Source organism: Emys orbicularis, chromosome 5 (assembly GCF_028017835.1).
Source record: "Emys orbicularis isolate rEmyOrb1 chromosome 5, rEmyOrb1.hap1, whole genome shotgun sequence".
Classification (NCBI taxonomy): Eukaryota; Metazoa; Chordata; order Testudines; family Emydidae; genus Emys; species Emys orbicularis.
The window spans coordinates 145,740,192-145,807,834 of record NC_088687.1 but is presented as its reverse complement, the minus strand read 5'-3'; the positions used below and the strand labels follow the sequence as shown (position 1 = coordinate 145,807,834).

General features: G+C 62.9%; 1 protein-coding gene across 1 annotated transcript; it reads left to right on the top strand.

Moving 5' to 3' along the window:
• Positions 1-15,010: 15,010 nt before the first annotated feature.
• Positions 15,011-39,210, top strand: TTC31 (tetratricopeptide repeat domain 31). Its single transcript, XM_065405767.1, has 17 exons — positions 15,011-15,062; positions 16,596-16,668; positions 18,729-18,985; positions 20,589-20,672; positions 21,454-21,522; positions 21,769-21,948; positions 22,211-22,342; positions 24,719-24,773; positions 25,292-25,382; positions 34,937-35,078; positions 35,334-35,438; positions 35,984-36,071; positions 36,619-36,811; positions 37,206-37,280; positions 37,803-37,905; positions 38,537-38,646; positions 39,078-39,210. The coding sequence occupies exons 2-17, from the start codon at positions 16,611-16,613 to the stop codon at positions 39,208-39,210; spliced, it is 1,875 nt and encodes a 624-aa protein (XP_065261839.1). The 5' UTR covers positions 15,011-15,062; positions 16,596-16,610.
• Positions 39,211-67,643: the final 28,433 nt, after the last annotated feature.

Sequence of the window (67,643 nt, the reverse complement as noted above, 5' to 3'; positions counted from 1 at the left end):
CAGAGACACAAGCTGCAGCCAGCCCAGCATGCCAGGGGCCCTGGGAGTGCCACAGGGGACAGCCGGGTCAGCGGCCTGTTAGCAGGGCCTGGGCCCAGAGCTGGTGCTCCGGACTGCCTTGGCAGGGCAGGGTCCGGGACAGGCCTGGGCAAGAAGGAAGCTGCTCTCAGCCTGACATGCCAGCTCTGAGCTGCTCTGCCCACCGGGTCTGTCGGCGGGCAGGGGCTGGGCACAGAGGACACGGGGGGACGTACCTGCACGGAGGCCTGCTCTCCAGTGCTTGCCCAGCGGCATGGTCTGGCTGAAGATCTCTGCCGACATCCGTTTGCAGTCGCTGGAGAACATCCGCAGCACGTCCTGCGAGAAGCTCTGGGGAACAGAGGGGGAGCTGGGCCGGCACCCCCGAGAGAGCCCGGCTTGGCACCCCCACCCTCAGGCACCTGTCAGCTTACTCCAGCAAGGACGACAGCGCGCCCTGCCAGGACGTAGCAGGGTCCCGGGCACGTGTGCCAGGAGATGGAGCAGAGCCAGCCTCCGTCCAGCGCCGCCACCGTGGGGCCACCCCGCCCTCAGCCTACCCAGCTCAGAGCCAGCTCTGCACACTCCACACCACCCATCTGACTAGAGCTGGCCCCAGCTGTTCCCCCTATGACCTGCCTACCTGGATCAGAGCCAGTCCCCCTCGCCAGGTCCCCGCTGGCCCCACCCCGGCAGCCCTGCCCTGCAGCAGAACAGGGCGGGGGACAGGAAGCTGTTCCAACCCTCCATGCAGGGGTTTCCAGCCCGTGCCCAGCTCCCCAGCCCAAGCTGCCCGGCCCCAGCTCCCCGGGGCTCGCCAGAGGAGTGCGGCCAGGCCTGGCCCCTGCTCCCGGAAGGGCTGCGGCTGAGGGAGGAAGGAGCTGGCCCAAGGCAGGGACCCTCCCCTGAAGCCCCGAGACCCGAACCTGTGCAGCCACCGTGAGGCAGGGCAGGTCCCTTACCTGGATGCTGGTGGCAGTGGAGTGGATCTGTAGGCACAGCTGCCGCTCCTGGTGGGAGCCGAGGGCCGGCCGCACCCACCTGGGGCTGTCCCCCCCCTCAGGGAAGGCCCCACTCACGAGCTCCGCCAACCTGGTGGTCTCTGCCTTTAACAGCTGCAGAGGAGAGGAAGACGTGAGGCCCTGAGCCCAGCCATGGCCAAAGAGAGCCTGGCTGGGGGCCAGCTGCAGCCCTCCACAGGCCTGGGATCCCAGCCCCACCCCCGCTGCGCCCGGGCACACTACAGGGAGGGACTCCGGCTTGGGAGTAGCTGGTGCTGGGGGTCGGGTCCCTGTGGCTGTGGGAGGAGAGGCCCCAGGCCCAGCCAGCATCTCCCTGGCTGCGGGTCCCAGCCCGAGGAAGCGTCCCAGGAGCCGTACTTGCCTGGAGATCTCCCTGGGTGACGAGCAGGAACGGGCAGAGGGACCAGGCCGCAAGGTGCTGATAGGCCTTGGCCATGAGCCAGGAGCAGGAGGCCTGCCCCGTGGCCAGGCAGCGACTCAGCAGCTCCAGCCGGAGACTCGGGGAGACGAGGTCGCCGCTCGCTGCAGGGAGGGAACAGAGTGAGCTGGCGCAGGGGAGAGGACTCGGGGCGGGAGGCAGTGCCAGGGGTGGCCCCAGAAGTGGGGGAGGGAGGGCTGGCGCTGGGGTGGTGGGGCCGGGCAGTGCCAGGGGGCAGGCAGTGCCAGGGGTGGCCTGGGGGTGTGAGGGGGATGGTGTGGGGATTCGGGGGCCAGGAAGTGCCAGGGGCGGCCTTCGGGGCATGGGAGTGGGGCCGGGCAGCACCCGGGGTGGCCTGGGGGGGGGGGGGGGGGGACAGGCAGTACCAGGGCCCTAGAAGCTGATTTCTCTGCAGAGCACTGGGGCACATGTCCCCATGAGGAACCGCCCCCCACAGTGAGCGCCCCCTCTGGCTGATACAGAACCCTCCTCCGCTGCCCTGAGTCTCCAGCCCTGCAGCCGAGAGACCCCTGGCGTCCGGGCAGGGCCTCACTCACCAGTCCTTGCAGCGAGCGGAGGCTCCAGGCATTTCAGGGCGAAGGCCAGGGGAGGGTGGAGCTCCCGGAGCAGCTGGGCAGTCCTGCTGTGCGCCGTGCCCGCTGTCCTGTGCCCAGGCACGCACTTATCGCTGAGGCTGGAGCCCAGGGCCTGGCAGAACCCTGCGGAGAGGGAAGGGAGATGCTGCCGCCACCTGGCCAACGGGGAGCACACTGGGGCCCTGAAACACTCTGCCCCTGTCCCCCCGAGGTCACCGAGAGCCTCCCCACTCCCAGCGTGCCCCCAAAATACCCCACGCAGGGCCCCCTGTTCCCAGAGCCCCTCCAGTCCCAGTGCCAGCAGCCAGGCCTCTCCAAAGCACTCCTGCCGGCCTCAGGGCCTCCAGGCCAGCAGCCCCTGGGCCTTACCTCGGTCCCAGCTCTGGAAGACAGCCTGAGAGATCAGACACAGGCACAGGCGCCGCAGCGCCGCCTCGCACTCCAGGGGCACGCGGGCTGCAAGCGAACACAGGGGTGAGCACCAGGACAGGCCCTGCCCCTGGGCACAGCCCCGGGGGAGGAGGAGGGGATTAGGCCAGGCAGCCTTTGGCTCCCTGCTGCTGGTGCCAACCAGGGAGCTAGATGCTGCCAGGCCAGGGCAGACCCCTGGCCTGAGACCCCAACTCCTGCACCAGGGGCCACGCCGCAGCGCTGATGGGAAGGATATCTGGGCACCAAAACCTTAACCTGGATGGGAGCCAGCGCCCTCAGAGGGGAGACGCACCGTGTCCCAAACCCTGCCCCCTGAGCCAGCCAGTCCCCACCCTGGGTCCGGATCAGAGCCAGCACCCTCTGGAAAGACCCTGTGCCCCAGGGTCCAACCAAGCCCCCACCCTGAGACCAGATCGGAGATGGCACCCCCTAGAGGGGACAGGCCACGTGTCCTATTCCCCATCCCCCAGCCAGCCAGTCCCTGCCCCAGGGCCAGATGGGAGCCAGCGCCCCCAGAGGGGAGATGCACTATGTCCCAAACCCTCACCCCCCACCAGCCAGCCAGTCCCCGCCCTGGGTCCGGATCAGAGTCAGCACCCCCTGGAGAGGAAAGACCCCATGTCCTATTACCTACCCCCCGATCCAGCCCGTCCCTGCCCCAGGGCCGGATCAGAGCCAGCACCCCCTGGAGGGGAAAGACCCTATGCCCCATTCCCACCCCCCATAACCAACCAGGCCCCCACCCTGAGACCGGATCGGAGCCAGCGCCCCCTAGAGGGGACAGGCCCCATGTCCCAGTCCCCACCCCCCTGCACTCACCCTGACTCAGCGCCTGGCTCAGCTCCTGCGCCAGCGTGGCTGCTGCCCTTTCTGTGCACTGGGGCAGGCCTCCGCAGGGCTGTGCCTGGTCCTGCCGCAGCTCCAGGCGATGAGCCAGTGAGGTCGCCGCGGCCTCCCAGAAGAGCGGGCAGTACTGCGCATACAGAACCTCGGCAGCCTCCGAGTAGGACGCGTCCAGCCAGCGCACGGACTTCCAGCTGGGCAGGGAGGCCGAGCTCATCCTCTCGTTCAGGCCCGGGCTGGCTGCCGGCACCAGCGGGGGCTCCTGGCCCTCCTCTGCCGTGGGCTTCTCCTGCTTGGGCCTCTTGAGCACATGGTGCCAGAGCGTGTCAGTGGAGGCCACCAGGACTCCCAGAACAAGGTCCAGGAGCTCCTTGTCCTCCCTGCACAGCACCTGCAGCTCCTCGGGGAGGCTCGGCAGCCCCTCCACTGTGGGGGGCCCAGGGGACCCCACATCTGTCTCGCTAATGCTGCTGCGGTCCATGGACCAAGGCACCACAGCATTCTCCCAGTGCACCTGTTCCAGGCAGTCCCGCTGTGCCCGCTGCAGGAGGAGCTGGTGGAGTCTGTGGGCGGCCAGCCTGCCTCTCTCGGCTGCCAGCACGCCCAGCACCCGCCCAATGGGATAGGCCTGAGCAACACCCCCCACCACCCCTTTGCGCCGGAGTGGGGTGGCGGGATCAGCCCCCGGCTCGCTGGAGGCCCGCTCCAGGGCCTGGTCGCTCAGCACGTGGTTGTAGATCTCCAGGCCCTGGAACAGGTCGGAGAGCTGGGCAGGGGAGACGGCGGCGGGGCCGGCCCGTGCCAGGCAGTGCAGCAGCACCTCCACGTAGCGCTCCACCAGGCGGATGGCGTGCAGGGCCAGCAGGCCCAGCGCCCGCTTCATGTGCGTCACCGACTCGTGATGCTGCAGCAGCAGCACCCGCAGCCAGGGGTCGCTGCGCAGCTTGCGCTGCAGCCCGCTCCAGTGGCTGGTGTGAGTCCGCAGCTCCTCACAGAGTCCCCTGAGCTGCCTGCTCCCCCCAGGGTCCCCGCCCGGGTCATTCAGCGCCAAGAGAGCCAGGAGGTGGCGGACGAAGTCCGAGGCCCCTTTGAGGCGGCGGCTGTACTCGTGGGAGAGGCGGAGGCGGTGGCGGTGCTGCAGCAGGGCGTGCAAGGTGGCACAGTGCTTGGCCACGCGGGGGTAGACGGGGTGGTAGGAGAAGGTGCCCTGGGCCGTGTCACTGGCCGCTGGCTTGATGTGGCCTCGGAAGGTCTCCGTGCGGGGGTTCTCCTGCACGCAGAGGCAGCGGCTGAGCCCCAGGAAGCTGTGCTCCACCTGGGCCAGGCGGGCGAGGGCGCCGGGCGAGTCCTCCTCGTCGCTGTCGTAGGCACTGGCGCTGGCATGCTGCTGCAGGAGGCGCCGCACACTGGGGTTCACGCAGTTCCACAGCAGGGCCTCTGCCTTCTGCAGGGACTTGGCAAAGCTGCTCAGGGAGCTGCAGCCTGCAAGACACGGAGCCTCAGGGAGGAGGCGGCTGCAGCCCCAGGAACCCCCTGTAACCTCCCCCAGCAGCGAAAGCAGAGCCAGACTGGGGCTGAACGGAGAGGGCACAATACGTAGGGGAGCAGAGATATGCCCCCCCACGGCCCGTCATGCCCCTGCAGCTGTGCCTCCAACACTCCCTAGGACACCCCCAGCTCCAGTGGCCTGGGGAACCACAGGGGACCTGCTTTATAGCCCCTGGACCACCCATAATTACCCCATCCTCAACCCACCACTCCCACACGCTTCTTTGGGGACCCCCCGCCAGCCCTGCCCTGGGGAAAGGAGCTCGACCCCTCACTCGCCTGGCTGCTGGAGGCACCAGCTGTGCTTTGGAGGGCCAGCGCTATTGAACAGACCAGGGTTCCAGTGCCAGTGCTGGAGAGGGACAAGGGGGCAGCTCCAGCAGAGCTCTGTCTCCCCTGCTGCCCGTTGCTGTCAGGGCTGTGACACAAGCCTGCAGGTCACCCCCTGCCATCTTCAGCTCCTTCTCACTCTTCCCTGCTGCCAGCCCCCTGCACTTCCTCCACCTGCCCTGCTTCTTACCCTCCCCCATCACTGTCTCTGCTGCGCCACCTCTGCAGCTGCTGGGACCTCAGCTGCCCTCCCCCTGCCGGTAATTCCCAGGGATTAAATGGCCCAGACGGAACAAAAGGAGCTGCAGGAAGGAGGCACAAATGCAATTAAAGGATCAAGAGACTAAAAAGAGCAGCCCCCCCTGCCCCAGGTGGCTACCTGAGCTGGCAGCAGTCAAGCATGCCCTGGCACCGCAGCGAGCGGCCCCTGGCACCGCAGCGAGCGGCCCCTGGCACCGCAGCGAGCGGCCCCTGGCACCGCAGCGAGCGGCCCCTGGCACCGCAGGCAGCCAGGGAGTTGCCGTCACAGCCCTCAATTGGGGCTCATGGTCTCTGCCTTCAATGGGAGGCTCTGGTGTCCAGCTCTCCTCCTGCCCGAACCGGTCACGGCGCGATGCTGCCCAGCCCCACCAAGTTTCTGTCCTCACCTGAGTCCGCTGACTCCTCTCGCTCCCTCTGCCCATCGGTGGGAGACACCTTCTTGGGCCCCACCAGTGAGCTCAGCGGCGGCAGGATGGAGCCCGAGGCCTGCGCCATGCGCGACATGATGAGGATGAAGACAGCATTCAGGCCAATGCCGTCTACTTCGATCATCTGCAAGAGACAAGGGTTGGTGGGTCAACCTCAGCATCGCCCGCAGAGGCAGCCGCCAGTTTAGTTGCCTCTGACCCTGACCCCTCCTGAGGACAGCAGCACCATCTCCTGACAGCCCTAGTCACATGGACCTCGGCTGCCACCTTAGGGCAGTGCCCCAACCCCCAAGTGCAGGCGACGGGCACCCAGGAACCGAGGGTGTGTCTACACTGCAGTGTGAGCCCCTTCTGCCTACACACAAATCACGCTAACCCAGGGTTTGGACCCAGGGTCCCAGGACCCCACGGGGGGTGGAGGACCTGCGCCTCAGTCAAGCTTGGAGCCAGGGTTCAAGCCCAATGTAGATGTGGCAGCCCCACTGGACTCGTGCTCTGGCAGTCTGACAAAAGTAGACACGATCCCAAGCCCTGACTTTCTTTGTCTTCTGGACAGGCAGCTTGAGTGGCCAGTCAAGTCTCCCCACATTGCACCAGGAACAGAGGGATAGAGTGGCCACGCTTTGGGAGGGTGCATGAACTCTGGGATGTGGGCGGTTGGACTCAGGCCCGCATAATGCAGTGTAGATGCTGGAGCCTCAGGCGGGGCCAGGGTGTAAGAGCTCCACACCGGGGCTTACAGACGCTCAAGGCCAGGATCTGCTAACCTGAGCTCACGCTGCAGTGGAGACAGACCCAGAACGGGCCTGTAACGTTATGAGTGTGATATCATATTTCATTGGAAGGTGACAGGGCCAGATAGAGTTAATTAACTCAGACTGACCTGACCCATGGGTGAGCCTTAAGGACTGGCTAGGAAGATCTGTAAATGAACAGAGCTTTGAAATGCAAGTCTGCATTGTTAGAGATCTCAAGAGTAGAGGTTTGCTCAGGGCTTGTGATGTAAGCAAACAAGTCCTGTCTATTGCTATAACTTTAATTCAAAGAGCAAAAAAGGAATATTAACATTTATGATGATACTTGAGTGAAATAGTATTATTGTCTCTATGTCTCTTTGAAGGTTGTGGTAACCTGTATCTGAACTGTTTAATGGATAAATTACCCTGTGCTAATTGCCAGGATGTTTGGAAGAAGAGTTAAGCCTATTGTTTTCTCAGGCCGAAAGGGACACGATCCTACTTCATCTCAGATTAGCTTTGGGTTTCAAGAGGGGGAAACCTTAAGCCACAAGGATTGAGATCCCCAGTCACTGACTGGAGCCACCCTGAATATGGACATTGGACTATAACCTATGGACTATTTCTAAAAGGACTTTTGGCAACTACAAGCTCACCTCTGCTATGCATCTGAACCTCAAGAATTGAATTCAAGTCTGTGTGTATATTGATCTTTTAACCAACACTCTCTCTCTTTTCTTTTTTAATAAATTTTAGTTTAGATAATAAGAATTGACTATAGAGTGTATTTTGGGTAAGATCTAAGTTGTAATTGAACCTGGGTATGTGGCTGATCCTTTGGGATTGGAAGAACCTTTTCTTTTCTATGATGAGATAAGATTTTCAGTAATCATCATCATCATATCTGACGGGTGTGTCTGGATGGAGGCCTGAGGCTGGGCACTTTAAGGGAACTGCGTTGTTTGGACTTCTGAGTAACAAGTGAGGTAATGCAGAAGCTGTTTTGTGCTGGTTGGTAAATCTAAGTATTGGAATAACCACCAGCGTTGGGGGTTTCTCTGCCCCGTTTGGTTTGCAGTTTGCCCCGATTGAGTGACCTCAGCTGGCTCCCACGGGCAGGGCCGTCACAGGTCCCCCCAGGGCATGTGCTGATGCCAGGGCAGCGGGGGGCAGCTCAGGCCACGGACACACGTCCCCACACGGCCTCAGCCCGGCCGGGGAGCAGCCGGTCCGAGGCAGGGGGTGATTCTAAGGGGTGAGCAGGGCTATAAAGGGGGGGCCCTGCAGATCCCAGACTTTGGGGGTGCTGGGGGCACATCTCCCCCCTCCCCCCCGTCAGCCCCTTCAGCACCGGCCTCTTGCCCCCTCGTCACCATGTCCGGCGGCTCCGGGCCCTAGGGGGATGGAAGGGAGGAGGGGGGAAGAATAGGATGGGGGTGAAGGGGGGGGGGCAAGAGGCCAGGGGGCGTGGCTCGTCCGGATTTGGCCCCGCCCCCACGGGAAACCTCCGGTTCCATCCGGGCACTTCAGCGGGCACAAGGCGGCCCGCGGTAGCCATGGTAACCGGCACCTCCGCGGCCGCCCGGAGGCTCCTGGGGCCCGGCGCCGGGTCCCTGGTGGCCGCAGAGCCGCGGCCGCGCCAGCCCCACCCCGGCCCCGACACTCACCGGCCGCCACTGCTCGCCGAACCGCCCCCAGCTCGGAACGGGGAGCTGGGGGCCAACACCCAATCAGCGGGCTAGGAATCGGCACGTGACGAGGGTCAGCCTGCTTCAGCGCCCCCGCCCGCTGTCACGTGATAAGGGAAGGCGGTGTCTCGCCACGTAAGGACGGTGATGGGCGGGGCCTAGGGGTTGTATCTGCCCCTCCCCCGCCCGCGTTGCCCCTCGGTGGAGGGGGCTGGGCTGTGGGGCATGGCTCAGAGACAGGCCCCACCACTCCCAAACTATCGCCAACCTGTGGAACTCCCTGCTGCGCCCTCTGCAGCCAGCCAGACACTGCCCCTGCCATGAGCCCCCTCACATCACCCTTGACTGAATGCCCTTGCCATGAGTCCCCCATGATTACCCCTAGGTCACCCCTGAGTGAACCCTGCAGAGCCCCCCATGAACTCCCTATGTCACCCTGACTGAACCCCTGTGACACCCCCACAGAGCCCCCCATAAACCCTCTATATCACCCCACTGAACCCCTATGATGCCCCTGCAGAGCCCCCCATGAACTCCCCATGTCACCCCTGACTGAATCCTCCATGACACCGCCACTGAACCCTTGTCACACCCTTGCAGAGCCTCCCATCTCACCCCTGACTGAACCCCCGTGATGTCCTTACGACACTCCCTACAGAGCGCCTACAATGCCCCCCGTAAACCCCCCCCGGGCCCCTTGCAACACCCCAACTGAACCGCCCACAACAGCCCCCATGAGCCTCCTGCGACAATCCCTCCAGAGCCCCCCATGACACTCTCCAGAGAGCCCCCTGCTGAACCTCCTACAGAGCCCCCCAATGGCCCCTCACAATGCCCCCTACAGAGCTCCCTGCAACACCCCCTGTAGAGCCCCCCTGTGATGCCTCTGGCCAAACCCCCCTGATTCCCCATGCAGAACCCTCTGCAACACCCTGGTAGAGACCCCCATGTTCCCCATAAATTATGATGCCCCTGCAGAAGGTGCTGGGCGGAATCTGTGCCTGGGCCCCCTGGATAAGCTGGTGTGGCCAGTGACTGCCGGAGCCCTGCTGCTACCTGCCCCATAGTGTGCTCTTTGGGGCAGAGACCGGTCGGGCCTTCTCTGCCTAGCATGCCCCAGGCCCTTCCAGAAACAACTCATCCAAGGACTGGGTAAGGACTTAGCAGGGAGGGGTTGGCTGGGCTGGCCCTCAGCTGGGCTCTCCCCTCCCTACCTGCACAGCCTGTGTTATGGGACCTTTGCACTTTGCCAACTAGTCTGATGAGGTGCAAGCAGGAGGCAGGCCTGCCACGTAGGTGTGCCCACTGGTCTGCTCCAGCGCAGCACGGGGGAGCGGCAGGCTAGCAGGGCCCCCAGAGTTATCTCTTTCTATACTTCTGCTCCCCGTTCTAGCACGGCTGAGGGCTGACCCCAGCCCAAAGGTCTCCCAGGCACTGCCAGCCCCTTCCCTCAGGGGCTGCTTTATGCATGAAAGGAGTGGACTGAAAGCCAAGAGTATTCTGAGGTCTAATCCCTGCCAATCTCCTCGTTTAGCGTGTGCCACCAGGTCAGTTGCTTGGCCTACTTAGCCCAGCCAGTCAGGCCTCCCTGAACACACCCAGGATCCACTCTCTGAGAGAGCAGGGGCGCCGGGTAACCCCAGCCGGGCATTGTCCTGGAAGAACGAATTCCAGAATCTCCCCTGCTCCCAAGCCAGCTCCAGGCTCCCCTTGAGTTAGTGCTGAGCTCAGTAGGTGCTGGCGTGTGGAGGGCAGCTGCCTGGGTGACCACAGGGAGCTAGCGATGAAGGGAGGGAGAGCCCGAGCGGGGATGGGCCATGCCTTGGGTCTGCTGGGGCTTCTGACGTGTTCTTGCAAAGATTTGCTTTATGCTCTTTGGCAAAGTTCTCCAAAGCAGTGCGGGGTCACTTGAGCCTTGTCCGGGGGGTCCATGTGCACATTGGAGGATGGGTGGGGGCGGTGCATGCACCTGTGCGGTGGGCTGTGTGCACACATGGGTGGGTGCATGTGCATGCAGGACGGGGTGGGGGTGCTCGTTGGGGGTGGGGGGAGGGCAGGCGTGCATGTGCTGGGATCGCTCATCTCCTGCACCAGGAAAAGCCACTGGACGGGCTTGACTTCATCAGCGCTGCCCTCCCCCAACTCCCCAGGAGCAGCAAACACCAGGACTCTGCTAATTTCTAACCCAACTCTCCGTGCCCCTCCCCGTCACGTCAGCAAGGGGCAGGCAGGCCAGGAGGGGGGCAAGGAAGCTGAAGTGGTCAGGGACCTGTGCTTTGCTAGAGAGGCCGCAGAGATGACACTGGTCCCTGCTGCGCTGCAATCTATCAGCTGCCCCCTGCGAGTCAGCTGGGACCTGGGTTTAACGGGGGGGGGGGGGAGCTCTAGGTGTGGGGGAGGAGAGATGGATAATGGGGAAAGCCCAGCGGTTGGCCCCAGGGCTGAGCGTCTGACTCCTGGCCCTCGCTGCCCACCTGCCCCAGCCCAGTTGCGGAACCCAGTTCTCTGGCTCCCCTGTTCGGTGCCCCCCACCCCTTTGCCCCTCTGCTCCCTTCTTCCCTTCCCTGCACCCCTCCACCCCTTCTCCCCCTCTGCTGCACCCCTCCAGCCAGCACAACAGGCCTGGCTGCCGATTTCAGTTCTGTCACATTCCCACAAGCCACCCAGCTGCACTCTGCCTGCACGTCTCCCTGCCTGAGCCCAGAGAGCGTCCGGCCCAGGGACAGGGCTGTGCACCCACCCTGTCGCCTAGGGAAGCCACCCCAGTGCTTCATGACTCGTGGCAAGGGGTTTGTGTAACCCACAGGCCTGTCTGGAGCTCGGGGGGCTGCTCGGTAGAATGGAGGAGGAGGGCAGAGGAGAGCAGCAGGGAGAAGGGGGTAGAGAGGTGCAGGGAAGGGGGGGGGAGGGTTGCAGCAATGGAGGAGGGGAGAAGGGGCGGAGAGTGAAAGGGGGTGGGGGGGATTAGGGAACAGGAGAAGGGGTAGGGTGCCACGATGGGGGAGGGGAGAAGGGTTCAGGGAAGGGTGGGGTGGGGTACAGCGATGGGGGAGGGGAGAAGGGTGCAGGGAAGGTGGGTAGAGGGGTACAGCAATGGGGAAGGGGAGAAGGGTGCAGAGAAGGGTACAGCGATGGGGGAGGGGAGGACCTCGCCCTGCCCTGGCAGTGTGGAGGTGCAGGAACGGTGGGTTTGTGGCAGGACGTAGGTGAACCTGGTGCTGCTCCTGGCTTTCCCGGCACTTGTGGGGAGATGTTCCCCAAAGGGGCATAGTGCACATGGGCTGGGGGCCAGGACTCCTCGCAGCTTTGGTAGTGACTCGGTGCACCTGAGCCCCATGCACTGTGCTGCTCTGCTCTGCGGAGCTCGGCATTGGTGTCTGTCTCCATTAGACCCTAACCCCGTCCATGTGCCCCGGGTGGCAGTTCTCAAAGCTCTTTACAGACCAACTAATCCTGGGTAACTAACTAACCTCCCACCTCCAGGGCAACAGCACTGTCCTCACTTTACAGAGGGAAACTGAGGCAGGGGGCTGGCCTGCCACAGGCCAGGCCCATTGGTGTGCATTGGGATCCCAACGCCAGGGCCTAGCTCCCAGCCCACCCCTCTCTTGAGGACACTGCTTCTCCGGGTGGCTGGCATTCTGCCCGCAGAGCCATTGCTAGCTGGGGCTGGCGACGGGGTTCAGTAACCTGTGTCTCCTCTGGCTGGGTTGGGGGGAGAATTTCAGGGGGTGCCTGGGCAGATGATGGGTAAGGGGGGCAGGATGCTGGGGATCCACTCTCCCTTGTTCATGTTGTCCCAGCCTGGGGTCCCCCCACAGTTACTTATATGGCAAGACAAGCTACTTGAAGTCCAGCCAGAGAGGTGTCTGTCCCTGGGGAAGGACCCTCTTGGCTCCATGGTCAACTCAGTGCCTGGGGCTCACCAACACTCCCACCCATAGGGCTGTGGTGTGTTGGAGACATTCACCCCCTTGCCTGGCCTGAGAAACACCCAGCCCCCAAGGGGGAGAACTCCCTGTGCCAGCTGGAGCCCCATGTAACAGGGCTGCTGTGGGGTTAGCTCAGCCTTCCCTCCAATCCCCAGTGACTGGCCTCAGTCCCCTGCTCCCATTGCACCCCAAAAAGACACAGCACAGACGCAGTGCTCCCCCCAGTCCTCACCTCGAGGTAGGCCTTCCTGCGGCTTCTCTCTAGGCTGCTCTCCTTGTCCATGTCTCCTTGTCCAGGCAACGGCCCCAGGCAGCTGCCTGCTGCTAAAGCCAGAGAGAAATGATCTTAATAGCGGCTCTAATCAGCTCCTAATCCAGGCAGTCCCGGAGAGGGGGCAGGCAGGCAGTCGGAGCAACCCTCTGAGCACATCCAACCCTCTGGGGATTTTGCCAGGGTGCTGGGGAACCGCAAGCTCACATTAGCTTCCTGCCTGCAGTCACAGCATTGTCCTCAATTGCCCATCCCGTGTGTGAGCGTAGGGTTCCCCCTGGGCACTGGGCTCGCCCACACCTTGAATACTTTGTGCTGTTTGGGCCACGCCATCTGAAAACAAAATATTAGAATGGGAGAAAGTACAGAGGGCAACAAAGTGATTGTGGGTATGGAACAGCTTCTATACGACAAGAGACTAAAAAGACGGGGACAGTTCAGCTTAGAAGAGAGACGACTAAGGGGGCATACGACAGAGGTCTATAAAATCATGACTGGTGTGGAGAAAGTAAATAAGGAAGTGTTATTTACTCCTTGGCAGAACACAAGAACCAGGGGTCATCCAATTAAATTAATACACAGCAGGTTTAAAACAAACAAAAGGAAGTTTTTTTTCACACAACGCACAGTCAACCTGTGGAACTCCTTGCCAGGGGATGTTGTGAAGGCCAAAAGTATAACTGGGTTAAAAAAGAGCTAGGTAAGTTCATGGAGGATACGTCCATCAATGGCTATTAGTCACCAGGATGCAATCCCATGCTCTGAGTCTCCCTAGCGCAGTGGTCCCCAAACCGTGGGGCATGCTCCATACATGGGGGGGGGACGGACATGCTACAGGACCTGGGCCAGCCCCCACAGAGGGTGGGGAGGGAGCACCACCCAGCCCCTCTCTGCCCCAAGCCAGCTGCGTCTCTAGCTCTAGTTCCAGTACTCCGCCATCCCCAGTTCAGCCCCCCAGCTCCGCTGTCAGCCCAACGGGGCAGTAATGGGGAGCAGGGAACAGATTCCATTCCTGCTGGGGGGATGTGACGGGAAACGTTGGGGCACCACTGGACTGGCCTCGGTTTGCCAGGAGCCGGGGCTGGCTGGCAGGCGACGGATCACTCGAGGATGCCTGCTCTGTGGCCCCCCCGATGCCAGCGCTGGCCTGGGGGGGCCACAGGGCTGACCCAGCCTGGCCGCTCTCCCTGTGTCCTTGCAGGGAGCCCTGGCAGCGCGGGGGTTGGGGTCTCTGACCCAGTGAGCGCTGCTGCCAGAGCCTCTGCTGCTGTTTGGCAAACGCACGTGGAGTCCCAGGAACCAGCGTGCTGTCGTGCCCCGAACAAAGATGGCGGACTCAGGGCTGTCGTGCCCCGAACAAAGATGGCGTCAGCAGATGGCCGATTCCGGTCCGCCGGCACAACAGCCGGGTGGACTCCTGTGACTGTTTCCGGTCACGGTGCGGCGCAGAGGATTGTGGGGTGGGCTGAGGGGGGTGTTTCCGGTGTGGGAGGGAGGCCACCCCTCCCTGGGCTGATGCCGAACGCGGGACTCGGGGAGGCGGGAGCCCCCGGGGGGCCGGAGCGGGGTGAGTGGGGGTCTCTGAGGGGCCGGGCGCGGGGTTGGGGCAGTTGGGGGGGTCTGAGGGGCCGGGCGCGGGGGGGTTGGGGCAGTGGGGGGGGTCTGAGGGGCCGGGCGCGGGGGGGTTGGGGCAGTGTGGGGGGGGTCTGAGGGGCCGGGCGCAGGGGGGGGTTGGGGCAGTGGGGGGGGTCTGAGGGGCCGGGCGCAGGGGGGGGTTGGGGCAGTGGGGGGGGTCTGAGGGGCCGGGCGCAGAGGGGGGGTTGGGGCAGTGGGGGGGGTCTGAGGGGCCGGGCGCAGAGGGGGGGTTGGGGCAGTGGGGGGGGTCTGAGGGGCCGGGCGCGGGGGGGTTGGGGCAGTGGGGGGGGGGGTCTGAGGGGCCGGGCGCAGAGGGGGGTTGGGGAAGTTGGGGGAGTCTGAGGGGCCGGGCGCAGGGGGAGGGTTGGGGCAGTGGGGGGGGTCTGAGGGGCCGGGCGCAGAGGGGGGGTTGGGGCAGTGGGGGGGGTCTGAGGGGCCGGGCGCAGAGGGGAAGGTGGGGGGGCGGGCCTGGGGACGTGCGGGAAGAAAGTAACTCCCGAGCCCCAGGCTGTTCTGCTGGGGGCGTGGGAGTGAGCACCCTCCTCTGTGTGGGGGGAGGAAGTGTTGTTGCCCCCTGGGGCGCTCCCCCGAGTGAGCGAGCGGTGAGGAGATACATTGGGCCTGAGGCAGGGGTATTATGTGGGTGTCCCCTTGGGAGATCTTTGCCCAGGCTGCAGGAGAGGGGGGTGCTTGGGCCACGCATCAGCTGGAGGTCTGCACAGCAGGTGGGTTGGTCTGTTACCTGGCCTTCCTGACCCTGTGCACATTCACTTTCGGTTCTGGCCCGCTTGGCTGCTTGCTCACAGCTGCTGTCTTACAGGGCCCTTCCTGCCGGGACACTTACCCCTCAGCCTGCTCACCAGGTATGGCTGGGACCCCAACTTAGAGCACCGCAAGGAAGAGGTATGTGTCTGCCGTCCCTCTGCCTTCAAGGGAGTGTGGGGTGCATCCCCCAAGGGGATCATGGGGCTCCCACCTTCCCAGCCAGACCCCTGGGGTGGCAGAGGGCAATTAGACATGGCTGCTGAGTCTCTTGAGCTGGAAGGCATCTGTGCCTTGGTTGCCTGGTTTGCAGGAGGGGATGGGGAGCCTGGGCCAGGGCTGTGGGAGACTCTCACTCCTGTCTCTTCTGTCTGGTTTGACCAGAGCTTCAAGTTGTGCGCTGCTGTAACGGGACGGCGCGGCAGTGAGTTTGGGGAGGCGCTAAGGGACCCGGCGGGGGTTGCTGTAACGGGAGGGTGCAGCAGTGAGCCCGGGGAGGTGCTAAGGGACCCAGCGGGGGCTGCTGTAACGGGAGGGGCGGCGGTGAGCCCGGGGAGGCGCTAAGGGACCCGGCGGGGGCTGCTGTAACGGGAGGGGCGGCGGTGAGCCCGGGGCGGAGCTAAGGGACCCGGCGGGGGCTGCTGTAACAAGGGGGGGCGGCGGTAAGGGACCCGGCGGGGGCTGCCGTAACGGGAGGCGCGGTGGTGAGCCCGGCGCGGCGCTAAGGGACCCGGCGGGGGCTGCTGTAAAGGGAGGGCGTGGCGATGAGTTTGGGGAGGTGCTAAGGAACCCGGCGGGGGCTGCCGTAACGGGAGGGGCGGCGGTGAGCCCGGGGCGGTGCTGAGCCCGAGGCGGCGCTAAGGGACCCGGTGGGGGCTGCTGTAACGGGAGGCGCGGCGGTGAGCCCGGGGCGGCGGTAAGGGACCCGGCGGGGGCTGCCGTAATGGGAGGGGCGGCGCTGAGCCCGGAACAGCGCTAAGGGACCCGGCGGGGGCTGCTGTAACGGGAGGGCGCGGCGGTGAGCCCGGGGAGGTGCTAAGGGACCCGGCAGGGGCTGCTGTAACGGGAAGGCGCGGCAGTGAGTTTGGGGAGGCGCTAAGGGACCTGGCGGGGACTGCCGTAACGGGAGGCGCGGCGCTGAGCCCGGGGCGGCACTAAGGGACCCGGCAGGGGCTGCTGTAACGGGAGGCGTGGCGGTGAGCCCGGGGCGGCGCTAAGGGACCCGGCGTGGGCTGCTGTAACAAGGGGGGGTGGCGGTAACGGACCCGGCGGGGGCTGCCGTAACAGGAAGGCGCGGCGGTGAGCCCGGGGCAGCGCTAAGGGACCCGGCGGGGGCTGCCGTAACGGGAGGCGTGGCGGTGAGCCCGGGGCGGCGCTAAGGGACCCGGCGGGGGCTGCTGTAACGGGAGGCGTGGCGGTGAGCCCGGGGCGGCGCGAAGGGACCCGGTGGGTGCTGCCGTAATGGGGGGCGCGGCGGTGAGTCCGGGGCGGCGCTAAGGGACCTGGCGGGGGCTGCAGTAACGGGAGGGTGCGGCAGTGAGCCCGGGGCGGCGCTAAGGGACCCGGCGGGGGCTGCCGTAACGGGAGGCGCGGCGGTGCGCCCGGGGCGGTGCTAACGGACCCAGCGGAGGCTGCTGGACGCCTTGAGTCACTAGCTGTGGTTCCCTCTCCTAGGATCTCAACAACTTAATGGAGAAGCTGATGATGGAGAACTTGTATGGCCCCCCCAAAGCTGAGGAGATAGCAGGTGCGAGGGGGTGGGGAAGGGAAGGGGAGTGTCGGGGACTCCAGGGGCTTTCCTGGGTAGACCTTGTTGGGTCAGAAGCTTTTGGAAGCAGCCTGTGTCCTCAAGCAGAGTAATCCCCAGCCCCTGCTGGCTCCACCCCTGCGGTGCTAACAGTCCACCTGCTTCTGGTGCTTGTATGAGGCGCTGCCGTGCCCAGGGCTTGGGGCCCTGGCGTATACCTGCTGCGGGCAGGCTTCACACTCCTCACTCGTTCTCATCCCTGCTTCCATGAGCCCTGTTTGATTGCTTCACACAACTCACAGTCAACCTGTGGAACTCCTTGCCAGAAGTTGTTGTGAGGGCCAAGACTATAACAGGGTTCAAAAAAAGAACTAGATAAGTTCATGGAGGATAGGTCCATCAATGCCTATTAGCCAGGATGGTGTCCTGAGCCTCTGTTTGCCAGAAGTTAGGAATGGGCGACAGGGGCTGGATCACTTGATGATTCCCTGTTCTGTTCATTCCCTCTGGGGCACCTGGCACTGGCCGCTGTCGGCAGACAGGACACTGGGCTAGAGGGACCTTTGGTCTGACCCAGTCTGGCCGCTCTTATGTTCTTATGTTATGTTCTTGGCAAAGTGCTCGGGAACCCCGCGGGGACAAGCCAGCGCTGCCGAGAGGGGCCAGTCCCCAGCCCTGGCCCAGAAGCTCTTTCCGAACGATGCACCCTGCCTTCTGCCAAGTGCCTCACCCTGCCCTGGGAGAATCAGCTTTGCGGTGGAGGGTAGGGTTCGGACTCCATGAGCTGAGAAGTCCTTTGCCTCTGATGAGGCTGCCACAAGGGGGCCTGTTGTAGCTGCTTTTTTTTTCTCCAGTACACAAGGCCCTGGAAGACTCCACTTCCCAGTGTGCAATTCAGGCTGCTTGGGTCCAGATGGAGCACTGCATGCTGGGAGAGTAGCTCTGGGGCCACTGCGGCAGGGTCCAGGCAGAGGACTCAGCTGGGTGCTCTTTTCCCTCCAGTTTGTGACCCATCCCGGCGTGGTTCGAATCTGAGTGGGGCTGGGGAGGGAATACCCATCAAAACACCTGTCAGTCAGCGCCCTGGCCTGGACATTCCCCAGCCATGTGCATCGTGGCAGAGCCGAGCAGCCCCAGTTGTGGCCCAGGACTTTGTTGTGCTGGGCGCTGTACACACACAGCCCCAGAGACCTCTCAGTTGAAGTACAGGACGAGAGGCAGACAGACAGAGGACCAGAGCTATGACCTGGAGGCATGTATGGGGCAGGAGGAGCCTGTCAGCAGATCATCTCGTCCCTGCTAAAACCCAGCAGTGGAGGAAATTCATCCACATTCTAGGAGGACGTCTACGCTCCAGAGAAAAACCCACGGCACCGAGTCTCAGAGCCCAGCTCAGCTGACTTGGGCTTGCACTACAGGGCTTAAAACAGCAATGTAGACGTTCCTGCTTGGGCTGGAGGCTGGGATCCGAGCCCCTGGCTGGGTTTCAGAGCCCACGCTCCAGCCCGAGTGGGAAGTTTTGGACTGCTATTTTGAGTCTTGCGAGCCTGACTCCTTTGACCTGGGCTCTGTGATGTGGCCTTGCAGGTTTCTCTTTGCGGTGTCGAGGTCCCCTGGGGGACTTGTGAACGATGTTTCCCCAGAGCGAGAGCCCCTCCCAGGCTGGGATTTTGAACTGCCAGGAATCTCCCATCCCCTCCGCCCCATCCTGACAAGCCCACCCCCTGCCCATCACCACAGAGTCTGGGCACCTCCCATGGCAGATTGACAGCAGTCGGGAAGGCCTTGGGGTCTGTGGAATCTCAGGCTCCTCCCTCCGGGGGGAGGGGTTTGGGGTGAGTTGGTTTATTTCCGTGTTTTGGTTTTGGGATGGGGCTGCTCCTTCCCTGATGACTGGAGGCTTGGGGAGCGCTGGGGTTTGGCGTGAGGGGGTGCATCGAGAGCTCCACTCCCTGGGAGGTATAGGCTGGTGGAGTCCTGCACTGGGGCGTGGCTGGGACCTGGTGGGGGGTGGTACAGCACAGGCCGTCGCTGAGCGCTGCTGTGCTCTCCCTATGCAGACTCGGACGACGAGCTCTGCTATTACTACGACAACGATGGGGAGTATGACGAGGAGGAGGAGGAGGAGGAGAAGTGGGACGATTCCAACAAGGAATACGATGCAAAGACTGACGAGGACTCAGTCCCTGGCACCTTCTGTGGCTTCAGGAAATCCTTCCTGTGCAAGGACACCTCACCAGCTCCCCTGCCCCAGAGCTCGCTGGACTATCAACTGCTGGACCTGAAACTGCCCCAGAGGCAGCGGGTGACTGCAGAGGTGAGCAGAGCCCCGGGGTCATCCTCTTTCCCTTCCGTTCCCCTGGGCCGTCCGTCCTCTCCCCCAATGGGTCCGTGTAACAGGGCGTAGCAGGGCCCCCTTTGCTCCTGCCCCTGCTCTGCTCCAAAACCCACTCCGAGACCTTCTGGCTCAGCAATCACCGGTGCTGTTTATTTACATCGTGAAATCCCCCACCTTCTCACCATATACAGCATGGGGGGGTTCAGTCTGCAGGACTTCGCAGCCTTTGCAGCCAGGAGAGAAGAGCTTCCACTCTCTGGCTTTCCCCCTTTTTGTCTGCCCCATTGGCGTCCTTCCTCTGAGGCTTTTATGCAGCCCCAGGCTAATCAACCTGGCAGTTGTTTCCCCTTCGCCAATCAGGCGCAGGTTTCTCTAGCCAGCTCCAATTTACCTCCCTTAGTGGGAGCTGGAGTGACAGAGGGCTGGCCCAGCACCCTGTCACAGTCCCCTGGAAGCTCCGCTGTGGCCAGGGCAGGATGGGGCCCTCCATGCATTTCCTAAGGGCTTTGTCCACTGTGGTCTCTCCTGCATCTCTGCCAAGGAGGACCTGCTGGTGGTGTCCTGGCTGCAGAGCAGAGTGGAAGAACTTGGGGGAAGGGGTGGAGGATTGTCAGTGCTACCTTTGACCAGCCCGAGGGGCCGCTGCTGGGCATGGATGTTGTACTGCTCCTCTAGGAGCAGAGCGAGCTGCCCTCGGACTTCGCCAGGGTGCAGACCGGGATCCCCGTCCCGGATCAGCCCAGGGCTCCACGGAGCCTGTTTCCAGCTGCTATAGAGCAAGGTGCAAAAGCCCCTTCAGTAGCGGTGGTGAGAGAACCTGCCCCAGGGAAAGCTTTCTAGCTGTTAAGGCCTGAAGGGAGCACTGGCCCATCCAGCCCAGAGAGCCACCCAGGGATTTCAGGCGTTTGGCTGAGCAAGAGCCTCTCTTAGAAAGACACCGAGTGCACCATGTCCCTGCTGAAACAAGTCCCACGGGATGCTAGCCATTCGTCCTGCCCTTGTGTGCTCGCGCCTTGGGCTCTCCTGAAGTCTCCTCCCCAGGGAGGAGGTATTCGTAGTCCCCTCAGAACTCTTTCGTGGATAAGCTAAATAGACTGAGCTGCTTCAGCCTCTCCCGGAGGTCAGCTCTCAGAGCATCCTTGTAGCTCTTTTCTGATCCCTTTCCAGTTTGTCACCCTTCCTTTGAGAGTGTAGACTCCAGCCGTGGGCCTGCTGTCCCAGCGAAGGTCGCACTGATGCTGCAGACAGAGGTGTTACCACCTCCTGGCTCCTGCTCACCACCCCTCTGCCTGCCCATCTACGGGCCGTGCTCCCCTATTAGATCCAGCATGGCATTACCGGGAGCACCTGCTCAGCTGCCTGTCTACCATGGCTCCTTGCTCTGGACCTTGGTTCTGCTCTCCCCGCAGTCTGATTTCCTGTGGGGGAAGGGGTCCTTCTCACAGCTGCCACCCCACGCTGATCATCACCTGTGAGCTCCTGGGAGGTAGGGACTCTCGGTTCCAGTGGTGTGCCCCTGCCCCCAGTTGGGAAGGGCTGGCTGGGGTGGGACTGTGCCCAGCTTGCGTGGTTCTCTCCCCAGGAAGCGGAGAAGAACGCCAAGGAGCTGGTAGCTGAGGAGGAGCGAGTTAAAAGGAAAGCAGAGAAGAAAAGACTTAAGAAGAAGGTGAGTGCCCAGGGCTGTGTTCTCCACTCCTGCTGCCGTCCCAGCCGCCTGGCATGCCTGCTTCCTCCTCTGCATTCTCCGCCTGGCCGGTGACCCCAGGGGATGGGGGGTGCATCTCATCCACAGCCTGATGGATCCTCTGGAGGGCAAACTTCTGGTTTCTCTGCTACCCAGTTGCCCTGTGTTTTGAGCTCTCCAGCTCCATCTCTCAGCCTGTGGGAAGGGGCCATGTCGAGCTCAGTCTCCTCCTTATGCTCCTGGAGGAGATTAGAGTAAAGCAGTCCCATAGGAGAGGGGTGGTGTGGCGGGTAGATCGAATGGGGTCTGGGGCTGTCACTGAGCTTGGGATAAGGAGCCAGAGCTGGGAGTCTCTCTCGGATCATGCGGCAATCGCACGCATTGGAGGGACTCTCCGGTCAGTGTGGAACAGGGAGTGCTGGCCAGGCTGTACCGGTGCGCTCCCTTCCCTGGAGTCCTCTCACACCCAGGCCCTAGCTCCAGGCTGCCCTGCGTCCGGGCTCTGCAGGAGAGCCTGTCTCAGTTCCGTTCCCCTTGCCGAGGAGCCCGGCTGGCTGCCCTGCTCCCCACAGAACCTGCCCTGGGGGGGGGGAGTGCTGGGTGGCCCCCGGCCCCCGGGGGATGAGCTGACGCTGCACTACCAAATGTGTCAGCGGTGATTCGGAAGCTGGTGCAGCCTGCCCCGGGAGGGAGCGGGGCCAGAGCCCCTGGCTGGGGAAAGCACCAGCTCTCTGGAGCTCACTCGTTTCTCTGTGGCTTCCAGAGGCAGAAAGACCGGAAGAGGCAAGAAAAACTAGAACAAGAATTGAAGCCCAAGCCCGAGATGAAGTTGGTAAGTGGCTGGGGTGCCTTGCTCTCCGGGCAGTCTGCCCTGCCATCCCCGGGCTTGGGGCCACGCTTCCGAGGCACAGTGCTCTTGGTTCCCATGTGTTCGAGAGGAGGAGGGGCCGTAACCCGTGAGTGCTGGGCTGGGCTCTCCCCTCCCAGGGAGTCTGGTGGGTGGGTGTGGCAGAGCCCTGCCCTCCTGGGGAAGCTGCCAGTGGAGCTCTGATCTCACAGGCCGGTGCTCTCCTTGCAGAATGAACCTTGTCTGAATGGTGACGCGGAGGAGGAAGGCGCCATGACATCGTTGCGGAAGGGGCCCCTGGACTCCAGCCCCTCCCGGAGAGATCCCAGCGAGCCCCCAGCTCCTAGGAGAGGGGAGGGAGCCAGGGCCCAGGTCAGGAGTGCAGACATGAGCACCGAGGAGGAGACGGAGGTGAGGTTTGGGTGTGCTGGGCTGTGGCCCTGTCCTGCTTCGTGCAGGGCCCGGCGCTCACCCGGCCTGCCTAGCTGGAATGGGCGGGCTGTGAAAGTTGGGGTCAGCTGGCTCGGTGATGGCTGGGGGCCAGGGACCAAGGCACCCGCTGCCTCTGGGGCCAGGTGTCTGCTGGTCATGCAACCCGCAGGGCGTGACGTGGCATGCTGCTGGATTGATGTCCCTGCCCACCCAGCCTGACGCCTGTGTCCCCCTCCCCCAGGATGAGCTGGACTTGAGCAGCACCTTTGTCTCCAAAGCTCAGCGTAAGGTGGGGGTGAAGCCGCTGGCGCCCAGGAAGGAGAAGGCGCCCAGAGCTGAGCCCAAGGAGCCGGAGAGGAAGCCCCAGCAGGAGGTGAGCGTTGGGTTCCCTCTGAGCGGGCAGGGTGAACTTGCCTCCCCTGGCATGTCTCAGCCATGGGGGGGAGGAGGGAGCTCCCTGGCTAAGAGCAGGGACAAGCGCAGGCGGAGCCGGTCAGCCCCCTGCTAGGTCACCTGCCCTTAGCGTGAGGGAGCAGAGGCAGGGCAGGCTCTGCCCAGTGACCCAGCTGGGAGCCCTGCAAGGGAGCCAGCGGGGAAAAGAGGCAAGTGAGCCACGGTGTGGACCCTGGCCTAGGACATCTGTGCCCCGACAGAGCCCTGGGTGGCGGGGCCGGTGTCAGGGTCAAGGCCAGGCTGGAGCGTGCCGGGGCTGCTGCTGGGAGCAGCCGACCCATGCAGCGAGCGGCTCGAGAGACATGGGCCCAGGATGGGGCGTTAGGCTGCAGAGTGAATGGGGGAAGGTGTGGGGCAGCCCCATGGCAAGCTGCTATGCAAGCAAGCCACACCTCTCTGCAGACCCAAGGCTCAGGGGAGTGTGGCTAAAGCGAACGGTGCAGCGTCGCTCCAAGCCAGGCCTGCAGCCTGAGCTAGTGAACAGGCCAGAGGCCCTGCCTGGGCAGGAAGCTGCTCGGTTGCTTGTTCTGTTGGCCCAAGGAGAAGGTGGGTGCCCACCCTGGCCAGCGCACTCAGGCGCCTCGTCCTGCAGCCTGCTGGGCTTGGCTCCCAGTGGAGTTGGAGCAGCTGGGGAAGCAGAGCCCCCCCTGGGGAGAGGAGGGGCCCGTTCTCCTTGGCGGCGCTGTGGCGGCTGAGGGACGTGGGTCTGTCTGCGTGTCTCTCTGGAAGGTGCCAGTCCCCGTGGCATGTAATTGTCCAGGTGCCTAGTTCCGGCACATGGCGCCCCCCTCAGTGCAGGGGGCCCAGGACTGACTGAGAACTATTGAATGTGCTAATCCCTGGCAGGCAATCAGAGTGGAGGGATTTGCATCCCGCCCTGGTGCTGTGCTTTCACAGAGGGCGGGCCCGGCCGGTGGGCATGTGGGGAATTGGTTGGCAGCGCTGTGCCAGAGCAGCCCGGGTACCATAGTGATGGGCTCAGTGCCCAGGTGCCAGCCAAGAATCCCAGCACGGGAGCTTTGGGTGCGGGCTGGGCTGTCGTGTGGATTGTGTCCCGGCTGATCTCACAGGGTGGCTAAACTGTGCCTTCGGGGACGGGCTGGGCTAGGTGGGGGCGGCTGAGTCCCCACCCCCGGGACTCCCAGCACAGGACTGGAGCCGCTGATGTCTTTGCATGATGTCTGGGCATGGGGCAGAGATGTGCTGGAAAGTGACAGCTGAACGACTTCTAAAGGCACCTTGTTGCCACAGCCCTGCGCTTCCCCAGAGCTGTCCTGCTTGGGGGGCCCTGGCCGCAGTGGGGCACCACCTTACCCACACAGACACCCCCACGCTCTGGCGCAGAGACTGTAGCTGGGAGGCAGAACCGGGCTGGGCTGGCTGGTCCCTGCTGGCTGCCTGGGGTGGGAGGCTGGACTTGCCGGCCATTCAAGTGACTGGCGTGGGGACCTGCAGGTTTTCAGAGCTGGGGGCCCTGTGTGAGTCACAGGCCCAGAGGTGGGGGAAGGGCTTGGTGGGTTGTCCCCAGCCTTGGCCAGTCCACCCCCAGGGAGCAGAGCATGGGGCACAAAGCCTTCAACATGGGCAGAAAATATCCCCTTCCCCTTCTGGCCGAGGGGAAAGGCCAGGGTGTGAGCGTGCTGCCCACAGCTGCCATGGCGGTGGGCGCAAGTCTGGCCAGCTCCACACTGCCCTTCAAAGCCCTGTCCGTGTCCCCTGCTGCCCCGTCATGGCGAGATGCGCGGCCTGTGTGGGCAGGGGGAGTGTCTTCCTGTGGTGGGGGCTTAGGAGGCTTCAGGTTTTCCCCTGCAAGCCAGAGGTTCTGCATCGTGGGGGGCCCCACGGCGGTGGGGCTGGGTGGCGGCCGTTGCAGTACCCCAGCCTTGCGCGTCCCCCTGAGTTGTGTCCATCCCTGGTAGCAGTTCTTTGCTGTGTGTCCTGACCCCGGACAGCTCTCTGGCCATGGGCTGGAGACACTGAGAATGTCCTGGAGGTGCCTGGTACCGCCTGGGTTCGCTGGGCAGCGACAGGTCTCCTAAGGGCCCCCACCTCCTCCCACTGATGCACCCCAAGGTGGTCAGCACGGCTCGGCCTGTGAGAGCTCCCTGGGGCAGGCGGGTGGGGACCCCCTCAGTGCGACTGACTGGTCACAGTGGTTCCGTGAATGCTGGTGCCGGTGGGGGCGAGGGCCAGCAGGGGGGCGTTGCTGTAACCCGGCCCCCCTCGCTGCAGTCTGAACTGGGGCCCTGGCCCCGGCAGCCCCAGCCCTCACCATGTCACTTGGCTCCCTGTGCAGGTGCCGAGGCCTGGGCAGGATGTGAGCGGAGTGGATCCCAGCACAGTGCTAGCAGGTCAGTGTCCCCCGCCCCTCACAGGCCCGGTCTTCCCACACCAGGCAGAAGGGGTCTGGGGCTGCGGGGCCAGAAAAGTGGCCCCACCTTCCCTGTGCCAACCTGGCTCCGCCCTGCCCTCCCCCTCACTCCTGGTCTCGCTGTGTGTACTGACCCCTCACTTCCGCCCCGCAGCCCCCTGCCAGCCCAGCCCTGGGCTCCCCCCAGCTCTGCCGGTGCCCCTCACTCCCGCCCCACAGCCCCTGCTAGCCCAGCCCTGAGCAGGCCCAGGCCTTCCTAGGGCCCTGACCTTAGGGATGCATTAACCCTTTGCTTCCCAGCCTTGTTTCCCCCTCTCTGCCCCTGAGCAAACGGCCCATTCCCCGTTGCATCCCGCTTCTCTCGTGGGGAGTGTGATCTCCGTGTAGGTACCAGGCAGGCACGGGCACTGGAGCCAGCTCCACCCTGGAGGCCTGGCCGAGCTGCACAGGGGGCAGCAACGCAGCGCCTGTCTTGGTGACCCTGTTTCCTTCCCACAGGCTATGGGTACGAGGCGGCGGCGCGGGGCTGCTTCCAGAAGGCTGTGCTCTTCTTCACTGAGGCTGTCAAACTCAACCCTCGGGAGCACAGGTAGGAGCGCGGGGGGTGCTCTCTGGGGCAGGGGGCGGAGTGTGTTTATTTCTCTCAGGGGGGTGCTCTTTGGGGCAGGGCTGGGGGGAGTGTGTTTCTCATTGAGAGGGGTGGGGGGCTCTCCAGGCCAGAGGCGCAGCTGGCAGCCTGTGCAGCTCCCTCCCGGCCCTGGCTCTGTATCCCCAGCCCGACTCCCTCTAGGCCTGCACGGTCTGCTGGAGCCTCACCCACGCAGGCCCAGCGCTGCCGGGCGCTTTGGGGCAGGGGCAGAGTTTGGGGCAGGCTCCGTGACTGGCCCAGCGCTGCCGGGCGCTTTGGGACTGGGGCAGAGGCAGGGTTTGGCGCAGGCTCCGTGACTGGCCCAGCGCTGCCGGGCGCTTTGGGACTGGGGCAGAGGCAGGGTTTGGCGCAGGCTCCGTGACTGGCCCAGCGCTGCTGGGCGCTTTGGGGCTGGGGCAGGGGCAGGGTTTGGGGCAGGCTCCGTGACCGGCCCAGCGCTGCCGTGTGCTTTGGGGCAGGGGCAGGGTTTGGGGCAGGCTCCGTGACGGGCCCAGCGCTGCCGGGCGCTTTGGGACTGGGGCAGGGGCAGGGTTTGGGGCAGGCTCCGTGACTGGCCCAGCGCTGCTGGGCGCTTTGGGGCTGGGGCTGGGGCAGGGTTTGGGGCAGGCTCCGTGACTGGCCCAGCGCTGCCGGGTGCTTTGGGGCTGGGGCAGGGGCAGGGTTTGGGGCAGGCTCCGTGACTGGCCCAGCGCTGCCGGGCGCTTTGGGACTGGGGCAGGGGCAGGGTTTGGCGCAGGCTCCGTGACTGGCCCAGCGCTGCTGGGCGCTTTGGGGCTGGGGCAGGGGCAGGGTTTGGTGCAGGCTCCGTGACCGGCCCAGCACTGCCGGGTGCTTTGGGGCTGGGGCAGGGGCAGGGTTTGGGGCAGGCTCCGTGACCGGCCCAGCGCTGCCAGGTGCTTTGGGGCTGGGGCTGGGGCAGGGGCAGGGACAGGGTTTGGGGCAGGCTCCGTGACCGGCCCAGCGCTGCCGTGCGCTTTGGGGCAGGGGCAGAGTTTGGGGCAGGCTCCGTGACCGGCCCAGCACTGCCAGGCGCTTTGGGACTGGGGCAGGGGCAGGGTTTGGTGCAGGCTCCGTGACTGGCCCAGCGCTGCTGGACGCTTTGGGACTGGGGCAGGGGCAGGGTTTGGCGCAGGCTCCGTGACCAGCCCAGCACTGCCAGGCGCTTTGGGACTGGGGCAGGGGCAGGGTTTGGCGCAGGCTCCATGACTGGCTCAGCACTGCCGGGCGCTTTGGGGCTGGGGCAGGGTTTGGTGCAGGCTCCGTGACTGGCCCAGCGCTGCCGGGTGCTTTGGGGCTGGGGCAGGGGCAGGGTTTGGCGCAGGCTCCGTGACTGGCTCAGCGCTGCCGGGCGCTTTGGGGCTGGGGCAGGGGCAGGGTTTGGCGCAGGCTCCGTGACTTGCCCAGCGCTGCCGGGCGCTTGGGGCTGGGGCAGGGGCAGGGTTTGGGGCAGGTTCCGTGACTGGCCCAGCGCTGCCGGGCGCTTGGGGCTGGGGCTGGGGCTGGGGCAGGGTTTGGCGCAGGCTCTGTGACTGGCTCAGCACTGCCGGGCGCTTTGGGGCTGGGGCAGGGGCAGGGTTTGGCGCAGGCTCCGTGACCAGCCCAGCGCTGCCGGGCGCTTTGGGGCTGGGGCACAGTTTGGGGCAGGCTCCGTGACCAGCCCAGCGCTGCCGGGCGCTTTGGGGCTGGGGCACAGTTTGGGGCAGGCTCCGTGACCAGCCCAGCACTGCCAGGCGCTTTGGGACTGGGGCAGGGGCAGGGTTTGGCGCAGGCTCCGTGACTGGCCCAGCGCTGCCGGGCGCTTTGGGGCAGGGGCAGAGTTTGGGGCAGGCTCCGTGACTGGCCCAGCGCTGCCGGGCGCTTTGGGACTGGGGCAGAGGCAGGGTTTGGCGCAGGCTCCGTGACTGGCCCAGCGCTGCCGGGCGCTTTGGGACTGGGGCAGAGGCAGGGTTTGGCGCAGGCTCCGTGACTGGCCCAGCGCTGCTGGGCGCTTTGGGGCTGGGGCAGGGTCAGGGTTTGGGGCAGGCTCCGTGACCGGCCCAGCGCTGCCGGGTGCTTTGGGGCTGGGGCAGGGGCAGGGTTTGGGGCAGGCTCCGTGACCGGCCCAGCGCTGCCGTGTGCTTTGGGGCAGGGGCAGGGTTTGGTGCAGGCTCCGTGACGGGCCCAGCGCTGCCGGGCGCTTTGGGACTGGGGCAGGGGCAGGGTTTGGGGCAGGCTCCGTGACTGGCCCAGCGCTGCCGGGTGCTTTGGGGCTGGGGCAGGGGCACAGTTTGGGGCAGGCTCCGTGACCGGCCCAGCGCTGCCGGGCGCTTTGGGGCTGGGGCAGGGTTTGGCTCAGGCTCCGTGACTGGCCCAGCGCTGCCGGGAGCTTTGGGGCAGGGGCAGGGTTTGGGGCAGGCTCCGTGACTGGCCCAGCGCTGCCGGGCGCTTTGGGACTGGGGCAGGGGCAGGGTTTGGTGCAGGCTCCGTGACCGGCCCAGCACTGCCGGGTGCTTTGGGGCTGGGGCAGGGGCAGGGTTTGGGGCAGGCTCCGTGACCGGCCCAGCACTGCCAGGTGCTTTGGGGCTGGGGCAGGGGCAGGGACAGGGTTTGGGGCAGGCTCCGTGACCGGCCCAGCGCTGCCGTGCGCTTTGGGGCAGGGGCAGAGTTTGGGGCAGGCTCCGTGACCGGCCCAGCGCTGCCAGGCGCTTTGGGACTGGGGCAGGGGCAGGGTTTGGTGCAGGCTCCGTGACTGGCCCAGCGCTGCTGGACGCTTTGGGACTGGGGCAGGGGCAGGGTTTGGCGCAGGCTCCGTGACTGGCTCAGCGCTGCTGGGCGCTTTGGGGCTGGGGCAGGGGCAGGGTTTGGCGCAGGCTCCGTGACTGGCCCAGCGCTGCTGGACGCTTTGGGACTGGGGCAGGGGCAGGGTTTGGCGCAGGCTCCGTGACTGGCTCAGCACTGCCGGGCGCTTTGGGGCTGGGGCAGGGTTTGGCGCAGGCTCCGTGACTGGCCCAGCGCTGCCGGGTGCTTTGGGGCTGGGGCAGGGGCAGGGTTTGGCGCAGGCTCCGTGACTTGCCCAGCGCTGCCGGGCGCTTGGGGCTGGGGCAGGGGCAGGGTTTGGGGCAGGTTCCGTGACTGGCCCAGCGCTGCCGGGCGCTTGGGGCTGGGGCTGGGGCTGGGGCAGGGTTTGGCGCAGGCTCTGTGACTGGCTCAGCACTGCCGGGCGCTTTGGGGCTGGGGCAGGGGCAGGGTTTGGCGCAGGCTCCGTGACCAGCCCAGCGCTGCCGGGCGCTTTGGGGCTGGGGCACAGTTTGGGGCAGGCTCCGTGACCAGCCCAGCGCTGCCGGGCGCTTTGGGGCTGGGGCACAGTTTGGGGCAGGCTCCGTGACCAGCCCAGCACTGCCAGGCGCTTTGGGACTGGGGCAGGGGCAGGGTTTGGCGCAGGCTCCGTGACTGGCCCAGCGCTGCTGGGCGCTTTGGGGCTGGGGCTGGGGCAGGGTTTGGCTCAGGCTCCGTGACTGGCCCAGCGCTGCCGGGTGCTTTGGGGCTGGGGCAGGGGCAGGGTTTGGGGCAGGCTCCGTGACTGGCCCAGCGCTGCCGGGCGCTTTGGGACTGGGGCAGGGGCAGGGTTTGGCGCAGGCTCCGTGACTGGCCCAGCGCTGCTGGGCGCTTTGGGGCTGGGGCAGGGGCAGGGTTTGGTGCAGGCTCCGTGACCGGCCCAGCACTGCCGGGTGCTTTGGGGCTGGGGCAGGGGCAGGGTTTGGTGCAGGCTCCGTGACCGGCCCAGCGCTGCCGGGCGCTTTGGGACTGGGGCAGGGGCAGGGTTTGGCGCAGGCTCCGTGACTGGCCCAGCGCTGCTGGGCGCTTTGGGGCTGGGGCAGGGGCAGGGTTTGGTGCAGGCTCCGTGACCGGCCCAGCACTGCCGGGTGCTTTGGGGCTGGGGCAGGGGCAGGGTTTGGGGCAGGCTCCGTGACCGGCCCAGCGCTGCCAGGTGCTTTGGGGCTGGGGCTGGGGCAGGGGCAGGGACAGGGTTTGGGGCAGGCTCCGTGACCGGCCCAGCGCTGCCGTGCGCTTTGGGGCAGGGGCAGAGTTTGGGGCAGGCTCCGTGACCGGCCCAGCGCTGCCAGGCGCTTTGGGACTGGGGCAGGGGCAGGGTTTGGTGCAGGCTCCGTGACTGGCCCAGCGCTGCTGGACGCTTTGGGACTGGGGCAGGGGCAGGGTTTGGCGCAGGCTCCGTGACTGGCTCAGCACTGCCGGGCGCTTTGGGACTGGGGCAGGGGCAGGGTTTGGTGCAGGCTCCGTGACTGGCTCAGCACTGCCGGGCGCTTTGGGGCTGGGGCAGGGTTTGGCGCAGGCTCCGTGACTGGCCCAGCGCTGCCGGGTGCTTTGGGGCTGGGGCAGGGGCAGGGTTTGGCGCAGGCTCCGTGACTGGCTCAGCGCTGCCGGGCGCTTTGGGGCTGGGGCAGGGGCAGGGTTTGGCGCAGGCTCCGTGACTTGCCCAGCGCTGCCGGGCGCTTGGGGCTGGGGCAGGGGCAGGGTTTGGCGCAGGCTCCGTGACTGGCCCAGCGCTGCCGGGCGCTTTGGGGCAGGGGCAGAGTTTGGGGCAGGCTCCGTGACTGGCCCAGCGCTGCCGGGCGCTTTGGGACTGGGGCAGAGGCAGGGTTTGGCGCAGGCTCCGTGACTGGCCCAGCGCTGCCGGGCGCTTTGGGACTGGGGCAGAGGCAGGGTTTGGCGCAGGCTCCGTGACTGGCCCAGCGCTGCTGGGCGCTTTGGGGCTGGGGCAGGGTCAGGGTTTGGGGCAGGCTCCATGACCGGCCCAGCGCTGCCGGGTGCTTTGGGGCTGGGGCAGGGGCAGGGTTTGGGGCAGGCTCCGTGACCGGCCCAGCGCTGCCGTGTGCTTTGGGGCAGGGGCAGGGTTTGGGGCAGGCTCCGTGACGGGCCCAGCGCTGCCGGGCGCTTTGGGACTGGGGCAGGGGCAGGGTTTGGTGCAGGCTCCGTGACTGGCCCAGCGCTGCTGGGCGCTTTGGGGCTGGGGCAGGGGCAGGGTTTGGTGCAGGCTCCGTGACTGGCCCAGCGCTGCCGGGTGCTTTGGGGCTGGGGCAGGGTTTGGCGCAGGCTCCGTGACTGGCCCAGCGCTGCCGGGTGCTTTGGGGCTGGGGCAGGGGCAGGGTTTGGCGCAGGCTCCGTGACTGGCTCAGCGCTGCCGGGCGATTTGGGGCTGGGGCAGGGGCAGGGTTTGGCGCAGGCTCCGTGACTGGCCCAGCGCTGCTGGGCGCTTTGGGGCTGGGGCTGGGGCAGGGTTTGGGGCAGGCTCCGTGACTGGCCCAGCGCTGCCGGGCGCTTGGGGCTGGGGCAGGGGCAGGGTTTGGGGCAGGTTCCGTGACTGGCCCAGCGCTGCCGGGCGCTTGGGGCTGGGGCTGGGGCTGGGGCAGGGTTTGGCGCAGGCTCTGTGACTGGCTCAGCACTGCCGGGCGCTTTGGGGCTGGGGCAGGGGCAGGGTTTGGCGCAGGCTCCGTGACCAGCCCAGCGCTGCCGGGCGCTTTGGGGCTGGGGCACAGTTTGGGGCAGGCTCCGTGACCAGCCCAGCGCTGCCGGGCGCTTTGGGGCTGGGGCACAGTTTGGGGCAGGCTCCGTGACCAGCCCAGCACTGCCAGGCGCTTTGGGACTGGGGCAGGGGCAGGGTTTGGCGCAGGCTCCGTGACTGGCCCAGCGCTGCCGGGCGCTTTGGGGCTGGGGCAGGGGCAGGGTTTGGCTCAGGCTCCGTGACTGGCCCAGCGCTGCCGGGCGCTTTGGGGCTGGGGCAGGGGCAGGGTTTGGCGCAGGCTCCGTGACTGGCTCAGCACTGCCGGGCGCTTTGGGGCTGGGGCAGGGTTTGGCGCAGGCTCCGTGACTGGCCCAGCGCTGCCGGGTGCTTTGGGGCTGGGGCAGGGGCAGGGTTTGGCGCAGGCTCCGTGACTGGCTCAGCGCTGCCGGGCGCTTTGGGGCTGGGGCAGGGGCAGGGTTTGGCGCAGGCTCCGTGACTTGCCCAGCGCTGCCGGGCGCTTGGGGCTGGGGCAGGGGCAGGGTTTGGGGCAGGTTCCGTGACTGGCCCAGCGCTGCCGGGCGCTTGGGGCTGGGGCTGGGGCAGGGTTTGGCGCAGGCTCTGTGACTGGCTCAGCACTGCCGGGCGCTTTGGGGCTGGGGCAGGGGCAGGGTTTGGCGCAGGCTCCGTGACCAGCCCAGCGCTGCCGGGCGCTTTGGGGCTGGGGCACAGTTTGGGGCAGGCTCCGTTACCAGCCCAGCGCTGCCGGGCGCTTTGGGGCTGGGGCACAGTTTGGGGCAGGCTCCGTGACCAGCCCAGCACTGCCAGGCGCTTTGGGACTGGGGCAGGGGCAGGGTTTGGCGCAGGCTCCGTGACTGGCCCAGCGCTGCTGGGCGCTTTGGGGCTGGGGCTGGGGCAGGGTTTGGCTCAGGCTCCGTGACTGGCCCAGCGCTGCCGGGTGCTTTGGGGCTGGGGCAGGGGCAGGGTTTGGGGCAGGCTCCGTGACTGGCCCAGCGCTGCCGGGCGCTTTGGGACTGGGGCAGGGGCAGGGTTTGGCGCAGGCTCCGTGACTGGCCCAGCGCTGCTGGGCACTTTGGGGCTGGGGCAGGGCAGGGTTTGGTGCAGGCTCCGTGACCGGCCCAGCACTGCCGGGTGCTTTGGGGCTGGGGCAGGGGCAGAGTTTGGGGCAGGCTCCGTGACTGGCCCAGCGCTGCCGGGTGCTTTGGGGCTGGGGCAGGGGCAGAGTTTGGTGCAGGCTCCGTGACCGGCCAAGCGCTGCCGGGCGCTTTGGGACTGGGGCAGGGGCAGGGTTTGGCGCAGGCTCCGTGACTGGCCCAGCGCTGCTGGGCGCTTTGGGGCTGGGGCAGGGGCAGGGTTTGGTGCAGGCTCCGTGACCGGCCCAGCACTGCCGGGTGCTTTGGGGCTGGGGCAGGGGCAGGGTTTGGTGCAGGCTTCGTGACCGGCCCAGCGCTGCCAGGTGCTTTGGGGCTGGGGCAGGGGCAGGGACAGGGTTTGGGGCAGGCTCCGTGACCGGCCCAGCGCTGCCAGGCGCTTTGGGACTGGGGCAGGGGCAGGGTTTGGTGCAGGCTCCGTGACTGGCCCAGCGCTGCTGGACGCTTTGGGACTGGGGCAGGGGCAGGGTTTGGCGCAGGCTCCGTGACTGGCTCAGCACTGCCGGGCGCTTTGGGACTGGGGCAGGGGCAGGGTTTGGTGCAGGCTCCGTGACTGGCTCAGCGCTGCCGGGCGCTTTGGGGCTGGGGCAGGGGCAGGGTTTGGCGCAGGCTCCGTGACTGGCTCAGCGCTGCCGGGCGCTTTGGGGCTGGGGCAGGGGCAGGGTTTGGCGCAGGCTCCGTGACTTGCCCAGCGCTGCCGGGCGCTTGGGGCTGGGGCAGGGGCAGGGTTTGGCGCAGGCTCCGTGACTGGCCCAGCGCTGCCGGGCGCTTTGGGGCAGGGGCAGAGTTTGGGGCAGGCTCCGTGACTGGCCCAGCGCTGCCGGGCGCTTTGGGACTGGGGCAGAGGCAGGGTTTGGCGCAGGCTCCGTGACTGGCCCAGCGCTGCCGGGCGCTTTGGGACTGGGGCAGAGGCAGGGTTTGGCGCAGGCTCCGTGACTGGCCCAGCGCTGCTGGGCGCTTTGGGGCTGGGGCAGGGTCAGGGTTTGGGGCAGGCTCCATGACCGGCCCAGCGCTGCCGGGTGCTTTGGGGCTGGGGCAGGGGCAGGGTTTGGGGCAGGCTCCGTGACCGGCCCAGCGCTGCCGTGTGCTTTGGGGCAGGGGCAGGGTTTGGGGCAGGCTCCGTGACGGGCCCAGCGCTGCCGGGCGCTTTGGGGCTGGGGCTGGGGCAGGGTTTGGCTCAGGCTCCGTGACTGGCCCAGCGCTGCCGGGCGCTTTGGGGCAGGGGCAGAGTTTGGGGCAGGCTCCGTGACCGGCCCAGCGCTGCCGGGCGCTTTGGGACTGGGGCAGGGGCAGGGTTTGGTGCAGGCTCCGTGACTGGCCCAGCGCTGCTGGACGCTTTGGGACTGGGGCAGGGGCAGGGTTTGGCGCAGGCTCCGTGACTGGCCCAGCACTGCCGGGTGCTTTGGGGCTGGGGCAGGGTTTGGCGCAGGCTCCGTGACCGGCCCAGCACTGCCGGGTGCTTTGGGGCTGGGGCAGGGGCAGGGTTTGGTGCAGGCTCCGTGACTGGCCCAGCGCTGCCGGGCGCTTTGGGACTGGGGCAGGGGCAGGGTTTGGCGCAGGCTCCGTGACTGGCCCAGCGCTGCTGGGCGCTTTGGGGCTGGGGCAGGGGCAGGGTTTGGTGCAGGCTCCGTGACCGGCCCAGCACTGCCGGGTGCTTTGGGGCTGGGGCAGGGGCAGGGTTTGGGGCAGGCTCCGTGACCGGCCCAGCGCTGCCAGGTGCTTTGGGGCTGGGGCTGGGGCAGGGGCAGGGACAGGGTTTGGGGCAGGCTCCGTGACCGGCCCAGCGCTGCCGTGCGCTTTGGGGCAGGGGCAGAGTTTGGGGCAGGCTCCGTGACCGGCCCAGCGCTGCCGGGTGCTTTGGGGCTGGGGCAGGGGCAGGGTTTGGGGCAGGCTCCGTGACTGGCCCAGCGCTGCCGGGCGCTTTGGGACTGGGGCAGGGGCAGGGTTTGGTGCAGGCTCCGTGACTGGCCCAGCGCTGCTGGACGCTTTGGGACTGGGGCAGGGGCAGGGTTTGGCGCAGGCTCCGTGACTGGCTCAGCGCTGCCGGGCGCTTTGGGACTGGGGCAGGGGCAGGGTTTGGGGCAGGCTCCGTGACTGGCCCAGCGCTGCCGGGCGCTTTGGGGCTGGGGCAGGGGCAGGGTTTGGCGCAGGCTCCGTGACTGGCCCAGCGCTGCCGGGTGCTTTGGGGCTGGGGCAGGGGCAGGGTTTGGCGCAGGCTCCGTGACTGGCTCAGCGCTGCCGGGCGCTTTGGGGCTGGGGCAGGGGCAGGGTTTGGCGCAGGCTCCGTGACTTGCCCAGCGCTGCCGGGCGCTTGGGGCTGGGGCAGGGGCAGGGTTTGGGGCAGGTTCCGTGACTGGCCCAGCGCTGCCGGGCGCTTGGGGCTGGGGCTGGGGCAGGGTTTGGCGCAGGCTCTGTGACTGGCTCAGCACTGCCGGGCGCTTTGGGGCTGGGGCAGGGGCAGGGTTTGGCGCAGGCTCCGTGACCAGCCCAGCGCTGCCGGGCGCTTTGGGGCTGGGGCACAGTTTGGGGCAGGCTCCGTGACCAGCCCAGCGCTGCCGGGCGCTTTGGGACTGGGGCAGGGGCAGGGTTTGGCGCAGGCTCCGTGACTGGCCCAGCGCTGCCGGGCGCTTTGGGGCTGGGGCAGGGGCAGGGTTTGGCTCAGGCTCCGTGACTGGCCCAGCGCTGCTGGGCGCTTTGGGGCTGGGGCAGGGGCAGGGTTTGGCGCAGGTTCCGTGACTGGCTCAGCACTGCCGGGCGCTTTGGGGCTGGGGCAGGGGCAGGCAGCCGGCCTTGGCGCAGGCTCGCTGACCGCGATCTCCCTGCAGGCTCTTCGGGAACCGCTCGTACTGCTATGAGAGGATGCAGCAGTACGACAAGGCCCTGAGTGACGCCCACGTGGCCTTGAGCCTCCTGCCCGGCTGGCCCAAAGGCTTTTTCCGCAAGGGCAAGGCCCTCATGGGGCTGCAGGTACCTGGGCGTGGGGGGTGGGAGCCAGGGCTTGAGTCCCAGCCTGGCCCTGCTGCTCGGGGAGATGGGGGGCCCATGGGAGTGGGCGGCAGGTCTAGGTGGGGGAGGTGCCTGGTCCCTGGGGCGCAGGCAGGATGGGGAAGGTGCCTGGCCCTGTGGGGCAGGGGGGAGCCTGGCCCTGGTAGTGGGGGGGAGTGGGGAGGCGCTGTGCCCGGTTGGGGGTGGCAGTGAGTGACTCTACCTGGCTCTCCACAGCGCTATGCCGAGGCCGAAAGCACCTTCCTGGAGCTGCTGCGGCTGGACAGGTCCCATGCCGACGCAGCCGCCCAGCTGGAAGTGTGCCAGGTGCAGCTCATCCTGGTGAGTGTCCCTGCTGTTGACACGGGGTGCGGGGGAGACGGGCCCTCCAGCCGTGGGCACAGCATGGCCTGAGCGAGTGTGGGGTGGGCTGGCTGGCTTGGACCCTGCGCGGGACAGAGCGTGTGAGGCAGGAATAATCTCTGCCTGCCAGGCATACTGGGACATCACTGGGGGCCCGGCGTCATCTCTGGGAGGATCACCCCTCTCAGGCTGGGGGCTCTGGCTGGGACAGACGACGCTGCAGCCCCTCCGAGCCCCTGGTGTCCAATCTGCCCCCGAGGCAAGGGGCTCCGTGCTCTGACCCCTGGCGAGAGCACAGGCCAGCCAGGAGCCCTGCTGCAGGGGGGAGATCCCCGAGGGGGTCTGGCAATGCTGGGAAACTCTGCCAGGGGCCTCTCCCTGCGAGGACGCTTGCACCACCCCGGGTTGATTTGATGTGCAGGTGCCCAGATACCAGGGTGATGGTCAGCAGAATCAGAGCCCTAGTTCACTAGCTGGGGAAAGGTGAGTGGGGCTGGGCTGCTGACCTGCTCCCTTTCCATCAGGGGAACGGCTTCAGCAGCTTTAGCGGTGAGAGGAGCCTGCCCATGGAGCCGTCGCTGGGAGCCACGGAGTCTCAGCTGGCGGGGTCTGGTAAGGGCACAGGGGCATGGGGATCATTGGGTGTGGAGCTCTGCTTCCCTGCAGAGACCTGGCTTGGGCCCAGTCTTCCTCGGGGAACCAGTAACTGTTGGGAGCGGGAAGGCTGCAGGCTGGGACTGAGGGGCACTGGCAGAGCTTGGGTGGGGGAGCAGGGGCTGTGGGTCGGGAGTGAGGGGCACTGGCAGAGCTTGGGTGGGGGAGCAGGGGCTGTGGGTCGGGAGTGAGGGGCACTGGCAGAGCTGTGGGGGGATGGGGAGCCCAGGTCTGGGATAGCAGGGGGCTGTGGGTCGGGAGTGAGGGGCACTGGCAGAGCTGTGGGGGGATGGGGAGCCCAGGTCTGGGATAGTAGGGGGCTGCTGATTGGGCTTGAGGAGCAGCTCGGGGTTGATCTGCCAGTCCCCCAGCCCTCAGTTTGTCCCTGCTGTGGGGGCCGAGTCTTCTGTGCAGCTCGTGAGCAGCCTCCCGCTTGTCCCTGCCTCTGACCGAACAGCGCTGTGCCGGTGGAGCGGGGGTGTGCTCAGCCTGCCTGTCCCCCCAGGTGAGTGGGCCAGGAGCTGGTCCCCGGGCAGCAGTGGCTGCGCCGAGGGGGACGAGGATGGGGAGAGCGGGTTTGTGACCATCACTAACTCACGGAGCCGAGGGAAAGGCCCAGCCCAGCAGGGGCTCCGGGCCAGCGGCGGGGAGACCCCAGCTAGCACCAGACACCCCGTAGCCACTGCGCATCAGGCCAGGTAACGGGGCGCCTGGGAGATGGGCTGGGGGGGGGGAAACAGGCTAGTGTCCCGGGTGCATCTCTGGCTATGCTTGAGGAGGAATCTGGGACCTGGGCAGAAAGCCTGCTAGGCCTGGGGGTGGGGCAGGCGCTGGGCCCTGGGCAAAGAGCCAGGTGGGCCTGGGGGTGTGGGGAGGGGTGGGCTCTGGGGCAGGGAGGGGGCAGATGCTGGATCCAGGGGGGCCTCTGGGGCTGGGGGGAGGGCAGGGGTGCGAGCCTGAGGGTGTAGTGGGGGAGCAGGTGTTGGGCCTGGAGGCGGGGAGGGGCAGGCGCTGGGCCTGGGGGTGCAGCGGGGGGGGGGGCGATACTCTGGTTGTCTCCCTGGGTGACCCCGTGCTGTGTGCCTTTGGCAGGGAGTGGTACGCTGTGTGGGTTGGGAACGTCACCCCCAGGATCACCCAGAAGTTGCTGCGCAGCTGTTTTGAGGGGTGAGTGATTCTCCTCCCACCCCCCCAGCCCCCTAGCTCTCTGGGGCAGGGCACGGTGGGGCTGGGGTGGACCCTGGGCCCTGCGGCATAAACCCTGCCCTGCCCTGTTGCTTTGTGTCTCCTGCCAGCCTGTCCCTCCCCTGCCGGGGCTCTCTTGACCCCTGGCCGCCCCTACGCTGGTGCCCCTCCAGGCCCTTCTCCCCAGTCCCACTGGTGCTCCCCCAGGTTGCCTTGGCTAGCAAGCGCCACATGCCTGGAGTTGCCACAGGGCCAGCCTGGGGGCCGCCCAATCCAAGGAGCGCTGCCTTCTGGGCCATAGCCGCTCCCGTCTGGCTCTGGCTGCACCTCCCTGCAGCGTGGGGCCGGGAGCCGTGCCTGCCTTGGGGCGCATCAGCCTGCCCTCCCTGGAGTAGCCTGGGCGACCCAGGGCCCCCTCGCTGGCTCTGTCTCCCTGCTGCTGGCACAAGAGCCCTCGTGTCGGCTGCCCCGAGCCTAGGGCTGAGCCCACTCTCTGCCCAGCAGGTTTGGGCCCATCCACTCGGTGCGGATGCTCCCGGAGAAGTACTGCGCCTTCATCAACTACACCAAGAAGGAGGCGGCGGAGGCGGCCTACGCAGCCCTGCAGGTCAGGAGAGGGTCTGGGGGCACTGGCCCATGTGGCTTGGCAGAGGCTGCTCTGGGCCAGCAGGCCCCTGATGCCAGCCATCAATGCAGCCTGGTGGGCAGCAGGCAGGACCAGTCATGGCAGGCGCTCAGCTCTCCTAGGGCCAGGCCTGCTGTGCCCAGGGGCCCACTCATCCTGCCTCTCTCTGGCTGGGGGGCCGGACCCGAAGGCTCATCTGGGGCTCTCACCCGTGGAGACAGAGCCCCGCGTGGGTTCTGTCGTTCCCCCGCTCGCTGCCCACTCCTGCCCCGGGCACGCACTCTGCGTGGAGACTTGCCCCAGTCAGCTCTGGGTGAGCTGAACCCTCCCTCAGTGCCCCGCGGCCGGGCCGGGCCGTCCACACAGGGCCTGTGCCAGCGACACCGGCTTGGTGACACCAGCCTGGGCTCGTCTGCTCTCCCTGCGGCCTCTCCCCCAGGCCCGCTCTGCGCCGGGGCCGCGTCGGGCCGGGGCCGCCTTGTTCTCCCAGAACCCTGCCTCGTTGGCGTGTCTCCTGCTGTGCCATGGTGCCCTCCCTGCACTGCTCCTTGGCAGCGCTGCGAGCGCCCCGCCCCACGTGGTGGCCTGTGCTGACCGGCCCCTTATTCCCCAGGGAGCTGAAGTGGAAGGAACCAAGTTTGTGCTGCAGCTGAAGCACCCTGACCATGCAACCCCGGCCCCTGGTCGGGCTGGCCCTGGCAACGCCCCGCGGCCCGTGGGGAGGTAGGTGCTGCCCTTGGGAGTGGGAGTGCTGGGGCCTGCAGCGGGGCAGGAGTGGGCAGGGGCCCCCCTGGCTGTCTGCTGAGATGTGGAGCTGAGGAGCCGAAGCGAGTCTGTCCCAAGGGCTGAGGAGTTGGGCTCCTGCTGGTGCCCCGCGGAGGGGGCTGCCCAGCGCTCCTCCAGGTGCCCTGGTTCTGCTCGGCTCTGGCTCGGAGGAACCACCCCACCCCTCCAGTGCTAGCTTGGATTATTTCCCCAGTGAGGTTCTCGGGATGCTCCTTTGGAGCCGTGGCCTGGTACTGCCTTGGCATGATGCCATCCCCAGTAGCACCCCAGCCCAGGGTCTGCCGGTGGGGGGGCTGGAGCTCTGGGCTGTTTGGGGGATTGGCTGATGAGGCGTGGGCAGGCTCTGGACCCTCTGTGTGTGCCCGCAGGGAGCCGGTGCGAGTGCCCCCCACCCTGGAGTGCCATTTCTGGCGGAACGCCGGCTGCAGCTACGGGGCCGACTGCCGTTTCCGCCACCTGCCCCAGAGCAAGGGGCTGGACAAGAAGCTGGCTCAGCACTAGGGCCCTGCCCTGCCCTGGCCCCGTCGTTGCAGGGGCCTGGAGGCCGGATGTCCCCAGGCTGACAGCTGGCTCCTGCCTGGCCACGCTGCCTCGTGAGCACACGAGTGACTGGATGGCCACAGTGCTGGGCCTTCCCGAGGCCCCTCCAGCTGCTGCCTGTTGCCTCCCCGTGACCCAGCGCCAGCCAGTGGGCGTCACCCCCCCGGGGTAGGACTGGACTCGCTGCTGTGTGGATCGGGCCCTGGCTGGCTGTGCTGCAGGTTCCCCTTCCCTAGGAAGGAGCCATGTGAGCTGGGTGGGGCAGCCTCCCAGGGGCTGCCTCGGGGTTGGTTGGCCTGGAGGGAATGGCAGGGAGGGCTGGAATTGCCCAGTGGGGGGGCACTGTGCCCCACACCTATGGGGGCACTGGAGCTGGCTGCAGCCCCCTTTGCCTTATTATGGAGTGAGGCCTATGGGTACTATGACTCCCAGCATGCCCTGGAGCCGTGCTGTTGGGATGAAGGGCAGTGTGGCATGCTGGGAGTTGTAGTCTCCACCCCCCAGGCTGCTCTTCCATGGCTATTTCATACCAAAAATTGTCCCGGGGCAGGTTCCTCCCTCAGCCACACTCTCTGCTTCCTGCCTTCTGATTGGCTGAGCCCCAGGTCTGTTACACTGACTCTGCCCTGCTAGGGCCTGTCTGCGCTGCGATGATTTGCGCCCTCTGGGGCACCAGGTACTGGCCCCTGTCGGCAGACAGGATACTGGGCTAGATGGACCATTGGCCTGACCCAGTCTGGCCCCTCTCCTGTAGCTCTTTGCGGGGGCTGGCTGGGTGGGGAGCGTGGCCCAGGGGCAGGGTCGGGCTGCGGCCCCTGTCCATTAGAGCCACCCCCGGTTCCACTTACTCGGGCTTTTAACATGGTCCCTTTGTTCCTGGACCATCCCTCTGCCCTCGGGGCTAACCTGGGTCACCCCATGCAGAGCCCCACCGGCCTAGGCCAGCCCCTTGCTCCCCTGCCACGCCAGGCTGGTCCTGGATCCCCATTCGCTCATGTGCAGCGACGCCCTTGGGGCTCTCTGCCCCGGTGCCGGCTCCGTTCTTCGGCTCCGGCCCAGTCTGGCTGCCCTCTGCCTCACCTGTCTCCCACAGCCCTGAGTGGAAAGCCAGCTGGGTACCAGAGAGCTGCCTTGCCCTGCTGATCAGAGACCGGCTGGCTGCTGGGGGCAGGTGCCGGGCTGTCGGGGGCTGAGGGGCCAGGATCTGCCTGCGGGAGATGATGCGAATTGACCTCTGATGGCCCTGAGAGCGCCCGGTGGGTGGGCCTTGCTCCCGGGCTGTGGGGAGGGGAGCTGCTGTCCTGGTGGAGCTCCACAGGCTCTCCCCCCGGCCAGCCCCGGGTCTGCAGTGGCTGCGGCGCCCAGTGGGAATTTGTTCAGGGATTTGTACCTGCCTGGGGATTTACAGATTGTTCCTAATAAAACTCATGGAAGAACCCACCCTCTCCCTTCCGCCTTCCCACCATGGCCCCCAGCCCCGTCCTGCAGCCGAGTGTGTGGAGGAGCCCGGGTACTGTGTGGGCTGTGCCAGCAGGTGGCGCTGTTCTCCATGGCACGCACGGCAGAGCCACACCTGGTCCTGGGGGAGCTGGGGGAGCCCGGCCTGGCTCTGGCTGTCTGCGGCTCCTGGCAGGGTGCAGCCAGCACAGGGGACTGGGATGCCCCCCAGCCACGGCAAAGTGAAAAGGGACAAAAGTAATAACATGGGATAGACTGGAACGGCCTCTGGGGTGTTGCCCCCGAGCTCCCAGGAGCCTCCCTGAACACATTCTCCCAAATGCAGTGGAGTCTGGGCACGCTCCACTTTGCCAGTCCTGACCCCAGAGCTCCAGTGTGGGGGTAGGGCCGTTTAACCCTTCTGGTGCTGTGTCTGCAGGCGCTGCCCACGTGGGCATGTGTGTTTGCAACCCTGTCCGTGGCTGGAGGATGAGTGGGGCAAGGAACCCAAGAGTCCTGGTGGCTCAGTCCCATGGCTCCCCCGCTGCCCCATGCCATTGCGAGCTCCACAGCTGGGGCCCCTTGACCTGGGAGCCTTCTCCCATGGCGTGTACCTGCGCACCGGTGGGCATGGCCCTTGGCGTTGTGTAGGGCCCCCAAGCAGCGCTCCTGTCTCCCTGCTCTGCATAGGAGATGGAGCAGCTGCAGCATCGTTGGAGCTGTGCTGGGTGAGGGGTTGGTGCTAGATGGATCTGCACCGCTGGCCTGGATCAGCCGGGCTGCATCTGAGAGGAGCGGGCACCACCCGGGGTACAGGCATTTCCAGCCACTGCTGCTACCCAGGGGCAGGACCCACGGGGAGGGGGCAAGGGCAGCGGCGGCTGTGCAGGGTGGGTGGAGACCAGGCTAAGGCTACACTCGAGTCTGCCAGAAGCCTGGAGACCTCAGGAAGTTGTGCCCCTCCCCAGGGTCAGCAGTGGGGCTGTGGGGCTGAGGCACTGACAGCCAGTGGTAGAGGGGTGCCAAGGCTTAGAGAGGGGAAACTGCTTCTCCCCGGCTGGGAGGAGCCTGTGGAACTCATGGCCACAGGCAGTGATGAGCAGCGGTGTGAATGTGAGGCAGCCGTGAGTTCCACGAAGAAGCGAGAGTAACTGTGTCCTGGTTGGCCCCAGGGCCCAGCCCTGCCCCTTCCCCGCTGAAGTAGGATGCTGGGGAATGAGGTTGAGTCCAGCCTGGGCTGTGAGCTGGCTCCAGCTGGCTCGTGCATGGCCTGGGGACAGCGCGTGCCCGTGGAGCGGCTTGTTCTGAGCCTTTTCTCCCCATGACGGTACCTCTGCGATGGGATCCAGTTGCCGCAGTCATCCTTGTGACAAGCTAAGCAGGCTGCGCTCCTGCTGCCAGGTGTTTTCTCCAGCTCGAGTCACTTTGGTGGCCCTTTTCTGCACCCTCTGGTTGTTCAACTTCCTTTTAAAATGCGGATACCAGAGCCGTATGCAGGATTCTGGTGTCTGTCTCCCCAGTGCCGTACCAGAGAGAGAATCACCCCTCTGCAAATCCGTCCACGGATCCCTCTTGGGAGCTGCTTGTCTGCAGGGACGCCAGGATCTTTCTCTGTTGCTGCTTTCTTGGGTGGTGTGGTCTGCCTGTCTTGCTCCTAGGTGTGTAACGCTGGCTGTATGGAAATGTTCTGGTTGAATGGGCCCAGCTTACCAAGCCATCCAGACCACACTGTCCTCGTTATTCCCTGCACCCCCAGTCTGTGTCGCAGGCAGATTTGATCACGGGGATTTACTTCGACATCATTGGTGAAGGCGTTGGAGTCTGGGGCTTGCTACCGACCCTTGTGCTGCTGCACTGGCTACACCCCTGCTCGGCAAGGAGTCCTCAGGGACGACTGCTATTGGAGATGTCAGCCAGTTCTTAAACCGTTTAACGTGTGCTCTGTTCAGAGGGGACAGAGCTGATTTTTCAGTCACAATACTAGGCAGTACTAAGACAAATGCCTTACAGAAGTCTAAAGACACTGCATTTATGTGGTCACCTTTATCAGCCAAATCTGTTAGCTCATCAAAAAATGAAATCCGGTTTGTTTGACGAGCCCTATTTTCCATGAAACTACCTTGACTGGTCTTAGCGATGCGCCTAGCCTTCCTTGGTTCGCTTTTCCATTGTTTTGCCTGGGATTGATGTCCGGCTAACTAGCCTATCGTTACCCAGCTCTTCCTGCTGCTTTACAAACAACCAGAAATAGTGACTGAATGCAGCTGCCGTTTCTGCCTCCTTACAACACTTCTAGCATTTCCATCGAGTAGTGGGCCTGTACCAGCGCTAGGATTTCGTTTGCTCCTAACATACTTTAAAGCTTCTTTATGTGCTTAGCCCTGATTCTTAGCCAGAGATTTTTCCATGGTGTTTTTAGCTTCTGTGATCAATTAGCTGCAGTTCACCTTTATCCATCATAATGAGGTCCAGCGTTTCCCCGGGTTGGATGTAATGCTTTTTGTGGTAAAAAGTTATCTAGAATCGTTAGAGTTTTGAAAATTAACTGCTGGCTGCATGAGATCTCCGGCATGTCTCCCCCAGATTGAAATCCGCCAGAGCACCACAACTTGTCTTTCCACACACTATTAGACCGTGTTCAAGGAGTAACTCCCCCCCCCCCCCCCCCCCGCTTGCGGGGTCACATCTGCCTCGGGCTCCGGGCCCCTCCCTTTCCTGCAGCACCAGCCCAGCGGGAAGGCCTGGCTGGCTAGTGCCCGCTGCTGAGCTGGGAGCCATGTGAACTCAGCAGGGCCCAGGCTCAGGCAGAGAGCAGGGCGTGGGGCTGGGAGAAGCAGTAAATGGTGGCACCTGCTTGTGCCAGGATGTGACAATGCGGTTCTGGCGGAACCCAACTGAGAGTGCCAACTCAGGACAAATTGCTCAAACAGGGCAGTTACAGCCCAAGGCTGGGGTTTTTTCTACCTCTAAGGCAAACCAAACCAGCCAGACTAAGAGGACTTCGGTCTCACCCCACTGGCTAACCGCAAGTCACACAAGCAATCTCCTTAGACACTCCAGTTTCCCAGTATCACCGCCAGTACCACTCCTTATGGGGACGAATGGTTATGAAAACCAATACCCCAGTAAAAGAAAAAAGTTTCTCTCAATCCCAAAGGACCAAGCCCCAGACCTAGGTCAATATACAAATTAGATCTTACCCACAAATCACACTGTTGCCAATCCTTTAGAATCTAAAATCTAAAGGTTTATTCATAAAAGGAAAAAGGTAGAGACGAGAGCTAGAATCGGTTAAATGGAATCAATTACATACAGTAATGGCAAAGTTCTTGGTTCAGGCTTGTAGCAGCGATAGAACAAACTGCAGGTTCAAATCAAGTCTCTGGAACATCCCCCGCTGGGATGGGTCCTCAGTCCTTTGTTCAGAGCTTCAATTTGTAGCAAAGTTCCTCCAGAGGTAAGAAGCAGGATTGAAGACCAGATGGAGATGAGGCATTAGCCTTTTATAGTCTTTTCCAGGTGTAAGAACACCTCTTTGTTCTTACTGTGGAAAATTACAGCAAAATGGAGTCTGGAGTCACATGGGCAAGTTCCTGCATACTTTGCTGAGTTACAAGGCGTATTTGCCTTGTCTCCATGGGTCATTTGTATAGCTGATGGTCCTTAATGGGCCATCAAGTAGGCTAGGCAGAGCTAACACCAGCTTGTCTGGGATGTCACCCAGCAGCATAGCATAAGTTTGAAATACAGACAGTATAGAGCCAATATTCATAACTTCAACTACAAAACTGATACACACATACAGACAGCATAATCATAACCAGTAAACCATAACCTTGTCTTAGACACCTCATTTGACCCCCTTTATACAAGATTTGGTGCCACTACAGGACCTTGGTTGCAACAATGATCTATACGGTCCCAGCTTATGTCAATAACGTCACACAGGGCCAGGGGCAGCTGCTGCTGTGCAGCAGCATCGAGGACAGGGCTCCAGCAGGGCCAGCCCTGCACTGGCCGGGGAGAGGTGGGGCTGGACCCATGGGGGCCAAGCGAGACCTTGATCCTGCCCTAGGCATAGAGCAGTTAACCAAGGCGAACAAACGTGGGTCCATCACCCGCCCCCCCCCCCCGTGAGCACAAGGCTCAGCGCCCTCCCCCTCCCATGCCAGCTGGGATTGCTTGTTGCCGTGACAACGTTATGGATGCAAGAATGGGTGCAGGCAGCATCTGTCCCTCTGTCTGTCTGTCTGTCCCCCCCTCCCTGTATCTCTCACTCCACCCTGCGTGTGTGCACCTGCCTGTCTCTTCTGGCCCCAGCGCCATGGGTCATACCGACCCCATGTGTTCTTCCCTCCCTCTTTCCCTTCACACGCCCAGGGCAGCCCCAGTGCTGGGCACCGTAGGGGATCCCTGCTGACTCGGTGCCAAACGTGTAGCTGGAATGGACCCCGCAGGTACCATCTTGTCCACTCCGTACCCCAATACAGACCCTTCGGGCAGCCCGGGTAGGAGCGTTCCAGTTACCACGGGGACATCGCCAGTTTGTGGTTTGGAGTGTTCCCAGCAATGGGGCCCTTGTGGGGGGAGGTGGGTTTCCTACCCAGTCTCTTGGATGGGAGAGGGATCTGTAGGCCAGAGCAGCTGGGCAGGAATCCCAGGGGCAAGGAAGAGGCTTAGGGTTGGGAGATGCTTCAGTGAATGCTTCAGCCGGCCCTGCATGGGTCACCTGGCCAGGGCTGGCGAGTCCAGAACGGAGGGCTGGCCTGGGGGGTGCTGATCCTTTGGCCATGGCAGGAGGGAGACGGCCACGCATGGAGAGCAAGGACAGACCCGAGGGCGGGCCCCTCTCCGGGGTGGGGCAGGACCAGGCTGCGAAGGGGAGAACATCTGGGCTCCAACTGCCAGCCCAGCCAAAGTCTGTGCTCAGACCCTCACCCGCAGACTTTGCATATCCCACCGTGAGGGTGACGGGGCCTTTGCGCTCAGAGATCTACAGAGGAAAGAGCAGGGGTTCTCCCAAGCCATTATCTACCTTGGTGGAATCTAGTCTCACCAATCTCCAGCGCTCAAAAATCATGAACCAGACCTGAGATTAGCTTAAAAACCATGGGATTTGGACCATACTGAATGTGGGTTTGTTCTTTGCCTTCTGGCTTTGGAGCCTTTAGGCTGCACTCAAGTCACTTTGTCAAGCCTTTGTCCCCAACAGGAGGCTTAAAAACCAAGAACTTCATGAAATCACCTGAATCCAGGAGCTGGGGCTTGAAGAGAAAAAACAAATATTATAATAAAGTCACAGGAGCTGGCAGCTCTGGTAATCTGAGGAGACCAGACTGGTATCTACTGTCTGGGTTTAGCTTCTGCCTTGCTTAGTGGTCTCCAAGCAAATGCGACTGGCTGCCCTTTCTGCCTTGTCCTTCGGAAGCTGCGTCTACTGACAGTGCAGATGGCTGAGTTCAATCAGCATGTTTCAAAGGCTGATCGGTGGTTTAAGCTGCTCAGATGCTGGTGCCCATCTGGCTGCCCAGCGCCGGACAATGCCATTTCCCAGCCGGGTTTGGAATTAATGTCGTCAGTTTGCCTGTGTCTGGGGGGACTTTGTGCAGTGGGCACGTCAGCTGCTGCTTTCATAGACCGTAAGGCCAGTCTGGCCTCCTGCATGGCACAGCCCAGAGGCCCTTGTGCTGCAGGGTTTGCCTAACCTCCGTTCTGGTGTGAGCAAGTCGGGCTTTGGGACAGACGGCCTGTCTCCACCTAGAGCCTGCACATGATGGAGAACGCCGGCGTCTCTGGCGGGTTGTTCCAGGGGTTGCGTCCCCTCGCTGTTAAAAATCTGCAGCTTATTTCAGGTTTGAATTTCTCCTGCTTCAGCTGCCAGCCTTTGGCTCTCGCTCTGCTCGGGTCAGGTCCCTCAGCTACCACAAAGCACCTCCCCATGCAGGTACTTACAGGCCTTCATCAAGCCAGCGCCACCTGCTCTTGGATAAAGCTGTAGCCTGTCGCTAGAAGGCAGGCTTGCCAGACCCCCAGTCGGCCTTGTCTCTCTTCGGGGAACCCTTTCCAATTGGTCAGTGCCCTTGTTGAAGGGTGGCCAGTGGCCACCCAAACCGGACACGGGATCCGGTACCAGACTCGCTAATGCTGCATGCTGAGGTCGTACCTGCCTTCTCTTCTCAGTATTTTCCTGCTCACACATCTGCAGAGTGCGTTTCCTCCTTAGCTCCAGCATCACACCGAGGGCTCGCGTTCAGTTAGTCTCCAAGAGTCGTGCTTTCCACGATACAGCCCCCATCTGATAAGTGTGACCTGCAGCTTTCATTCCTAGGTGTGTGACCTCACAGATGGTGGTTTGGAAACATGTCCAGATGAGCCCACCTTACCCAGGCGCCCAGGTTAGTCTGGGTATCTTTCCCCATTGTCATTTACCAGTCCACTAACTTTAGTGTCATCTGCAAATTTTATCTGTGGTGCTTTGATATTTTCTTCCAGCTCATTTTGAGAGAGGATAGATCACATCGGGCTGAGCACTAGAAACACTCCTTTGGACAGGTTTCAGAGTAGCAGCCGTGTTAGTCTTTGGACAATGATTCCCCATTAACAATTTACCTTTGGGAGATCGGTGAAGTAGCCAGTTTTTAATCCATTTAATATGGGCTCCATTGACGTTGTGTGGTACTAATTGTATCTGCGTGTCATGCAGGGCCAAGTCCTTTCAGACACTAGGTATGTTAAGTCAGTACAAAGAACAGGAGCACTTGTGGCACCTTAGAGACGAACAAATTTATTTAAAGATAAGCTTTCGTGGGCTACAGCCCACTTCATCGGATGCATAGAATGGAACATACAGTAAGGAGAGATATATACATACAGAACATGAAAAGGTGGGATTTGCCCAACCAACTCAGGCTAATTAATTAAGATGAGCTATTGTCAGCAGGAGAAAAAAAACTTTTGTAGTGATAATCAAGATGGCCCATTACAGACAGTTGACAAAAGGTGTGAGGATACTTAACATGGGGAAATAGATTCAATGTGTGTAATGGCTCAGCCATTCCCAGTCTCTATTCAAGCCTAAATTGATGGTATCTAGTTTGCAGATTAATTTGAGTTCAGCCGTTCTCGTTGGAGTCTGTTTTTGAAGCTTTTCTGTTGCAAAATTACCACCTTTAAATCTGTTACTGAGTGACCAGGGAGGTTGAAGTGTTCTCCTACTGGTTTTTGAATGTTACAATTCTTGATGTCAGATTTGTGTCCATTTATTCTTTTGTGTAGAGACAGTCCGGTTTGGCCAATGTACATGGCAGAGGGGCATTGATGGCACATATCACATTGATAGATGTGCAGGTGACCGAGCCCCTGGTGGCATGGCTGGTGTGATTAGGTCCTATGATGGTGTCCCTTGAATAGATGTGTGGACAGAGTTGGCATCGGGCTTTGCTAGATTTCACAGGGGAGGTCTGATTTCACGGTCCATGATGTGGTGTTCGTGGCTGAGAATTTGGTAGGGCCCTACTTGTCGTGTCCCCCCGAAGTAAGAGCACTCAGCCAGGATGTGAGACTCAGTTCTTCAATAGCCATTGGAGCAGGGAGTGGGCCCTGTCTCTCCCAGGTGAGTGCCCGAAGCCTGGGCTCGAGAGCCGTTCCCTCGTGCTCCTGGCCTAGTGCCGACTGAAGTATTTTATACAGTGGCACAGATTCAGCAAGGGTGATGGAGAACCCTCCCCCCGCCCCCCATACTCTCTAGCCCAGTGGCTGGGGCACTCACTTGGCAGACTCCTGTGCTGCTGTGAATCAGGCAGAAGGGGACTTGACCCTGCTCTTCCACCCCCGGCATGAGGCTCTAACCACAGGCTGTTGGCAATCAGGTCCCCGTGGTGGTTGTGAGAACAGGCTGGTCTGGCTCCAAGATCAGGTTGACAGGCATGGGCGGTGTGTGAACCACCGGCGAGGGAAGGCTAGCTCCCAGCCCTGCCCCTTCTGTCCCCCCACCAGAGCTCCCATCCACCACGGCCACCAGCCTAGTCCCACCCCAAGCTAGACCTCCAGCCCCAAAGGAGCACCAGGACTGGGAGGGTAGGCGTGGCGTGGCCTCCCCCTCTCCCCCAGAGCGTTGGGAAGGCGCACAGCCCCAGCCGGAGCACTGGGGACTGCCGGACTGGAGCGGCAGGGAGCGGTGGTAAGCCGCGGAGGGGCTGCGCCTGGCTGTTGGGGGAGGCACAGTCTCCCCCAGGCTCACAGGGGTGGTTCCTGAGCAGAGGGAGGCCCAGACATGGGCCCCCAACTCCCTTGCAGGGCTCTGCCCTTTACCGTCATCAGCATTTCCTCTTGGCTGGTTCAGGCAGCTCCCCGCTCAGCGGTTTGTGAGCTCCCGGTCTGCTCTAGAGGGAGCCCGCACCTCGCTGGGGGCTCAGGCGCAGCGTTTGTCTCCTTTGCGGCTCTTGCCCCATGGGCCTGGGCGTTTCGTTTGAGTGGTGACCACTTGGCAGCATCTCCAGTGTGGCTGGGCTGGGGACTCCGAGCCCAGCGCTGCGTTTCGCTGGCTCTGCAAAGGGCTTGGCCATGCAGGCAGGTTACAGCAGGTTCCTGCAACAGTTCTGGTGTCTTGTGCATTTGGCATCCCACCAAGTGTCTTTTCTGAAGGGGGGGCAGAGGCCCCCACATTCTTTCCCCTCAGTTTCGGGTCTGGCTCACGCACCAACAGACTCACGCTTGGCCTGGGTTGTGAAAGAAAATGTCTTTCAGAAGTGAATATTCTCTGACATCACAGAGTAGGGTGACCAGACGTCCCGCCTTTATAGGGACAGTCCCGATTTTGGGGTCTTTTTCTTCTATAGGCTCCTATTACCCCCCACCCTGTCACGATTTTTCACACTTGCTGTCTGGTCACCCTATCACAGAGCCCTGGGCCAGAGCATCACATGCACCCCATGGTGCTGGGCGTGCCCCGGGAGAGGCAGCCTCATCCCTCCCGTCCCCATGGGCGATAACATCCTGGACTTGGCCATTGTTCTGTGAGCTTTCCGAGCAGGGCCTCCTCTGTGGGGCCACCCCCTGCCCCTCTGCCCACAGCTCCTTTCCCGTTGCTGTACCTGTCCCGTGAGGCCACTGCTTCGCAGCTGACACCCGCCTGCCCCCCCCCCCCCCAGTCCGAGAGGCAGGCAGGGGCCGGGAGCTGAGTTTGTGGTTCCAGTGAAACTCCTTGATTCCTTCAGAGACCCTAGAATGACCCGTCTCCTGTAACGGCAACACCTGGCCAGTCTGCCCCTGGCCCCGGGAGCCAGGAACCCCCCCCCCTCCACAAACACACCGCACTACCACGAGCCATGCCCGGAGCTCTGACCCTAACCCCCGTGTGTCTCCACCTCGCTTCCCTGGCAGAGGCTGGCTGGGGGGGGGGCAACCCCTCTGTGCAGCCCTTATTCAGCTCTTCACTACTCCGGCTCTAGAACTGAGCCGGTTCTCGGGCAGCCCAGTGTGTGCCCGTCCCCAGGGGCTCGGCCTGCGGGCGCGGCTGGTCGGCCTCAGGAGAGTTCCCATGGCAGCCAGGGCAAAGCTTAAGGGAAGAGACGCTCTGAAGGGGGAGCTGGAATTCCTGAGTGATGGGACAGGAGGGCTGAACCCGGCGTGCATGTGAAATGGAGCAGGGGGCCGGGGAGCCCCACGAGGATGCAGGGCCCCGTGGCGTGCTAGGAGCCGTGGGGCTAGGAGCTGTAGCGGCTGCAGGCAGCAGCTTTGGGCGTCAGCAGCGCTAGCTGTAGAGTGGCCTGCCCCATCCGCCACCCCTGAGCTAAGGCATGAATGGGCCAGGGTTTGGCTCTGCCCCGGCAGCACGGTCAGCTGGTCATTCGGGGGGCTGAGCTGCAGGGGTGCCGGCTATTGGACCCTGGCCAGGGCCTGTCTCCCACCCCTGTTTGTGGCTGGCTGGGGTGTGGCTCCTCTCTGGGTCGTGGGTCTCCTCAGGAAGTGAACTGTCTCAGCACCTCGCTCTCACCAGGCTGCCGGAAGGCGAGACTGATTTTCAGTGCAGATGGACGGGGGGTCGCTCCCCAAACTGCCCAGCTTACGCCCTTCTCCTGCAGGAGTGGGAGCCAGGAGCCGCTCCGGGGGGAGGGGGGCTGGTGGTGTTGGGCCCGTAGTGTAATGGGCGGGATTCCTCCCTCCAGCTCCTGATTCGGGGAGGAGACACTGGGGCCTGGGGCATTCACCATTTGACTAGCTTACCTGGGGCGGTGGTGGATTCTCCATCCCTTGGAGTGTTTCTGGCCAGACTGGGGGTCTGACAGCTCTGCTCCAGCTCCACCAGCTCTTCTGCGCTAGCTGGTATCCCTGCGGGAGGGTCGCTGGCCTGCAATGTAATGGAGTCCGATTAAATGCTCTCAGTGGTCACTTCTGGCCTTAAAAGCGGTGACTAGAAGTGGGTCCCCTAACCAATGTGGGGCAAAGGGTGGGAGGGGAGGGGACGTAACGAGGCGTCGGAGAGAGCTCAGGCAGTTCCCTGCTTTTGGAATCTGACCTTGGCAGTTGCTAACCCAGCTGCCCGACACCTCTTTCCAAACCGGCCAACAGCTGACACTCGCTGGTCACACACGTCGGGTGGTTTATGCAGAGGGGTGATGTTACGCTGACGCAGTGAAACGTGCGTGGATGCTCTTCCGCCAGTACAAACCAGGCTGGGGGGGGTTCGCTTGCATCTGTTCACGTACAGCTGCACTTAAATCGGTTCCACCTCACACCTTTACGTACAACCCTGGTGCAACAGCATGTGTGGAGCCGGCTGAAGAAGTGGAAAATCCATGAACTGTCTTGAATGGTAACGGACGCATGAGCAGCAGCAGCAGCTCGGGCACGGCGTGGAGTCAATCTAGGCAGACAGCCGTGTCTTGTAAAGTCAAACAGTGAGGGGAGAGGCCACAGGGATCGCCGGCGAGGGCGCAGAGCTGGAGTTCAGTAACCGATCCGATACTGCGGCTCTGGAATCGTAATTGAAAAATTAATTCCAAGGGCTTGGTCGTGCCCTTGTCGTGTGGGCTGAAAGCAGGCTGATGGGGTGTGAACAAAGGGGGGGGACTGGACTACGTCTCCACTTCAACCACGGCAGAACTGCAGCCACGGGAGGGGTTCTCCCAGTGCTGGGGTTCAGCCTTCCCGAGCGGCGGTCGCGAGGGCACCAGAAGAATTCTGCCATCGGCCCAACACTGGGTGCACCAGGGGGAGCTCAGCCGAGCGCCCTCGCTCAGGGGAGGGTTTTCACACTCCTGAGCAACGTCGCTGGGTCAACCTCACTTTGTAGTGTAGCGCTGGCCTTAGCCTGAGCGGGGCGCTGAGAGCCCCTGTTGGGTTTCATGTCGTCATTGAGGAAGTCAAAGAGGCGAGCAAGGCACATGAATGAACTTCTCAAGGAAGTCAGAGTGGGAGGAGGCCCCAGGCTCCGTGAGGACAGAGAAATACCCAGGGGCAGGGCAGAACCCAGCAAGAAAAATGCAGCTAATCCACCTGGGGGAAATAACCAGACACCCCGCATGAGGGAACAGGGATGGCCAAGGGAGGGTGGAAAGCACAGCAGTGGGACCCGCCTATGTAATAGGAGAGGGTGGGGAATAGGCCAGTGGGTGGCAGCTCGGGGGAAGAGGAAGTTCCTCAACTCTGAGCTCCTCGATCCCTGAGGTTCCCGTCCTGGAGCAGCAACGAGGGGAGACCCCCTCTCTGCTCTGCTCTGGCATGAGTGCAGCTGGGTGGAGCATTTGGTCCTGGCCCCCTCCTTGCTGGGACAGTGTGGACAAGGTGGAGGAGGGTCAGAGCAGCCCCAGAGATGCTCTGGGGGCCTGCGGGGCTGTAACGATGCTGGTTCTGACGAGACCCAACTGAGAGGGTCAATTCAGGACCAATCGCTTAAAACGGCAGTTACAGCCCTAGGCTGGGGTTTTTCTACCACTAAGGCAAACCAAACCAGCCAGACAAAGAGGACTTTGGTCTCACCCCACTGGTTAACCACAAGTCACACAAGCAATTCCCTTAGACACTCCAGTTTCCCAGTATCACCACCAGTACCACTCCTTATGGGGACGAATGGTTATGAAAACCAATACCCCAGTAAAAGAAAAAAGTTTCTCTCAATCCCAAAGGACCAAGCCCCAGACCTAGGTCAATATACAAATTAGATCTTACCCACAAATCACGCTGTTGCCAATCCTTTAGAATCTAAAATCTAAAGGTTTATTCATAAAAGGAAAAAGATAGAGACGAGAGCTAGAATTGGTTAAATGGAATCAATTACATACAGTAATGGCACAGTTCTTGGTTCAGGCTTGCAGCAGCGATAGAATAAACTGCAGGTTCAAATCAAGTCTCTGGAATACATCCCCCGCTGGGATGGGTCCTCAGTCCTTTGTTCAGAGCTTCAATTTGTAGCAAAGTTCCTCCAGAGGTAAGAAGCAGGATTGAAGACCAGATGGAGATGAGGCATTAGCCTTTTATAGTCTTTTCCAGGTGTAAGAACATCTCTTTGTTCTTACTGTGGAAAATTACAGCAAAATGGAGTCTGGAGTCACATGGGCCAGTCCCTGCATACTTTGCTGAGTTACAAGGCGTATTTGCCTTCTCTCAATGGGTCAGTTGTGTAGCTGATGGTCCTTAATGGGCCATCAAGCAGGCTAGGCAAAGCTAACACCAACTTGTCTGGGGTGTCACCCAGAAGCATAGCATAAGTTTGCCATACAGACAGTATAGAGCCAATATTCATAACTTCAACTACAAAATTGATACACACATATAGACAGCCTAATCATAACCAGCAAACCCTAACCTTGTCTTAGACACCTCATTTGACCCCCCTTTATACAAGATTTGGTGCCGCTACAGGACTTTGGTTGCAACCATGTTCTATATGGTCCCAGTTCAAATCAATAATGTGACAAGGGCTCAGCTCTGGGGAGAGCTTTAAAGGAACCAAATGTGACTGGCTTGGCTGAGTGATGTCTGAGGAGGGGGTGGGCTCAGGGTGGATCTGAGCAGTCTGGCCGGTGAAGCACTGCATGCTGGGGTCTCCTGCCTGGCGCTTGGGGTGTCCAAGGGCTGCACCTCCATAAGATGGCTGTAATCTGCTCCATTAGAAACACATTAAGTGTAGCCCTTGGTTGGGCGGCCCTGGTTTGCCGTTAGCTGGAGAGGGAAAGGGTAGCTGGGGACAGCAGCCCAGACTGATCTCAGGTGCCAGGCCCAGGCCCCAGCCAGGCCAGCAGACCTTGGGGAGAAGAAGCCAAGCAACCAGGTGTCCATCAGATTTGCTGTTGCTCTGCCTCAGTGGCTCTGTGGAGCATGGGGGGGGGGGGCTGCTGCTCCCCTTCACCTCAGGCAAGTTGGGGGGGGTGACGGCGCTGCCTGTGGGAGCCAGCTGAGGTCACTCAATCAGGGTGAACTGCAAACAAAACGGGGCAGCCAAACCCCAAAAGCTGGTGGTTATTCCAATACTTAGATTTACCAACCAGCACAAAACCGCTTCTATAGTACCTCACTGGTTACTCAGAAGTCCAAACAACGCAGTTCCCTTAAAGTGCCCAGCCTCAGGCCTCCGTCCAGACACACCTGTCAGATATAATGATGATTACTGAAAATCTTATCTCATCATATAAAAGAAAAGATTCTTCCAATCCCAAAGGATCAGCCACATACCCAGGTCCAATTATAACTTAGATCTTACCCAAAATACACTCTATAGTCAATTCTTATTAACTAAACTAAAATTTATTAAAAAAGAAAAGAGAGAGAGTGTTGGTTAAAAGATCAATATACAGACAGACTTGAATTCAATTCTTGAGGTTCAGATACATAGCAGAGATGAGCTTGTAGTTGCCAAAAGTCCTTTTAGATATAGTCCATAGGTTATAGTCCAATGTCCATATTCAGGGTGACTCCAGTCAATGACTGGGGATCTCAATCCTTGTGGCTGAAGGTTTCCCCCTCTTGAAACCCAAAGCAGATCTGAGATGAAGCAGGATCGTGTCCCAGGGTTTTTATACATTTCCAGAAGCCTTTTGGCCTGAGAAAACAATAGGCTTAACTCTCCTTCTCCCAAACATCCTGGCAATTAGCACAGGGTCATTTATCCATTAAACAGTTCAGATACAGGTTACCACAACCTTCAAAGAGACATAGAGACAATAATACTATTTCCCTCAAGTATCATCATAAATGTTAATATTCCTTTTTGCTCTTTGAATTAAAATTATAGCAATAGACAAGACTTGATTACTTACATCACAAGCCCTGAGCAAACATCTCCCCTTCTACCTCTAACAATGCAGCCTGCATTTCAAAGCTCTGTTCATTTACCTATCTTCCTAACCAGTCCCTAAGGCTCACCCATGGGTCAGGTCAGTCTGAGTTAATTAACTCTTTCTGGCCCTGTCACCTTCCAATGAAATATTATATCACACTCATAACGTCACAGGGGGCTCCTCAGACAGGGGGAGGAGTTGGGAGGTGCTGCACCCCAGTAACCCGGCTGCCTTCCTGGGAGAGCTGCTCTCAAACCCCTCCTGGGCCGGAGACTCCACAGCCTCCCTGGGCAATTTAGTCCAGTGCTTCACCACCCTGACAGTCACCACGTTTCTCTAATGTCCGACCTAAACCGCCCCTGCTGCAGTGTAAGCCCATGGCTCCTTGTCCTGTCCTCAGTGGCTAAGGAGAACAATGTATCACCCTCCTCTTTAGAACAACCTTTTACATACTTGAAAACTGTTCTCATGTCCCCCTTCAGTCTTCTCTTCTCCAGACTGAACAACCCCAACGTTTTCTGTCTTCCCTCACAGCTCATGTTCTCTAGACCTTTCATCATTTTGTTGCTCTTCTCTGGACTTTCTCCAATTTGTCCCCATCTTCCCCAAAGTGTTGGCCACCGACCAGTCCTGACAGTGATTAATGTTGTGGCCTAGCTCAATTCCCCTCAACTACAGTTCTGCACCCCTCCCCCAGCCCCACATTGACCCCCCCACCACAACTCTGCACCCCTCCCCCAGCCCCACATTGACCCCCCCGCCACAACTCTGCATCCCTCCCCCAGCCCCACATTGACCCCCCCGCCACAACTCTGCACCCCTCCCCCAGCCCCACATTGACCCCCCCCGCCACAACTCTGCATCCCTCCCCCAGCCCCACATTGACCCCCCCGCCACAACTCTGCACCCCTCCCCCAGCCCCACATTGATCCCCCCACCACAACTCTGCACCTCTCCCCCAGCCCCACATTGACCCCCCCGCCACAACTCTGCACCCCTCCCCCAGCCCCACATTGACCCCCCCCGCCACAACTCTGCATCCCTCCCCCAGCCCCACATTGACCCCCCCCGCCACAACTCTGCATCCCTCCCCCAGCCCCACATTGACCCCCCCACCACAACTCTGCACCCCTCCCCCAGCCCCACATTGACCCCCCCGCCACAACTCTGCACCCCTCTCCCAGTGGAGGTACAACTGTGGAGTCATTCCATGGACAGCACCAGGAGAGAGTGGAGGGATATCTGTGGAGAGTGGGTGAGGGGGGTAGTGCAGTGGGGAGGGAGGGGCAACAGTGAGGAGCTGAGGGGGGTAGCGCCGGGGAGGGAGGGGAGGGGGAGGAGCTGAGGGGGTAGCGCCGGGGAGGGAGGGGAGGGGGAGGAGCTGAGGGGGTAGCGCTGGGGGGAGGAAGGGGTAGCAGGGAGGAGCTGAGGGGGGTAGCGCTGGGGAGGGGGAGAGGGGGGAGGAGCTGAGGGGGGTAGCGCTAGGGAGTGAGGGGAGGGGGGAGGAGCTGAGGGGGTAGTGCTGGGGAGTGAGGGGAGGGGGGAGGAGCTGAGGGGGGTAGCGCTGGGGAGCGAGGGAGAGGGGTCAGGAGCTGAGGGGGTAGCGTTGGGGAGGGAGGGTAGCAGGGAGGAGCTGAGGGGGTAGCGCAGGGGGGAGGAGCTGAGGGGGGTAGCGCTGGGGAGGGAGGGGTAGTGGTGAGGAGCTGAGGGGGTAGCACAGGGGAGGGAGGGGAGGGGGGAGGAGCTGAGGGGGGTAGCGCTGGGGAGGGAGGGATAGCGGGGAGGAGCTGAGGGGGTAGTGCTGGGGAGGGAGGGGAGGGGGAAGGAGCTGAGGGGGTAGCACTGGGGAGGGAGGAGAGGGGGGAGGAGCTGAGAGGGTAGCGCAGGGGAGGGGTAGGGGCAAGGAGCTGAGGGGGGTAGCGCAGGGGGGAGAGAGGGGTAGCGGGGAGGAGCTGAAGGGGTAGCGCTGGGGAGGGAGGGGAGGGGGGAGGAGCTGAGGGGGGTAGCACTGGGGAGGGAGAGGTAGCGGGGAGGAGCTGAGGGGGTAGTGCTGGGGAGGGAGGGGAGGGGGGAGGAGCTGAGGGGGGTAGCGCAGGGGAGGGAGGGGAGGGGGGAGGAGCTGAGGGGGTAGCGCTGGGGAGGGAGGGGTAGCGGCGAGGAGCTGAGGGGGTAGCGCTGGGGAGGGAGGGGTAGGGGCGAGGAGCTGAGGGGGTAGCGCAAGGGGGAGAGAGGGGTAGCGGGGAGGAGCTGAGGGGGTAGCGCTGGGGAGGGAGGGAAGCGGGGAGGAGCTGAGGGGGGTAGCGCTGGGGAGGGAGGGTAGCGGGGAGGAGCTGAGAGGGTAGCGCTGGGGAGGGAGGGAGAGGGGCGAGGAGCTGAGGGGGTAGCGCTGGGGGGAGGAAGGGGTAGCGGGGAGGAGCTGAGGGGGGTAGCGCTGGGGCGGGAGGGGTAGCGGGGAGGAGCTGAGGGGGTAGTGCTGGGGAGGGAGGGGAGCGGGGAGGAGCTGAGGGGGTAGCGCTGGGGAGGGAGGGGAGGGGGGAGGAGCTGAGGGGGGTAGTGCTGGGGAGGGAGGGAGGGGGAGCGGGGAGGAGCTGAGGGGGGTAGCGCTGGGGAGGGAGGGGAGGGGGAGGAGCTGAGGGGGTAGCGCTGGGGAGGGAGGGGAGGGGGGAGGAGCTGAGGGGGTAGCGCTGGGGAGGGGAGCGGGGAGGAGCTGAGGGGGGTAGCGCTGGGGAGGGAGGGGAGGGGGAGGAGCTGAGGGGGTAGCGCTGGGGAGGGAGGGGAGGGGGGAGGAGCTGAGGGGGTAGCGCAGGGGGGAGAGAGTGGTAGCGGGGAGGAGCTGAGGGGGGTAGCGCTGGGGAGGGAGGGAAGCGGGGAGGAGCTGAGGGGGGTAGCGCTGGGGAGGGAGGGTAGCGGGGAGGAGCTGAGAGGGTAGCGCTGGGGAGGGAGGGAAAGGGGCGAGGAGCTGAGGGGGTAGCGCTGGGGGGAGGAAGGGGTAGCGGGGAGGAGCTGAGGGGGTAGCGCTGGGGCGGGAGGGGTAGCGGGGAGGAGCTGAGGGGGTAGTGCTGGGGAGGGAGGGGAGCGGGGAGGAGCTGAGGGGGTAGCGCTGGGGAGGGAGGGGAGGGGGGAGGAGCTGAGGCGGTAGTGCTGGGGAGGGAGGGAGGGGAGCGGGGAGGAGCTGAGGGGGGTAGCGCTGGGGAGGGAGGGGAGGGGGAGGAGCTGAGGGGGTAGCGCTGGGGAGGGAGGGGAGGGGGGAGGAGCTGAGGGGGTAGCGCTGGGGAGGGGAGCGGGGAGGAGCTGAGGGGGTAGCGCTGGGGAGGGAGGGGAGGGGGAGGAGCTGAGGGGGTAGCGCTGGGGGAGGGAGGGGAGGGGGGAGGAGCTGAGGGGGTAGCGCAGGGGGGAGAGAGGGTAGCGGGGAGGAGCTGAGGGGGTAGCGCTGGGGAGGGAGGGAAGGCGGGGAGGAGCTGAGGGGGTAGCGCTGGGGAGGGAGGGTAGCGGGGAGGAGCTGAGAGGGTAGCGCTGGGGAGGGAGGGAGAGGGGCGAGGAGCTGAGGGGTAGCGCTGGGGGGAGGAAGGGGTAGCGGGGAGGAGCTGAGGGGGTAGCGCTGGGGAGGGAGGGGTAGCGGGGAGGAGCTGAGGGGGTAGTGCTGGGGAGGGAGGGGAGCGGGGAGGAGCTGAGGGGGTAGCGCTGGGGAGGGAGGGGAGGGGGGAGGAGCTGAGGGGGTAGTGCTGGGGAGGGAGGGGAGCGGGGAGGAGCTGAGGGGGTAGCGCTGGGGAGGGAGGGGAGGGGGAGGAGCTGAGGGGGTAGCGCTGGGGGAGGGATAGCGGGGAGGAGCAGAGGGGGGGTAGCGCTGGGGAGGGAGGGGAGCGGGGAGGAGCTGAGGGGGTAGCGCTGGGGTGGGAGGGGAGGGGGGAGGAGCTGAGGGGGTAGCGCTGGGGAGGGGAGCGGGGAGGAGCTGAGGGGGTAGCGCTGGGGAGGGAGGGGAGGGGGAGGAGCTGAGGGGGTAGCGCAGGGGGGAGAGAGGGGTAGCGGGGAGGAGCTGAGGGGGTAGTGCTGGGGAGGGGAGCGGGGAGGAGCTGAGGGGGTAGCGCTGGGGAGGGAGGGAAGCAGGGAGGAGCTGAGGGGGTAGCGCTGGGAGGGAGGGTAGCGGGGAGGAGCTGAGAGGGTAGGGCTGGGGAGGGAGGGAGAGGAGCGAGGAGCTGAGGGGGTAGCGCTGGGGGGAGGAAGGGGTAGCGGGGGAGGAGCTGAGGGGGTAGCGCTGGGGAGGGAGGGGTAGCGGGGAGGAGCTGAGGGGGTAGTGCTGGGGAGGGAGGGGAGCGGGGAGGAGCTGAGGGGGGAGGGAGGGGAGGGGGGAGGAGCTGAGGGGGTAGTGCTGGGGAGGGAGGGGAGCGGGGAGGAGCTGAGGGGGGTAGCGCTGGGAGGGAGGGGAGGGGGGAGGAGCTGAGGGGGTAGCGCTGGGGGGAGGGATAGCGGGGAGGAGCAGAGGGGGTAGCGCTGGGGAGGGAGGGGAGCGGGGAGGAGCTGAGGGGGTAGCGCTGGGGAGGGAGGGGAGGGGGGAGGAGCTGAGGGGGTAGCGCTGGGGAGGGGAGCGGGGAGGAGCTGAGGGGGTAGCGCTGGGGAGGGAGGGGAGGGGGGAGGAGCTGAGGGGGTAGCGCTGGGGAGGGAGGGAGAGGGGCGAGGAGCTGAGGGGGTAGCGCTGGGGAGGGAGGGGAGGGGGGAGGAGCTGAGGGGGTAGCGCTGGGGGGAGGGAAGAGTGGGGAGGAGCTGAGGGGGTAGCGCTGGGAGGGAGGGTAGCGGGGAGGAGCTGAGAGGGTAGCGCTGGGGAGGGAGGGAGAGGGGCGAGGAGCTGAGGGGGTAGCGCTGGGGGGAGGAAGGGGTAGCAGGGAGGAGCTGAGGGGTAGCGCTGGGGAGGGAGGGTAGCGGGGAGGAGCTGAGGGGGTAGTGCTGGGGAGGGAGGGGAGCGGGGAGGAGCTGAGGGGGTAGCGCTGGGGAGGAGGGGAGGGGGGAGGAGCTGAGGGGGTAGTGCTGGGGAGGGAGGGGAGCGGGGAGGAGCTGAGGGGGTAGCGCTGGGAGGGAGGGGAGGGGGGAGGAGCTGAGGGGGTAGCGCTGGGGGGAGGGATAGCGGGGAGGAGCAGAGGGGGGTAGCGCTGGGGAGGGAGGGGAGCGGGGAGGAGCTGAGGGGGTAGCGCTGGGGAGGGTGGGAGGGGGGAGGAGCTGAGGGGGTAGCGCTGGGGAGGGGAGCGGGGAGGAGCTGAGGGGGTAGCGCTGGGGAGGGAGGGGAGGGGGGAGGAGCTGAGGGGGTAGCGCAGGGGGGAGAGAGGGGTAGCGGGGAGGAGCTGAGGGGGTAGCGCTGGGGAGGGAGGGTACCGGGGAGGAGCTGAGAGGGTAGCGCTGGGGAGGGAGGGAGAGGGGCGAGGAGCTGAGGGGGGTAGCGCAGGGGGGAGAGAGGGGTAGCGGGGAGGAGCTGAGGGGGTAGCGCTGGGGAGGGAGGGGGTAGCGGGGAGGAGCTGAGGGGGTAGTGCTGGGGAGGGAGGGGAGCGGGGAGGAGCTGAGGGGGTAGCGCTGGGGAGGGAGTGGAGCGGGGAGGAGCTGAGGGGGTAGCGCTGGGGGGAGGGATAGCGGGGAGGAGCAGAGGGGTAGCGCTGGGGAGGGAGGGGAGCGGGGAGGAGCTGAGGGGGTAGCGCTGGGGAGGGAGGGGAGGGGGAAGGAGCTGAGGGGGTAGCGCTGGGGAGGGGAGCGGGGAGGAGCTGAGGGGGTAGCGCTGGGGAGGGAGGGGAGGGGGGAGGAACTGAGGGGGTAGCGCTGGGGAGGGAGGGGTAGCAGCGAGGAGCTGAGGGGGTAGCGCTGGGAGCGAGGGGAGGGGGGAGGAGCTGAGGGGGTAGCGCTGGGGAGGGAGGGGAACGGGGAGGAGCTGAGGGGGTAGCGCTGGGGAGGGAGGGGAGGGGGGAGGAGCTGTGGGGGTAGCGCTGGGGAGGGAGGGGGGTAGCAGCGAGGAGCTGAGGGGGTAGCGCTGGGAGGGAGGGGAGGGGGGAGGAGCTGAGGGGGTAGCGCTGGGGAGGAGGGGAACAGGGAGGATCTGAGGGGGTAGCGCTGGGGAGGGAGGGGAGGGGGAGGAGCTGAGGGGGTAGCGCTGGGGAGGGAGGGGAGGGGGGAGGAACTGAGGGGGTAGCGCTGGGGAGGGAGGGGAACGGGGAGGAGCTGAGGGGGGTAGCGCTGGGGAGGGAGGGATAGCGGGGAGGAGCTGAGGGGGTAGTGCTGAGGAGGGAGGGGAGGGGGGAGGAGCTGAGGGGATAGCGCTGGGGAGGGAGGGGAGGGGGGAGGAGCTGAGGGGGGTAGCGCTGGGGAGGGAGGGGTAGTGGGGAGGAGCTGAGGGGGTAGCGCTGGGGAGGGAGGGTAGCGGGGAGGAGCTGAGGGGGTAGCGCTGGGGAGGGAGGGGTAGTGGGGAGGAGCTGAGGGGGTAGCGCTGAGGAGGGAGGGGAGGGGGGAGGAGCTGAGGGGGTAGCGCTGGTGAGGGCGGGGAGGGGGGAGGAGCTGAGGGGGGTAGCGCTGGGGAGGGAGGGTAGCGGGGAGGAGCTGAGGGGGTAGCGCAGGGGGGAGGAGCTGAGGGGGTAGTGCTGAGGAGGGAGGGGAGGGGGGAGGAGCTGAGGGGGTAGCGCTGGGGGAGGGAGGGGAGGGGGGAGGAGCTGAGGGGGTAGTGCTGGGGAGGGAGGGGAGCGGGGAGGAGCTGAGGGGGTAGCGCTGGGGAGGGAGGGGAGGGGGAGGAGCTGAGGGGGTAGCGCTGGGGGGAGGGATAGCGGGGAGGAGCAGAGGGGGTAGCGCTGGGGAGGGAGGGGAGCGGGGAGGAGCTGAGGGGGTAGCGCTGGGGAGGGAGGGGAGGGGGGAGGAGCTGAGGGGGTAGCGCTGGGGAGGGGAGCGGGGAGGAGCTGAGGGGGTAGCGCTGGGGAGGGAGGGGAGGGGGGAGGAGCTGAGGGGGGTAGCGCTGGGGAGAGCGGGGAGGGGGGAGGAGCTGAGGGGGGTAGCGCTGGGGAGGGCGGGGAGGGGGGAGGAGCTGAGGGGGTAGCACTGGGGAGGGAGGGGGAGCTCTGGGAAGCTGAGAACGAAGAACAGGAACAGATAGAAGACAGCAAGAAAGGTGGCGGAATCATGTCCACTTGCCGCCCTTCAATTGCGGAGAAGTTCAGCTTTGGCAAAGCTTGCGAGTGGAAAGACCGGCGACAAGGTTTTGCATTGCACAAAGAAGCTGGCGATATGCAGGTATCCTCTTTCATTCCTGCTCAGGGGGGGAAGCCGAGCAGATCTTCCAATCCTTTGACTTTACTGAAGATAGTTACAAAGAGACAGTAAAAGGGTCTGTCTGAGGCTGATTTTATACCCCAGGCTGGTTTGTGAACGAGCATGTTCTCCCCACAGCACTCAAGAACCAGGATAAAATATGGAATCTTTTATAAGAGGTCTGCATACATTGGCTGAAAAAATTTTTAGAAATGCAAAACATGAAAGTATTGGGTTAACAGATAAAAACATTTCACAACAGCGACAGCTGAAGAGAGATTTAACCCTATCCGCAGCTCTACAAATAGCAAAGCAGTCAATTAGTCAAACAACAGAACAAAAGGCAGCAGCAACTTGAAAAACCTGAAACTAGCTTAGAAGCTGTAACAGACAGTTGAGTGTTAAAATTCATTCTCATAAAATCCCTGAGGCAAGGAGAGACAGCTCTCCGGCTAAGAGAGAGAAATTCCAGCCTACGTGTACAAGATGTGGAAAAAGTCATATCCCAAGAGATGATGCATGTCCAGATAGAGGCATGCGGTGTAATAAATGCACAAAATATGGACATTTTGCAGCTGTTTGCTGCACCAAAGCAGTTAGGGAGTTGACTCATATTATACTCCTGAGGGAATTCTGCACCAAAAAAATAAAAATTCTGTGCACAATACTTTAAAATTCTGCCAAATGTTGAATATTTTATTTATCAATAAATAAATGTGGAGGCTTCAGCATGGCAGAGGGGAGCACAGACCACTGGTTGCATGGAGGTTGGGGATCATCCTGAACCCCCCCTGCCCGGGACATAGACTTGACAGTGAGGCTGCACTCGACGCTGACACAGTGCAAGAGCTGGGCCTGTCCCAGAAACATCCCAGGCCCTGCCCCTCCGTGCCAAGCACACCAAGATAGCAAGTGAGAGGGACAGAGTCTCGCATGGACGCCCAGTCCTGGCTGCTGATCCAGGCGTGAGCAGGTAGGTTCAGCCCATCAGGGTCCAAGTGTGGAGGGGCTTAGTGTGGGGGGATCCAGGTGTGGGGTAAGAGGGTTCTGTGTGGGGCAATCTGGGTGAAGGCGGCTTGGTGGGGGGCTCATTGGGAAGTTCCAGGGACAGGGGGAATGGACTCCTCTGGGAGAGTCCAGGTGAAGAGGGTTGGGACTCAGCAGGGTGGGTCCGGGTGTCGGGGATGAGTCTCGGCAGGGGTCTGGGAGTGGGGGGCTTAGTGGGGAGGATCCCGGTCCTCGGGGAGTGGGGCTTGGTGGCCTGGGGATCCTGGTGTGTGAGGCTCATCAGGGTGGTCCACGTGCAGGGAGGTGAGGCTCATTGGGGTGGGGTTTGAGTGTGGGGAGCTGAGCAAAGGGTGGAGGTTCAGGTGTGGGGCATTCAGTTGGGGTTCTGGGTGCAGGGGGTGTGAGGCTCAGTGGTGGGATCTGGGTATGGGCGGGGTCCGGATGCACAGGGTTTGCTGGGCGGGGGAGTAGCTTCCTGTACAGTGACCCATCCCTCTGCAGTTGAGGAGTGGTGGGAGCAGGAAGCAGGTGGAGGGGGGCATGGAGCTTCCTGCAGCTGGGGGAGGTTTCTGGGGGTGGGTCTGACCCAGCCCCATGTTCCTCGCAGGGGAAGAAGAAAACCCTTCCTCCCCCTCTCCCAGCCTAGCTGGGACTAGCAGCTGAGCCTGGCGCAGGGTAGGAGCCAGTGGCTTGGGTGTTCCCAGCCCTGTGGTGATTTACCTCTCTGCCAGCTGCTCTGGGCATCCAAAGCAACGCACCTGTGCTGGGGAGGAGCGGGTGATCTCTCTTGCGCCTTCCCTTTGCTTCCTCGTCAGAAGTCATTTTTCTGCAGAGAAGCAAATAAAACTGCGGGGGACACAAATTCTGCATGTGCACAGTGGTGCAGAATTCCCCCAGGAGTAGATATTGGACTGTTGAAAGGAGATCCAGTATAAATCCCCTTAAGAGACAATGCTGAACCATATAGTGTACATACACCTCACAGCAGCAGTGCCGAAGCCTCAGTAGAAGTAGGGAGGCCAAGAGGTCCTGCCCCGTCCATGGTCATGCCCCTGCTCCTCCTCTTCCCCCTGAGGTCCTGCCCCCTGACCAGGTGTCCAAGAGCAGCTGCCAGCCTGTGTCCACACCCTCCGTGGCGCGCTGCCCAGGGCAGGTGGAGGGTCTGGGGCTCCTCACAGTGGCCTGGACTCCCTGGACAGCTCTTACCACTGCCTGGCTCTGGCTTCCAGCCTAGCCATGTGGCAGGGCTTCAGGGGGAAGAGGAGGAGCAGGGACTGGCGCAGGGCCACAGAGAGGGGTGGGGTCTAAGGCCCACCTCACCCCCCCACACCGGCTCCAGGCACCAGGGTAGCAAGCAGGTGCTTGGGGAGGTCAATTCAAAGGGGCGGCACGTCCGGTATCTGGGCGGCACATCCAGGTCCTCGGCGGTAATTCGGTGGCGGGTCCCTCATTCCCTCTCTTCCTCTTTGAGCTGCTGCCGAACGGCTGCCGAAGAAGCGGCGCGATTGAGCTGCCGCCGAAGGGGCGGCAGAAAAGCTGGAGCTGGCCCTGACTGATAACCAACCGTAAACTGCTTGTAACCCTCCTCGATGGAAAAGCCGTGGGTCAAGCACTGCTGAGATGCCAACGTCTATTGCTAAGGGGAATGTGATGTAACTCACTTGCTAAATATGTTCCTGGGAAAAATCTGGGAGTAGCTGACTCTGTCCCAGAGCCCAGCATTGCACTCAACTCCCCTGGAGCTCAAAGCTGATGTAAAGGTTACATGAATACTGTGGATGTAAGGCTGATGCCATGTTAGGAGAGCAGCAGCCATGCGCCTTGAAGCAGAAAGTCTCCTCCTCACATTCCATCTAAACGACATGAAAACGATGTCATATCCGGCTGTTCAGGAGGTTACTGTCCTAATAGCCCCCACCATCACCAGACGGAGAGACAGAGCTTAAGATGGTTAAATAAACTTAGTTTGACAGAATTCTGTCTGGCAAGAAACCACTTATCAACAGTTACAAAGAGTCCTGTGGCACCTCATAGACTAACAGACGTATTGGAGCATGAGCTTTCGTGGGTGAATGCCCACTTCGTCAGACGCATGTAGTGGCCATGAAAGCTTATGCTCCAATACGTCCGTTAGTCTATGAGGTGCCATGGGACCCTCTGTCGCTTTTTACAGATCCAGACTAACACGGCTCCCCCTCTGATACTTATCAATAGTTGTGGTTGTGAAACCCTCATTTCTTTATTGTTTTGTCCTTATGGCCCCCATTTCTCTATTGTTTATCTGCATGGTCTCTGTCTGGTTCTTTGATTGTTTCTGTCAGTTGCATAATTAATTTGGCTGGGTGTAAGTCAATGAAGGTGGTGGGGTGTGATTGGGTGAAGAATTGTTTTACAATAGGTTAGGATTGGTTAGAGACATTTCAGTAAAATGACTGGTTACGGTGCAGCTAAGCGGGACTCAAGTTTCACTATATAAACTGGGGTCCAAAAGGAAGTTCTTTGGAACCAACTCCAGGACACAGCCCCAAGAACAGACCTGCCAGAGCTCAGCACCTGCCAATCACACTGGGCAGAGACTGGAGTCCCCCAGAGGACCTGATCCTGGCCATCAAGAAAGGTTCATAAATAACTTTTATTTATTTATGAACAAAACTGTGGGCTGTACCTGTAAATCTCTCTAAAGCACTCTCCCTACAGGTAGTACAAAAAATTAAATGGTGGTAAAATAAAAAGTACCAGTCCAATAAGTATACAAAAATGTCTGAGGTTTGGCATTATAGTTAAAAGGCCAAGGGGGTCCCTCTCTTTAATATTCTTAAAATCGAATATAAGTTGGCCCTATGTTTCAAGGCTACTAACGAAACCGGGAGGGAAATGGGTTACCTCCCCCTAAAGGCCTGTAATCAAACCCTTTGGTTTAGTGTTAAAAATAAAACCTTTTACCCCTTAAAAACTGTTGGAGAAGCCCAAAAACCTCCCTGTCAGTTTCAAAAGGCCTATATTGCAGCATTAACAGGCCAGCGTTATCAAAAAAAATGGTTTCCTTCATTCCTTCCGTTAGGTCCCATAAATAAAACACATACATATTATATAAATATTTCCTCTGGTATTTTGTCACCTCACTCATCCCTTAAAAATATTTCTAAGTGCCAAAAAGCGCTAGTAAGCTTTACATCATATTTATTTGCTGTTACATACTGTGGGGGCATCCTAAACAACACCCATGCCCTAGGACACTTAAATGTGTCCCATTGGTGGTGCCGGAACCAAATAGTTGGCAACTCCAAGCAACAAAATGTCAGGGTAAATTGGCGCCACTGAGTAGCGGGAAGCTCTCTCACCCTTTATTTGCAACCCCCTGGTCTGTATTTCATTTGCGGCCATAACGCTTACAAAGCCCTCCCGCCAGGTTGGCGTGGCCGGTGTGGTGTGGCCAAAGTATTGCCAAATGTTCAAATAAACACCACACTAAATTCATGCCAAATCCTCAACCTAAAAACCTATTCTCACAAGCTCTTCAACCCCTTAAAAGGGGCTCAAGTTAAACGTGCCAAAAATCCCCTAGTAGTCAGGCAAACGGGGTTTCATTCCTTTGTCCGTGCGCTCATTCCTGGGCTAAAAGTAGCAAAGCTAAAAAGGGCAGTAGTAAATATTTCTGCTAAGCTTAAAAAGGCAGCTAATGCCTCCTTAAACGCTTTTCAAAGGTTACAACAAAAAATCAATAAAATAGCAGAAGTAACACTGCAAAATAGGCGTGTGCTAAATGCCATAAATGCTGAAGTAGGGGGGGCTTGTGCTCGCATTAAGAAAAAATGCTGTTTTTATATTAATCGCTCTGGCTTAATTAAAAAAAATTTGCAAGCTATTAAAAATGCAGCTGTTGTTTTTCATGCTGTATCCCTTAATTATACCTTTAGCTTTAAAACCCTCCTCCCAGACCTTGGGTCATGGTTTACGGGGCTCTTCCGAAAAATTATCAAGTGGATTCTTCTTCTTCTTTTCTTTCTATGTGTCAGTTGGGTAATGTTACAATGTCTGTGTAGTGCTGTCACTAAGGGCTCTGCTGTCCGTGGCAAAACACAGTATCTTTCCCTCCAGCTTGGTCGCAAGTTGCGCCAAGGGCCTGACAATTTGGGTTTCTCAGGCCCGAAGGGGGGACTGTAACAGTCGGCAGTGACCCCCCTTAACGGCTAGCAGCCGTTATGGCAGCCAGCGGCCATTAGGAAAAACAGGCACCTCACGTACACAGTAGCCTAAACTTTTAAACTGTCTTCCCTTCTCGGCCGTGAGGTAGTTGGAACTGGTCCCAAACCGGTTTTCACTAACCAAATGGCAGAAGTGCAGGGTTTGGCAACCACCAATCAAATGTTAACTCAACCAAAGTCTGTGTCTAAGTGTGTATAAAAA

What these genes read in the sequence shown, in the direction of transcription:
- TTC31 (XM_065405767.1), top strand. Translation starts at nt 16,611, where the DNA reads ATGGAGAAGCTGATGATGGAGAACTTGTATGGCCCCCCCAAAGCTGAG. An exon ending in AGAAAAGACTTAAGAAGAAG is followed by an intron (nt 20,673 to 21,453) that starts GTGAGTGCCCAG and finishes TGTGGCTTCCAG; the next exon opens with AGGCAGAAAGACCGGAAGAG. An exon ending in GCACCGAGGAGGAGACGGAG is followed by an intron (nt 21,949 to 22,210) that starts GTGAGGTTTGGG and finishes CCCCTCCCCCAG; the next exon opens with GATGAGCTGGACTTGAGCAG.